The sequence below is a fragment of the Ursus maritimus genome, unplaced genomic scaffold (genome assembly GCF_017311325.1).
Source record: "Ursus maritimus isolate PB19 unplaced genomic scaffold, ASM1731132v1 scaffold_13, whole genome shotgun sequence".
In the NCBI taxonomy this organism is placed as follows: domain Eukaryota; kingdom Metazoa; phylum Chordata; class Mammalia; order Carnivora; family Ursidae; genus Ursus; species Ursus maritimus.
Window position 1 is genome coordinate 19,162,380 of NW_024423675.1, and position 72,089 is coordinate 19,234,468.

The window sequence follows — 72,089 nt, forward strand, 5'->3', positions numbered from 1 at the left end:
ATTGGCTTGTTTTAAATTCTGCTTAGGCTTCTTAATTTGTGACATTTTTCACCAGTTTTGAAAATTCTCAGCTACTGTATTGTCAAAAATTGCCTCCATCTCATTTTCTTTCTCCTTTGCTTCAGGGACTCTAACTACATGTGTATTAAATCTCCTTAATGCGTCCTCTATACCTCTTACCTACCCCCTACCCAATCTGTATTTCCAAACTTTTTTCTTTCCATGTTTCCTTCTGGAGCTATTCTTCTAACATATTTTGAATTAACTCTTTAATTATGTCTCATTCGCCATAAAACCCTTCCACTAAGTTAATTTCAGCTACCATATTTTTTTTATTTGGGATTTAGTTCCTTTTTATGGCTTTCATAAAATCTTGTCAATCTTGTTTTTTGTTTTACCTTTTTACCTTTTGTTTTTGAAAACAAAACTATTTTATTTAAAAAAAAAAAAAAAAGCAGGCTCTGAGAACAGGTTAGTCCGTTCAGGCCCTCAGTGTCCTGGTGGTAATTTGTTCTTCTCAGTGATGTGGACAATGCCTGAACAGTACATCCCGATCCACAGCATTCAGCATGGTTTGCGAGATGGGTTCCAACTTCTGTTCTGGATCTACGTGAGGCCCCCAGAGGGACTCACACACCCCGTATATTGTTTGGAGCGGGTGCTACTGACCACAAAGTTGTCAGTCACCATGGGGCAGCAGATAAGGTCTAGAGAGCAAATGAGGGACTTAAGGGTCTTCAGGTCCAACCCAGTGATGACTGGCTCTGTGTAGTAGGGGCCAAACCATTTTTCATACAAGACGTTGGCCACCATGCTCATGGGGGTATCAGGCTTGATCTGCCAACCCTCCTTCAGCTCATAGAGGTTCAGCCAGAACTTGAGGTGCTGAGCAACAGTCTGGAAATCAGTGGTGAGCCCAGCCAGGCCTATGTACAGCCAATCGCCCACGGGAAAGATCTTCTGGAAGTCCATGGTCACCATCTGGGATTGGATGCCAAAGCGCCTTTTGGCAGCAATGGCCACACAGTTCTTCCCATTCATGGCCATGATGGTCCCTCCATTACAGGACATAATAGACATGATTGCAGTGTACTGGGACCTCCAATTGCCACAATTCCAGTCAACTAGCTAAGGCCCTCACTGCCTGTTTTCCTTCTTTGAAGTATTAAACAAACTGCTGAGCAATTTGCTGTCCGGTAAAAACTTAGAGTTGACAACAAAGAAGCAATCAATGAGTTCTAGTCCCAGTTAGGATATAGAAAGCCTTAAGCACTGCTCCTACAACTGTTTTGCTTTGGGCAGAGTACAGGAGGAAGAGTAGCAGTCAAAAAAGTAAGAGGGAAAAAACTGAAATGTTAACAAAAGCTTAAAGACCAAGTGTGGGCTAGTATGACCGCTTAGAATCTCTGCGGGCCATGGATACAAGGACTCTGCCCCATTTGCCAGCACTTTTCCATAGGCCTCCCTGGGTGTTCGTAAGACAGACTGGGGGCAGATCAGGAGAATTGAAAGAGCCTCCCTCTGGTGAGATGAGCAGATTACAACCAGCTACCACTGGGAGAGAGGCATGAAACCCATGTCCATTTTCCATACAAAGAAAAATTCAACTGTTACTAGAAGAGTGTTACAAAACCTTCCTGTCCCCTGGTCCCAAGAAAAGGTTGGCTGTGGTGGAGGAGGAGGTGAAGCAAAAGCCATCAGATGCTGCAGGAAGGCAGGAAACTCAACTGTCCCCAGAATTCTTAAAAGGAGAGGTCTGCTGCCAGTGAGAGAGGGACAGAAAACTCACTCCCATTTAAGACCTCACTCCATTACAATGCAGAGTCTAACTGCCATGGGGAGAGGGAGGCCCGCCCTAAAACTCAAGAGCCCAGGACCTGCATGAGACTGCCTGCCCCAACCATTAAGCCTTGCACAAAGAAACCAGCCACAGAACTCTATAGCTGAGGAAGGAATAGGACCATGGAGAGAGATCCCATTTGTTGCACAGGTATGCACAGTCTGCTGAAAGCTGAAGGTGAAGTAGGAACACTGAGAAAAACTCTCTGGCATTCCAGGCGACACACCAAACACAAATTAGGAGCAGTCCACCACTGGAGGAATGTGAAACCTATGATATACTGAAGGTAATGACATTAACAATAAAACCCAAACCCAGATCAACAACTACTGGTAGGAGATATTCAGTTCACTCCCTACTAACAATCTGATAGAAAGGTTTGCCCATTTGCAGGTATGAATGTTACTTATCTCAGTTTCTTTTTTTTAATGTTTAAGATTTTATTTATTTGTCAGAGAGAGAGAGGGGACACAAGCCGGGGCAAGGAGCCCAATGTGGGACTTGATCCCAGGACCCTGGGATCATGACCTGGGCCAAAGGCAGGCGCTTAACTGACTGAGCCACCCAGGCATCCCTTTATCTCAGTTTCTACTGTTCTTTTCCATGCAATGTATGGCATTTAACCAAAAATTATAAGACAAATTAAAATTAAATTAAAAAGAGATAAATTAGTCAACAGAACTAGATCCAGAGATGGCCCAGATATTGATACTCTCCAGTAGGAACTTCAAAATAACTGATTAAAATATTAAAGGATATGGGCACATGGGTGGCTCAGTCAGTTAAACAGCCAGCTCTTGGTTTCAGCTCAGGTCATGATCTCAGGTCCTGGGATCGAGCCCTACGTCAGGCTCCACGCTCAGTGGGGAGACTGCTTGAGGATTTGCTCCCTCCCTCTGCCCCTCCCCTCAACTTGTGCTTACGCTCTTGCTCTCAAATAAATAAATCTTTAAAAAAAATAAAATACTGGGATGCTGGATGGTTCAGTCAGTTGAGCAACTGCCTCTTAACTTCAGCTCAGGTCATGATCTCAGAGTTTTGAAACTGAGCCCCATACTGGGTTTCATGCTTAGCAGGGAGTCTGCCTGAGATTCTTTCCCTCTCCCTCTCTCTCTGCCCCTCCCCCTGTTCACTCTCGCTTCCTCTCTCAAATAAATAAATAAAATCTTTTTTAAAAAAAGTAATGATCTAAACTGAAATGCAAAGAGAAAGTCAGAGTAAATATAACAGAAGAGTGCGTCCAATAGAGCTGTGGGACAGTATCATGTCACCTAACAAATCTAACTGGAATCCCAGAAGGAGATGAGAGAGAGAAGAGGGCAGAAGTATATTTGATAGTAGAAAGGCTGAGAATTTTCCAAAGTTAATGAAAGACAACAAAAAGATCCAAGAGGCTCAGATAATCCCAAGGAGAATACAAAGAAAAATACACCTAGACACATCATAATAAAACTGTTGAAAGTCAAAAATTAAGAGGAAATCCTGAAGGTAGCCACAGAACAACAAAAACATTACATGTAGAAGAACAAATATTAGAATTATAGCAGAACTCTCATCAGAAACTCTGAAGCCCTGAAGACAAAGGAGTGATTTCTTTAAAGTATTAGAGAACTTAGATTTCACCACAATACTATCAGGTCACTTGAATTTTTGGTGTTGGTGAGGCTAATCGGGGCAACAAAAACCGGTGGCACTATGGGAACGAGAGTAAATGATAGGGCTTAGATCCAAGGAGCTGGGTGGCCCTGAGAGCCAGAAGTGATATGGATATGCCTCATGAAATAAGACCATCAATAAGCAAGGATCCCAGCTCCAAAAACAGTTTTCCAGAGGCTGGCCAGGTCAGAGATTACATTCCCTAAATCACTTCCAGCGGGGTTGGTTACAAGCAAAATTTCTGTACCCATCCAAGCACCTATCCCCGTTGTTTCAAAGATACAGAATGAGTGGTGCAGATTTGGTGACAATAGCCAAACTACAATGGATAGTTCCTATGAGTCCATCTATCGTGGTATTAGGAGACAGGGGAAAAAGTGAACAAAGAATCTCCAGATTCAGAGGACATAAACCTAGGAAGAGCAACCAAAGCAGCTAAACAACCATTTTATGCTGCTCCTGAGATGTCGGGTTGGAGCAAGAAGTCCTGCGAGGATGGTGAACAAAGTGGGCCAACCAGTATAATTTCAAGCAGTTTTAGCCCTTTCATAATATCCATCATTTTCCAAAAGCCTCCCCCCACCCAGTAAATATACCATCTAATACTACCCACTGAATTTGCCACGCATATACAGTTTCAAGACAAGGGACCCCCAGTTCTCCTTTCCCATATAGATTTCCATCCCTAGGTCCCTCCTGTATAAACATTCAAGAATCACAGGGTGAAGGTGTAAGGGGAGAGATTAAATCTGGAGATTCTACTTGCTCACTCACCCTCTTTTCATCCTGTGCTAGCTGTTTGCCCACGCCACAGTAACTAATTCTCCAAACCCATAGGAGAAAAGCAATGAGAGAGAGCATATGTACAAGTGTGGGGGGTGGGGTGAGAAATGTTGGATTTTGACTGATAAGAGTTCCTGGATTGTACAAAAAAAAACATTGCCTTACCTGGTGAAGAATAGCCAAGATATAAAGAGGATTTGGATTTTAAAAAGTCAAGGTCAAGCCCTTTATATGTCAGCTCCTATTACATTACTGGCAATAGCACTTCAAATGAATGTAGAAAATGAGGTACTAATAGAAGAGAGAAAAGGGAAGACGTAACTTCCCCTCTGGAAACAGGGATAACTGCCAGGCTTTCTGTTGTGGGCGCCTGCCTCTGAAGATACACATTCCAGCGACCAGAGACCTCCTAACTTCTTCTGATTACTCTTCTGCTGAAGTCAAAACAGGGTAAGCTAATAATTTTCAATCCCGCTATCTACATTCTAGTTGTCTACGATTATTCCAGAAATTACAGTTGTTGAATTGTTTTTCACTTCCAATGCTATTGGGCAAATCTTTTGGATACAATTCTGCCACTTCGGTAAGACACTGGAGGATTTACAACAATATCTGGCTAAAATGGCCTTATCATTCCTTTTAAAGGTTTGAAATATTTTGATTGCATTTGGGTACTGGAATAGATTTTTTTTTAATGTGTCTGTTTATCACAGGAAAAAGAGATTTTAAAAATTATTATTGAAAACCTGAATGAATCAGTCATATTATCTCTTAAAAGCTCTCTTTAGTTTCAAGGAGACAAAGAAAATTTCTGGTCATTAAGTATGTTACATATATGACTAGTATTTATTATACCCAATGTAATAGTTTAAAACAAGCAAACTTGGTGGCGTTTTAACTTTTATGTGCTACATGTATAATTCAGCACAGGCCAAAGCCCTTTTTATAATCAATATGATCATTTTGGGGAATTTTTACAAGATAAGCAGAGTAGAAAAACATTTGATTAGGTATTTCAAGTCTCAATTTTGGAACTATCAAACAATGGCTCAGTCATAAGTAAGGAGCTCTATAATGTTCTGCTTCCTTAGTTAAGAAGACAGGAAAAAAATGATACACTTTTTAGAGGGAATCCATGCAGTGGATAGATTAGATCAAGTGATCTTTAGGGATCCATTTGGCTCTAGGATTCTATGACCAGATGACAGCTAAGGTTTCTTCTAGCTCAGAAAACAATATACTTGGAACATAATTTTTTTCTATCTGCAACTGTTAAATAGGTTACTAGTGTAATTTTGCTTTCTTAATTCATTGCTGCTGATGTCTATTATTTATGTGATGCCAACTCTTTGGCGAGGAAAGCAACCCCCACTATATATAACGTTCTGGGAAAACATTTCACTTTATAAGGAGTACACCACAGTAAAAGTACAGTCCAGCTGTGAAACATTAGAAAATGCTGTCCAATTAGAAGTAACATTTACCATCTGAACTCTGGTGTTATTGATTTAGAGTTCCACTTTAAGATAGCTGATGCTAGTTCTACCTCTCAAATCCAACCAAAAAATATACCAAAAGTACATTTTTATTTACAACAAAATTATTAGACGGTGCTTTTAAAGTAGGAACTTAAAATCAATGCCTGAAAAACTGAAACGTAATGTTCAATTATATCTGAAGTTTTAAGAATGCATTTAAAAAATCAAATATGGCTTGGGACACCTGGGTGGCTCAGTCAGTTAACTGTCCAACTCTTGATTTTTGGCTCAGGTCATGATCTCGGGGTTGTGATATCATGCCTAGCATTGGACTCCACGATGAGTGTGGAGCCTGCTTAGGATTCTCTCTCTCCTTCCTTCTCTGCCCCTCCTCCCACCGCTCTCTCTCAAAAAAACAAAACAAAACAAAAAACAAATATGGTACTGCAATTTCCTTAAATTACTTTATTTCAAAGTGTCAAAAACCTAAAGATGATCTTATGCACACACATTTGCTATGTGTCTCAGAATTTACAACTATGCAAAGAATTTTTCAATATAACTAGAAAATGAAGTATTTACACACTTTAGTGTAACGCTTAATACTTATTTTTTAAATCTATTGCTGATGCTATTTCTAAAGAGCAATGACTCAACCAGAAAAATAGTGAAGGTTTTTTCTTTTCTAAAGTGCTTATTAGCAACCATATCCAAAAGCAATGGTTTTTAGAAATACATAACATTGAAAGGTGATCAAAGAGTCACTACTTACAGATTCAAATATGCCATTTTGTAACTCTGCATATGTAAACTGGCTTTATCTGCATTAATGAAAGATTGCTTTCAATGGCTCTCAACTATATGCTTCAAATCAAGACAGTGCTATTAGTACCAGCAGCGTGAACAGTGACAGCAGAATAAACCCCAGCACATCTTAAATGGGTCACAGCAGACTAGAAAAACTGTAACAGTTTTGGGATATGTTACATATCCAAAGATGAGCCTTCTTGTTCACTCTGCATATACAGTAAACATTAAAAAAAAAACTAAAAACACTTTCTTGTCTCATTATAGAGCATTTTATAGCATACAAAGGGATTAAAATTCTTGTACTATTTAACCTAACTCTTACTTCTATATAGAGCAGGCTTCATACTCTCAACATACAAAACAAAGTCTATTTTCACCCAGAAAGCAAGAAGGAATTAACAAATGAAATATCTAACACTAAAAACCTGAGGAAAAAAGCTATGCCCAATTCTGAAATGAAGCTTTAAAAAAAAAAAAAAAAGTTGATATAAACATTCCAAAATAGAATTTGCTTTCTGATAGTGAAACATCAGACTTCATTTCCATCATATCATGTTTATCTGTTTAAGTAATTTAGAAAAAAATAAGCATCTACCTAACTGCTTTCTGTTATCAGACTCTAATCTTAACTCACGCCCTCGACATGAACCGTCCAACGGTCTTATAGCATGCGTGCCTCAGGTCCTTCCCTATCTATTTTCTGAGCCTTAAGTTTTTTTTATCCTTCCTTTCTCTCCCCTCCAAATATCTCCATATAACCCAAAAGAATCTTCATTTTAAAAAAATCACAGCTTAAATATATTGTGATAATGCCATGTTTGTTTTAAAGTAGTAATTATAAACTGCCAAATAACTTAATGTAATTCACAATGCAAATCCCTAGTAGAAAAAGAATCCATCTTGCCCTGAATATAATACAGCAGTCCAGTGATTTCAAATTACTTATGAAATAAAGGCAAAAATAAGGTGCAAAATACTATTTATAAAAGTTAAGTAAGAAACCAGTTACCATAAATCTTTTTACAAAGATAAATGTAATGTGCCTTCCTGCTTCTAAAAACTGTTAGGGAGGTTTATACTTAGTGGTTTCAAAAATGACTTGAAGGAAACTAGAGATTGAATTACATATTATTTGTAATATATGATATTAAATATATATGTTAACAATAATACTGCAATGGTGAATTTAAATTAATCTTTGGACCTGTTACTTTTGGCAAGTATATTTCTTTTTCCAAAGTCTTTGCTATAACTGATTAATTTTTAAATGTTAGTTTTCAAAAAATTTGCTACTTAAGTACTACATTAATAAGTAGATACCAGAAGTCTCAAATAGTAATAACATGCCTACAAAATAAAACGAAGATTGCTCTTACATCTTTTGTTATTATAACAAATACACTTTAAAATAGATGACATTGGTAGGCCTAGAAATTAAAAATACCCAAACCTTTAAAAAAAAGGGATGGAAGAGGAAGGAAAAATGGAAAATTCTTATTTAAAAATAAATCTGAAGTCTTTGCATTTCTTAGGGACTTGACTTGTCGAATCAGTTTATCTTCTTTTGGACCAAGCTGTATCTTCCGCCATTCATCCATGGAATATGATGTTAATTTTCTGTTTTGTAGATTTCAGTTTGAATTTTCTTGAATGTTTGCAAAGCTGGTACTGGACTTGAGACGTTTGGCTAGATAAATCAAAAGTATTATATTTTAACTTAAATTCTCTAAACATAACTATTCATTACTTTTATATAAATTATAGTATTCATCTATTAACTCTGTGTTTGAATCAGAACAGATTCAATCTTCTAAGAATGAAAACCTAAGCCTATCTTCTTCTACCAATCTCAAAAAACATAACTTTGCTTGAAGCCACACATGACTTTGTTGGAAGCAGTACCAAATAAAACAGACATAATTTATATCATCTTGAACATCATAACCTCAAATATGTAATGTAGGTAAGAGTACTCTACTTAAAAAATGGAAGTGCTATAAGGTACAGTAATAAAATGATATATTTAAAAGTCTAAGTTAGAAATCCAAATCTAGATTTCTCTTAAAATAATTGTAATGCCAAAAAACTCTCAAAATAAGTTGAAAAAAATTTAAATGGCTTACAAAGAAAAGTGAGTTGTATTACACACACATGCAGAGACACATACACAAATACATATGGCTGTTAATAAAATATGTACAATCAATTTTGATTATGATGCTAATGGCATTGAGTCATCAGGGTTAATAAAGAAAATCATGCTATTTCACTTGGTAATGTTTGTGCTTATAGTTAAACATGAATATTTCTCATGTTCCAGAGATGAAAAACTGTGCCACAGTAAAAGTATCTTACATTGGATACTAGAAATCTCTCTACTTCACAGGTTTTCAACATGACAGTAGAGGTTGTGATTTAGAAGGTCTGCAGTGGGTCCCAGGCATCTGCTTTTTTGTTTTGCTTTAAAGGTCTGCAGATAATTCTGGTATGTGCTCAAAGATGAAAACCAGTGTTCTCATGAAAAAATGTTCAAAATCATTAGCCATCAAGGAAATTCAAATCAAAACCACACTGAGATACCACCTTACGCCAGTTAGAATGGCAAAAATAGACAAGGCAAGAAACAACAATTGTTGGAGAGGATGTGGAGAAAGGGGATCCCTCCTACATTGTTGGTGGGAATGCAAGTTGGTACAGCCACTCTGGAAAACAGTGTGGAGGTCCCTTAAAAAGTTAAAAATTGAGCTACCCTATGATCCAGCCATTGCACTACTGGGTATTTACCCCAAAGATACAGACGTAGTGAAGAGAAGGGCCATATGCACCCCAATGTTCATAGCAGCAATGTCCACAATAGCTAAATTGTGGAAGGAGCCGAGATGCCCTTCAACAGATGACTGGATTAAGAAGTTGTGGTCCATATATACAATGGAATATTACTCAGCTATCAGAAAGAACGAGTTCTCAACATTTGCTACAACATGGACAGCACTGGAGGAGATAATGCTAAGTGAAATAAGTCAAGCAGAGAAAGACAACTATCATATGATTTCTCTCATCTATGGAACATAAGAACTAGGATGATCGGTAGGGGAAGAAAGGGATAAAGAAAGGGGGGTAATCAGAAGGGGGAATGAAACATGAGAGACTATGGACTATGAGAAACAAACTGAGGACTTCAGAGGGGAGGGGGGTGGGGGAATGGGATAGACCGGTGATGGGTAGTAAGGAGGGCACGTATTGCATGGTGCACTGGGTGTTATACACAACTAATGAATCATCGAGCCTTACATCGGAAACCGGGGATGTACTGTATGGTGACTAACATAATATAATAAAAAATCATTTAAAAAAAAAAACAAAAAAAAAACAAAAAAAAACAGTGTTCTAGTTTCTATCAGAGTCTCCGCTGGTTTTCACTCTAAGTGCAAGATGACAACATGACTTTCCGGACCAGTGTATTGCTTCAGGCTAAACTAAAGGGCAACTTAACCTAAAAAACAGCCTAAGCTAGAAGTCTACTCTTAAGCCTTCTGTGGACTTGGAAGGCAAACTAAATCAAGAGGGCTTTTTTATTATTATTATGCTGTTTAAAACTACATAATCTAGTTTCTTACTAATTACCTAATTTATTAAACTAACCAGGTGGCAATACCAATGGGTACATATACCTACAACTTCCTTGTTTCCTTATTCTCTGATAAATCCCTACATCTTTCAAAATTCTACCCCTAGAGGTAGACACTAAAAAAATAAAAAATAAAAAATAAAAATACAATTCTACCCAAGAGATCATCTAACGATGAATTCCAAAATCCCTAATGCAGAGTTAGCCTTATTCCCTGGGGTCCAACCGCACTGTATGCCTCTACATTTGTCGTAATAACTGGATTATTGTCAGTGTGTTCTTTGAGGGCATATATTGTGCCTTGCTCCTTTTTTTAATCCCTAATTCCTATCACAGGACTTAACAAATGGGGACATACAAAATTGTAAATAACAATGTCCATGACATAACAGCACAAGAACTGTTTGCTTACACTAGCATTTTCTTAAATTCATAAATCAATTCATAAACAATGCTTCCAGGAAACATTAATAGGTATTATGCAAAAGTGCTATTGTTGGGGCGCCTGGGTGGCTCAGTCATTAAACATCTGCCTTCGGCTCAGGTCATGATCCCAGGGTCCTGGGATCGAGCCCCACATAGGCCTTCTTGCTCAGCAGGGAGCCTGCTTCTCCCTCTCCCACTCCCCCACTTGTGTTCCCTCTCTTGCTGTCTCTCTCTTTGTCAAATAAATAAATAAAATCTTTTAAAAAAAAATTCTGTTGTCAAGTTTGGGGAATGTAATCTTAGAGCTTTTAATTTATATTCAGGTACATATAAAGATCATAAAAAGGAATTTCACAGGACTAGTATTTTAAGGAACACACTCTAGGAAATGCTACCATTAAATATACTGTTCTTTTATTCAATGAGTATTTTTGAGCACCTACTATAGGCCTGGTACTTTCTAGATGCTGGTGATACAGTGATGAACAAAACAAACAAAATCCTTATTCTGATGGAGCTTACAGTTATGTCAACTATAAGAGATAACCAAGTAAGGTAGAAAATAAATGAACAAACAAATAAGGACAAAAAAATAAGGTAGAAAATAATGAAAAAGTTAACTTAAAAAGTGATTAAGTAGCACTAAAGAAAGATAACAGATATAGGAGAATTAAAAGAAGGATGTATTCTTAGGATGGGGGTCATACGAGGTAACTTGGAGTAAGTAATCTTTGACCTAAGACCTGGATGTCAAGGATCCAGTCAAGGAAAGCAGGGAGAGCCACTACAAGAGCTTTGGGAAGGGGGCAGTATGAATGAGTCTGGTGTTTGAAAGGAGCAGAAAGAAGGCCAGGCTGCCTATATACAGCATCATGAGCAAAGAAAGGAGTGGGTACAGAGTAGAAAGGCAGATGGGGGGCCAGGTCACACATAACTTAGAAAAAAGTTTCAATTTTATTCTAGATGCAATAGGAACACATGAAGGGTTTTAAGTGGGAGAAAAGCATAGTAAGATTTGTGTTTAAAAAATTACTCTAGACACTATATAGAGAATGTATTATAGTGGGTCAAAAAAATGGAAGCAGGGATATCAGTTAAGGGACTCCTGCATGGGCAGATAAGAGATGGGATGACTTGGGGCACGGTATTATCAGTGGAGGTAGAGAAAAGATCATTTAAGATACACTTTTTGAAGTAGGGCTGTCAGTACTTGCTGATGGAGTGAAAAGGGGTGGGGAAGAGAACATGGGAATAGGGAAATACAAAAGAAAAGAATTAAGAAATTAAAGATAACAAGGTTTGTGGCTTGTACAAACAGATGAATGGTAGTGATTTAGAAAACAAACATACAAAAACCCTGATCAGAAGCAGTAAATATCTTCCACAGAGTTAAATTTACAAGATAAATAAGATGCTAAACTTTAAAAGTACACCAAGTCCTGAAAAATAAAGTTTCTCAATAGTGAGGTCCCTGCAATACTTTGTTATTATTCTAAATAAGTGCTTTTAGGACTGAGTTATTACCTATTTTACAGAATGCTAGCAATCTTTGGAAAGCTTTACTAAATACCCTCATAATAAAGACTCTCCCTTCTATTAGCTAGCTTTTCAAGGTGACAAAACATTATAAATTCAGTTAAAACTAATCTGCAAGTAACCTTTTTTTAGTTAGATATATTAGAAGTGAAGTTAAATAAACTATGAAGAAGAAAGGCTAGAAACAAATTTTTAAGGGGGGGGGCGCCTGGGTGGCTCAGTCGGTTAAGCGTCCAACTCTTGATTTTGGCTCAGGTCATGATCTCAGGGTTGTGGGATCGAGCCCCACGTCAGGCTCCATGCTCAGTGCAGAGTCTGCTTGAGATTCTCTCTCCTTCTCACTCTGCCCCTCCCCCTCTTCCTCCCCCTGCTTGTGCTCTCTCTCTGTCTCTCAAATAGGTAAAATCTTAAAAAAAAAAAAAAAGTTAGAAAGAAAGAAAGAAAAATTAATTTATAAGGGAAAGAATTTTTATTTCATAGGTTCCTAGACCAGGAATAATATTTAAGAGAAAAAAAGCCTACCATTTTTCTACAAAAGACATTCTCTATTTTAAAAACTAAAATTACTCAGGGATAAGCCCATATCTTCATTCTGATAATAAATAAGAAACCATGACACTTGGAAGCCACTCTTCTTCAGCTAGATGGGATTTTCTAGTTAGTGCTTTTTTTGCTCTGCCCTATTTGATGGGGAATACGTGTTGAGCACATGCTGTATGTCAAGTAATGATCTTTAGATGGCTTTCTAGGTGGCTCTGTCATGGCTTCAAAGGGCCTAAGAGCTGTCTACCTCTCCCTACTATGGCCATTTCAAGTCTGCAAAACCTTTGTTACTATTCTGTTGCTGCCAGCCTTATTCCAAGCTTTCTCAATTAAAACTTCCCAAACATACCATGAGTTGACATTCGATTACCTATAACTATATCTCTTCAGTTAGTAAGCATAACTGTAAAGTTTGAAGCAAAGAGCTGTTTTAGCTTAAGAGTTTTCGGAGTATACGTCATTTCTAAAACAGGCCTAAGTGTTTAAAATACAGGTGTTAGCTAAATAAATAAACAGTTGTAAAAAGGAACTTACGTAGAATGAGTTTGCGTTTCTTTTGCTCCGAATGAAGAAAGCTACTAAGGTAAAAGACAACAGGTAGAAAGAGAATGAACACAGAAACAGCGATGACAGGCACTGTGTCACTGCAAGGGACCGAACAATTGAAAGTTCGACTCCAAAGTTTTCGAGTAATGTTCATCTAGAACAACAAATAAAATTATTTTATTTTACATTTAATATGTCTTCAATTCATATGATTGTTTTATTAATAACATAACCAGCATCCAGAATTTAGCTTAATATACATCCCTAAAAAATCTATTGATAGTTGAAGACAATTCCTTTTGCCAGGGAAATTAGCTGGTTCACAGTCATTATATAAGTTTATATCCACACAGAAATTTCATATTCTAAATTCAAACACCATCCAAAGAATGCCACCTTTCATAGATCTCAAACAGGGAACCTGTATCAATATGAATATGGTTAGACCATGCATCATTCACGAAAAAAGATTGAAAAGGGTAATTATGTGAGGTGATGGGTGTGTTAATTAACTCAACTGTGGGAACCCTTATTACAATTTTGTCAATTATACCTCAATAAAACTGCGGGGGGAAGGCTCACAAAAACAAACAAAAATTTTTTTTCTTGTTATATAATGTAATATTTTTAGAAAGGAAATAAAGGAAATAAAAATATCAACTAAATATAGCTTCTCTTCAAGAGATGATATCTATGAAATGTTTAGTACATTACCTAAGATATTATGAAAGATTCATATGGCAAACAATTGTTTAAGTACATAATATCTAATGAGTCATGGAAACTTTATTAGATCATATCTTATTTAGCACCATACACTAAAAACAGACATTTAGGGGCAGCAATACCTCATTTTCACTGAGCTCATGGTTTCTGTCAAACATGCTAAGTGACATAAGGAAACTATCAAATTTAATATAGAGAAATGTTCTTGCCTGAATTTTGTTCAAGATTCGGTTTGCAAGTGGTGCTTTGTATATTTACTGTTAAGTTTTGCTTATTATAAGAAGGATGTTCTAAAACAGGTGGTCATGTTGATTTCCTGTGTAATCCAACGTATGTCAGAGAATCAATATTCATTTTTCTTTATTTTAAAAATCATGAAATAGACTATTATCCTTAAAATATATATTTAGTATTTATTGAGAGCCTACTGGAAGCCAGGTACTAATCCAGACAATAATCCAGACAATAACCGATAGCAAAATCCCCACGGCGCACCCATTTTAAGTTTGACAATAAGTGCTTTTTACATCTTGGATATTAGTGATGCACTATAGTTCTCTGAGCTGTTATTCACATTCAGCATTGTCAAACATTAGGTTTATCAATTTGGACCTTAAACTCTCTTTGAACCAATAATTCCTATTTCCTTTGATGCCTCAAAACTCAGGCACCATAGTCCCATAAAAAGACATGATCGCCATCTAGTGGTGCCCCGCATAAAGGCAGCCTATGCAATGAAGGACAAGGCTTTTTTGTTGACGGATACACATTACTAACAGGCCCACTATATGCTAGGCACTTTTTAAAATACTAAACAGTAAACAAAAAAGGACATGAGGTCCTTGTCTTCATGTGGCTTATATTTTAGTGAGGGGTGACAGACTATAAATAAGTAAACAAATTAAAATTTTCAGGTGATAATAAAGAATAAAAGCAATGGGATAGGAAGTAATTAAGAAATGGTTTCATAAACACATGATAGCAAACCAGAGACTTCTTTAATCAGCAACCAGTGAACAAGAAACTGAAATGTAAACATATAACACCAATGCCTCTGAAAATGACACATATCATCAAACTTAAAAGACCGAACGTACCGAGTTATTAACTTATTTATTATTTGATTAGTGTCCATTTTAGTTTGACAAACCAGGCCATTCTAAAACTTTACTACTTATAACCAGTTACTTCTAGTTGAAGACAACATATGCAGATTCCAATATACCTCTAAAGGGGATAATGATACTAAAGGCACAATCAACGACACTGCAAAATACGTATCATATCAGGAGTAAACTACTTACTGCATCTTCCACATCAATGCATAAATGTGTTCCAGATTCAGCCTTATTCTCAAGTTCATTCATTTTTTGCATTTCATTGTACAAACTACTCAGAGTTTTGTATGCTTCACGACAGTTTTTGCAAACTTCTGAATAATTCCTTAACTGCAGAAGACTGTGAATGTTCCCCTAAAATGTCAAAGACACATGTGATACAATAAACATTACATCACTTTAACATAAGCTATTTGCCCTCCTAGAGGACAGGAAGCAATATGGCGCGTTAAAGTGCGAAGCTGTGATGTTAGGTTAGTAAATCACTCTGAGCTTCAGTTTTATCATCTATGATATATTGCTACCACTGCCTATATTATAGGTCTCAAGGACTAGAGACCTGGTATGAAAAGCAAGCATATAGCAAAAACCAGGGTGCCTGGGTGGCAGGGAGTTAAGCGTCCGATTCTTGGCTTTGGCTCAGGTCAGGATCCAGGGTCCTGGGATCAAGCCCTGCGGTGGGCTCCACACTCAGTGTGGAGTCTGCTTGAGATTCTCTCTCTCCCTCTAGCCCTCCCACTCGTGCTGTCTCTCTTTCTCTATAAAATAAATTAAAATCTTTAAAAAAAAAAGAAAGAAAAGAAAGAAAACCACTGTACTAGCCACTGGTAACGGAGAACAATAGCTCAGATGCCAAATTACTAATGCCTACCTCCCAAAAATTTCCTAAATCATCTGGTCATTTACATGCCTGCTCTTACGTAACCTACTCTCACAGAATAAATAAAATATGCCCTTGCCTGGGCTGACTTCAACGCTGAAGTCTGCCTTATTGAGATTGAAAGGACTTTATTAATGGGGAAGAAAAAGGCACCAAAACTACATCTACACTCCACCCTCTTAACCCAAGGCTTGTAATCTAGGCCTCTCCAGTCAACAAAAAGGGACTCATGCCAAAGAATTATATAACCTAACATGAAGGCAGTGGATTTAACATTTAAGATATTGTATTACTGAATCTCAACCTTTTCTACTTCCCGGACTGACATTTGTCTTTTCAAGAACAAGTTTGCTAACCAGTCAGTTCGCATTCTTGCTCTCTATTCCCCTTATTCTTTACCTTATAGCCTAAAGAAACGGTATTAACTGAATATTGGAATGAAAGAGAAAAGGAAAAATTAAAGGAATTAAACGGATGTAGCTCCCACGGTGTTACCCTCACCATTTCTTTTGACAGAGAAACTAAGTCTCCCTAGTTCTGCCACAAGAAATAGCACATGGCCTGTTTTTCACAGAACAATGGTACATTTAGCTAAATGTGTTCAACTAAATAAAGGGTGGCCTAGCCAAATGATAAAAAGCTTTGCAGTGTTTAAAAGGAATGAGGAAGTAGGGTTCTGGGAAGAGGATGACACAGCACGTGCCTTGGGTTCTGACTTCCTTCCTGAAGAGACTCAAGAAAAGAAAGGTCAACCCAGGCACTTGAATAGCACCTAAAATGTAAAGGTGTGACATGCCAGTCTCATCACAGGAAGGTGGTACTGTAATACAAGCTACCATACCAGTCCCAGAGAAACCGACCAGAACCCCTGCCTCTTGTGAACCTCTATCCTCTGCACCCACCCACTGTCCTCTAGATGCAACAGGCTAGAATAATAGCCCTACCTTGCCAGCAGATCCATCCACAAAAAACAGTCTTCCCACAGCCACCAAGACAGCACAGGTTTCCAGAGAAGTCATCTGCAAACACTTACTACCCCAAATGGATCTGGTGTGAAATTTAAAACCACATCTCAGCCCAGTCACTGAGCTTGGAGCCACTTGGTACAGCCCATGTCACCAACTTCACTGCTACCATTGAAAGAGGACTTCCGCCGCCTCCTTTTTGACTCAAACTTTTTAGTTGGGTTTTTCCTTCCCGCCTGTCTCTTGGCTCAAGTGGAAGACCCTGAGGGCAGAGCATCCCCTAATGGGAACCAAAACTACCCCCTGAAGTAATAAGGACTGCTCTGAGCCTGTAAGACTCCACCCGGATTGATTCCATGACAATGATCCATTTGGCCTTCAAAGACTACCTGCAGGTATCCGCCCACCTTTGCCCCACATTTTCCTCATAAACCTGGAAGTAATTCTGGCACTTTGGAGGCAGTGTTGGAGAGGCTAGGCAACCCCCGCCCCCCTTCTTCCCAGGGCTGGCCTCACGGAAATTCCTTTCTTGTTTTACTACCATTCATTTCTCTGCCTTTGGATTTCGTCAGCAGTGAGTGACCAAACCTGGTTTATTTGGGACCCCTGGAGCCAGGTGCTCTTGCACCCCTGCGTCCCAGGTACACCACTATCTCTTTAGCTGGCTCCCTTCCCCTCTCAAACACACACACACACACACACACACACACACACACACACACACACACACACACACCCTACCTATAAAACACCGGATATCCCCAGGACTCAGTCTTTGGGCTTCTTTATTATCATTACAGCTTCACTCACTCACATCTGGTCTCATGGCTTTAAATATCATCTGTACCTGATCTGATGATTCTCAGATCTCTATCTCCAGCTCACACTTCTCCCCTGAGCTCCAATTTCATTTATAACACTATCTGACATTTCAGCTTAGATACTTAACAGCTAATTCATATTAACTTGTTCAAAACAGAATTCTTAATCCCCAATCCCTTACAACCAGTCTTTCCTGTGACCCCATCATCCTCTCAGCTACTCAGAGCCAAAAGCCTAGGATAACCCTGGTTCTTCTTCCTTTTCTGATCAGCCTCCACCACTCTCAGGAATTACCCAATCTATCAGCAAGTCCTCTTAGATACACTTCCAAAATATATCCTGAACTGATCTATGTTTCTCCAACACTGCAGCCAGTACCCCAGTCCACACCATCTCTCTCCTCTGACAGCCTCTTAATCAAAGGTTCCTTCTTTCCATTCTTGCCTAGGTTCAACTGAGTTTCTCCACAGGGCAGCCAGAATGCTATTTTAACATGCAACTCATATCATGTCACATTACTGATTTAAATGGCTTCCCATTGTGCTTAAAATTCAATCCATATTTCTTCCTTTGTTCTGCACAGCTCTACACGATTTGGCCTCTGCCTATCTCCCCATATCTCATCCACATATGCTCAATGTGCTCCAGCCAAACAGGCCTTCTTCCTATTCCCTGCACATAGCAAGCTTATTCTCTTCCCCAAGGCCTTTATCCTTGCTTCTAAGGAAAACATTCTTCCCGTGGCTGACTCTGTCTCAAACTTTAGATCATCTCAAAATTCACCTGCTCACAGAGGTACTCCCTGCCCACCCTATCTAAAGTAGTACACTACACTCCTTTTCCAGGACTCATTACTCTTCATTACCTCATTTCTGTGTTATTAATCTTACCCCTACTAGGACATAGTTCATAAGAACAGACATCTTACCTGTCTTGTTTACTCCTCTATCCTCAGTGCCCAGAACACTGCCTCCTTGCACATAATCAGTGCCCAATAAATATTTGTTGAACTGAGTGCATAGCGCCTGCTCGAGGGAACTTTTTAAAGCCAACCTATAGTAACCAAACTCTATATGGAGAGAGAGAAAGATTGCTTCCAGCCCTCCCAACCTGGTACAACCATCCTATTACACTGACCACAAAAGCACATAAGAAAGTAAGATGAGCCTAACAATGGACATAAAAAGAAAACAAAACAAAACAAAAAAATTTAAAAAACAAGCAAATAAAATGATTCAAAGGGAAAACAGATTAATAGACAGCAGAGTAAATGCCCTAATAAAAAAGCATTCATTCAGCAAATAGGAGGGAACTTTTACTTATTTTTTTAAAGGTTTTATTTATTTAGTTGACACAGAGAGAAAGAGAGAGCACAAGCAGGGGGAGCAGCAGGCAGAGAGAGAGGGAGAGGCAGGCTCCCTGCTGAGCACGGAGCCTGATGCGGGACTCGATCCCAGGACCTTGGGATCATGACCTGAGCCGAAGGCAGACGCTTAACCGACAGAACCGCCCAGGAGCCCCAGGAGAGAACTTTTAAAAATTAAGCCCAAGGTATGAAATAAATGTCCATGAGCCCATATTGATATAAATAAATGTGGAAGAAGTGGCAAATCTTCCTTACAGAAAGATTTCTAAATAATTTAAGTAAATGCTCACTCCTCCAGGACTTAAGCTTAATTTTCCCACCCCCATTCCTGTTACTTAGTAACTTGGTTCCAAAGAATAGAATATGGAAAGAGGAAGAAAACGGTAACTTTCCATTAAAGAGACGGGGGAAGCACTACCCTGTCCGGGTGATCCTGATAACACCATCAGGAATAAACCATGCTGATAACGTCTATCTCCCGCAGGATGTGATGAGAAAGGTACTTCACTTCTCTAGTGTTCTTCCCCAAAACCCACAGTCCCAGTGTAACCATGAGAGAGAAACATTAGACAAACCCAACCTGAGGGACATTCTATAAAATATTTGACTAGTATTCTTCAAAATTATCAGTCATGAAAAACAGGGAAAGACAAAAATTGTCACAGACCGCAGAAGGCTAAGGGCAGTATAATGGGAAACAGATATTTGGTCTTTGCCCCTGGTTCCTGGCACATAGCTCCTAAAACCTTTGGAATATCCAGAGTAAAAAGAATGCCTCTATATGCTAATGAGATGGCTGGTGGCTGGGGGTCCGTATACAGCTTCAGGATGAAGGCTGGTCACCAGAAAGACCAAAGCATGATTAGGGGGTTGGAACTTTCAGCCCCACTTCTGACTCTAAGGAGGGAAGAGGAGCTGGAGACCGAGTTAATCACCAGGTAACCAATCATGTGTTCATAATGAAACCTTCAGGGGTGCCTGGGTAGCTCAGTTGGTTAAGTGTCCAACTCTTGGTCTCAGCTCAGGTCATGATCTCAGGGTACTAGGATCAAGCCCCGTGTCAGGCTCTGCCCCCAGTGCAGAGTTTGCTTGAGATTCTCCTCTCTTTCTCTGCCCCTCCTGCTTGTCGTCTCTAAAATAAATAAGTCTTTAAAAAAATTAAAATACACACTTTCAATAATTATTACATCACAAAGATTTCTCAATAAATTCCAAAATGTAAACAGGCTACATTTACTGGTCACAATTTCAATAAAACTTGTGCTGTACTAATGCAAATAAACAAAAGAAATCATGTCACTCCTATTAAAAAATAATCTTCCAAAGAACTCTTAAGTCAAAGGACAAAATTAAAATTAGAAATTTAGAAATAAACACAATATAACCCCTTTATATCAGAATCTATTATTGGAAAGGCCAAAGTTATAAACTTTACAATCTGAAAATTATTTTATTGTTGAACAAGAAAAGCTGGAAATAAATTAATTCAAATTCGATTCAAAGAACTGGAAAAGAGACAAAATTAACTGAAAGATTATACGAGGAATTAATAAATGCAAAAGAATAAACAAACACATTAAGAAAAAGAACCCAGAAACTAATAAATAAAACCAAACACAAGTTTTTGGAAAGTTCGGTAAAAACGAACGTACTTTTAACAAGTCTAAAGTAAACTCAAGAGAAGAAAAAACTCACAAAAAAAATAGCATTTGGAATAAGAAAGGGAATGTAACTACATATATGATAGAAATTTTAAGGAGTGACCAGTTACTTGTTATCCTAGAATAGATCCTTAAACAGAAAAAGGACATTACTGGAAAAAGTGCTAAAATCAGAATAAGTCTGACATTTAGTTAACAGCTCTGTACCAATGTTGATTTCTTAGTTTTGACAAATATACCATGGTAACAGAGGCTAACACCTGGGGAAACTGGGTCAGCAATATACAGGAATTCTCTGCGTTACCTATGCAACTTTTCTGTAAGTCTAAAATTATTCCAAAATAAAATATTTTAAAAGAAAGTAACCAGTGAAAATCTGTAGTGGGAGAAGAAAAGATGTCATTCACAATGGCACCAAAAGTGATACAATACTTTGGAATAAACGTCGCAAATGTATAAAACCTCTACAAAATTTAAATAAATCAGTAAGACTATGCTAGAGGACATTTAAAAAATAGAGGATAATGGTGGTTGCTGGGGGCTAGAGGAGGAGGACATGGGGAATCATTGCTTAACGGATACAGAGCTTGAGTTTGAAAAACCGGGGATGGACGGTGGTGGTAGTTGCATAACAATCTGAATATACTTAAGGCCACTGAATAGTACACTTAAAATGCTAACATGGTAAATTTTACATTCTATTTAACCGCAATAAAAAGAGAATATACCATATTCCTAGATAGGAAAGCTCAGTATCATAAACATGTCAATTATTTCCAAATGATAAATCTAAAATGTAATGCAATTGTAATAAAATCTTAAAATGATTGAATTTTTTTTTTACTTGGTTCTACTACAATTCATTTCATCAGGAAGAAAGGGCTGGAGCTATGCCTCACATCTTACACCAAAATAAATTTCAGATAGAGAAAAGATGTTTAAATGCAGAAAATGAAACCATAAAATTACTAAAAGAAATCACAGGAGAGGGCGCCTGAGTGGCTCTGTCGGTTTAGCATCTGCCTTCAGCTCAGGTCATGATCTCAGGGTCCTGGGATCGAGTCCCACATTGGGCTCCCTGCTCAGCCGGGAGCCTGCTTCTCCCTCTCCTCCCCGCTCATGCTCTCTGTCACCATCTCTCTCTCAAATAAATAAAGTCTTTAAAAAAAAAAAAAAAACCACAGGAGAAATTTTAAAAATAATTGCGAAGTGGGGGAAAACCTTCTAATGTGACACCGAGTCTGCAAGCTATTAAAATTTTTTTGATAAATCTGGTAATATAAAAATTAAAATTTTCCTCATAACAAAAAGAAAAGCACAATAAAAAAAATAAACAGCAAACCAAAAAAAAAATATTTGCAACTAACATCCCAGGAAAAATATTCATTTCCCTAAAACATTCATCAACATTCATTTCCCTAAAACACTTACACCAAAGAGTAACTGGTCAAATAGACTTATACACAAAAATTACCATTTGGAGTTTTACAACATACATTAATTAGTCCACTAAAGTTCTAGTAAAGCATTTCCCAACCTTATTAGAACCCTAAACCTTTTCTTATGGGCCATGTATGAACACCTTGCAGAACATATCTTGGAAACTGCTTATCTAATAGTTCTTACTCTCAGGGAAATTCATAATTCTGTGTCATCACATTGATTAAAGAAATCATATGGGGCGCCTGGGTGGCACAGCGGTTAAACGTCTGCCTTCAGCTCAGGGCGTGATCCCGGCATTATGGGATCGAGCCCCACATCAGGCTCCTCCGCTAGGAGCCTGCTGCTTCCTCTCCCACTCCCCCTGCTTGTGTTCCCTCTCTCGCTGGCTGTCTCTATCTCTGTTGAATAAAAAAATAAAATCTTTAAAAAAAAAAAAAAGAAGAAATCATATACATCTTTACTAAACATGTTTACATCTATTTGTGGGGATTACTTACTTGTTGAGCAAGTTTCAAATCTAGAATTTTATCAGAGTTCCAATGTCACCCCTCACCACCACCAGGAAAGTTCCAATACCAACATTCAAGGGTCAGAGGTGGAGAAAACAAAAAACAAAAAGAGTAGGTTTCTTTTTTCTTTTTTTTTTTAAGATTTTATTTTTTAAGTAATCTCTACACCCAATGTGGGGCTTGAATTCACATCCCCAAGATCAAGAGTCACATGGTGTACCAACCCAGCCAGGCACCCCAAGGGTAGGTTTCTTAAAGGCTACCTTTTATATTATAATTCAGTTACCTTACTAAACAGTACCTTTTAAAGTAGGTAAAATATAGTTAAGCAAATATTGAGGCAAAAAATAAGCTGCCTGTAGACAGAAACATATACTGCATTATCTAATACCTTATTGCATAAACAAAGTCAAGATAAATTACTGTCAGAACATTGTGTTTTAATTAAACAATCACATGCCCAAGTTACTGTGTTCATATTCAATATCTCTTCGTACCCTCACTACGAAATACTTGAAGGTAGGTAGGATAGATTTTACCGTTCCCACCTTACAAATAAGAAAATTAAAGTTTTGATGATTTTCCTAAAGGCTAGTAATATTAAGAACTTAGCAGAAATCCAGGTCCACTTACTCTTCTACATTGTGTGTATAAATATCAACAATTAATGCTAAAAAAAATTTGTTGAATTATCTATTATGCATTTGTATAAGGCAGCATTTTATTTATTTATTATTATTTTTTTAAAGATTTTATTTATTCATTTGAGAGAGAGAGACAGAACACAAGCAGGGGGAGAGGCTGAGGCAGAGGGAGAAGCAGATACCCAGCTGAGCAGGGAGCCCGATGCGGGACTCGATCCCAGGACCCTGAGATCATGACCTGAGGCGAAGGCAGACGCTTAACCCACTGAGCCACCCAGGTGTCCCCAAGGCAGCATTTTAATTTCAAGTATCATATAAAAAATACCTGGAGGTTATGCTCAAAGCAGGTCAAGGTTTGATTAAATAGACTGAGGAAGTATTGTGTGCTATTTGATAATTCTTCACTTTTGTTCGTTAAACAATCTGTCAAAAAAACAGAAACGTATGTTAATATATCTCCAGCAACAATTATAAACTGTCATTTATCTCTCAAGCAATCACCTTCTGTTTCAAACTATAGTAATTCTTTATTCAAACAAGCATTATGTGTTCCACATAAGAGAATTTTCCAAATGCATGTTTACCCCTTTTAGTTTCGAAAAGATATTTTTTTACACAACCATTTTCACAAAAATCTTAAAATAATCATGTACTCTCCTCTCTTTATGAAAGCAATACACCAAATAAAATTTAAATTGATTTTTGATATGCTACAAAGTCTTAATCATGAACATCAGCTATCAAATGCTGAGTTAATAAGGGTACTCTCAGTGCTGTTTCGGCATCAAACTGTTTATCCTACATTAATTTAACCTAAATTCATATGCTTTTTGATCTTTTGTGTCAAATTAAGTAGTTCTGTGTCTCTTCCGTCTTCACTTCTATTGCATCTAATGGGGTCACCTTTCTCAATTTGCTCTTTCAAATCCATTGAGTTGTGGGACCAGAGAAACAAGCTGGTAAGAATTTTGCCTAAAATATTGATAAAGGGGCTTTAAGTCAAGTCTAGAAATAAAAAGAATTATTTTACATGTTTAAAATCTAAAATAAATTATATTCCTCTGCAGCTTGATAGTCTTGCTTAACAATAGCTCAAGTTCATTCCTCTTGCTTTCTACGTATCTAGGATGTAGGTACAAGTGCCTGGCTTCATATCCCGAAACTTGTGGTCAGCCATTTCCATCTCACTCCACAAACATCTCTAATCCTGGACAACTTCCGATTACTTTCCCTACTCCCAATTCTGTTTGTAACACGCTATTATAGAAAATTCTAGGGTTATAATTAAGGGACTCAATTCCAATGCTAATCTCAGGGCCACAAAACAATCCTTGTAGACACCCTACCAATTATTCCACAAGGAACATTCCAAGTATTTTCTATTCTCTAGTACCTACTCCACCCTACTCTTGTCCTTAATTTCAATTGATGGCTGTATATTATACCCACTCGGGGCCGTCTAAAATGATCTCTCTCAACTGGGAGTGGAAAGACAGGATAAGAAGCTATTGCAATTATCCAGGAGAAAGGAAGCAATGCAAACAGAAAGAACTGAATGGATTAGAGATAGACCGAACAGGTAGTGAAAGGTACTAGAATACAGCCCCCTCAAAATATGCCTCTTTGGCATATAGACTATTATTTTTTTTTAAGATTTATTTACTTATTTGAGAGAGAGCATGGGGGCAGGGAGTGGGCAAAGGGAGAGGGAGAGGGAGAGGGGGAGAGAGAGAGAGAGAGTCTCACGTAGACTCCACGCTGGACTCAGGGCCAATCTCACAACCCTGAGATCATGACCTGAGCCAAAATCAAGAGTTGGCTGCTTAACCAACTGAGCCACCCGGGCGCCCCTGGTATATTAGCCACTGCGAACCAGCAGAAGCAGGAAAAAAGCTCTAAAAACAGGGAACGCATTTTGTTTTGTAAGTAAAATTTACATTTATAAAGGAAATTTCCATTTGTAAAGATGTCTCCCCTCCAGGTAAAAGGAAGAGGAGGACTCCAACAACTCTAACCAATGGAAAGGCTCTAACTTAAATCTACATAACCAACCTGACTAAACAACCCTGGTTTGTCATATTTTTCCTGATTACCTTTCCATAACTTACCTCTTCCATCCAGAAGTCCCAAACCCCTTTTCTTTTGATTAGCCTAAGATGATGTATAAGTCCAAATTCTAACCATCTCTGGATTACTCCCATATGTCACTCCCATCACTGGGTACTCTAATGAATCCATGCACATCACACATGTTAATAAACTTCTGTCTGTTTTTCTCTTCTTTATCTGTTTTTGGCCAGTCTAATTTACAGAATTCCAGCCAGAGCACCTAAAATGGGTAGAGGAAAGAGGTTTTTTCCCCTCCCCTACAGGAGATACTAGGCTATGACACACTGAAATATGCATGTGCTCTCTCATAATATTAAGAGGCAGGCACGATCATTACCCCCATTCTCTAAATAAGGAACAGAGGCTCAGAGCAATTAAGGAAGTTGCCTATGGCCACAAAACTGGTAAATGAAAACCAGGAAATTCAGTCTGATTCCTGAGCCTGCATTTTAAAACACTGTGAAATAAATAAAATATTCACACCTATATTCTTTTTTTTTTTAAAGATTTTATTTTTAAGTAATCCCTACATCCAATGTGGGGCTCAAACTCACCACCCAGAGATCAAGAGCTGCATGCTCTTCTGGCTGAGCCAGCCAGGCGCCCCTCACATCTATATTCTAAACCACTCAAGTTCAATCCTAGGAATCAACAAATACATGCCACCGCTCCTCCTTCCACCACCTATAGATATTTTACACCACGGAGGGATTCAGGCAGTCACTACCAACTGATCAGTATTGGCAACTGACATGAACCTTAAACCTGGTGAGCATGAGGGCATCAACTAACACATTAAAACTCCTTGGTGCAAATCAGAAAAAGACATCCTCTCTGGGTAGATTAATCAAAAAAAGGCACTCCTGCCTCCAGAAGCTGGAATTCAGCCCTGTCCACCCCCTTATGCTCTAGTGCAGGGCTTGGTGTGTACCTGGTATGCATGGCACCCTGCTGATGAACCTATTCCTAGAAACTTTCCCCCTATGAACTCCTATACTCTGCATTCTCCACATCTTTATCTTTTCAAGACTGTAAGTCCCATTCAGAGAAATAAAGTAATATACTGAAGATAACAGATCAAGTTAGTAAGGCACTGAAATACAAAATATACTTTCAGACTTTTAATTAAGTAGTCTCTTCATTATACCACTTTTTCTTTACTATTTGAAAATGTTACTCCATCTGTCAGCTTTCAAAAAGTTCACAAACTAAATTCTTTTTTTAAAAAAGATAACATAAACCCCTCTTAATCCTGGTTTAATGTCACCACATAGTAGCCTTGAATCCTTTTACACATGAGGCAGTATATAATATATAAAAACAAACACAACTACAAATATCCAGAATATTAGTATATTGGCCTAAAAGATTAAACAGGTTTTCTATTTTTGCAGTCGACATTTTGCAGGGAGTAGTGGGAATACAAGTTCATTGGTAGCAATTGCACCTCTATGTTAATGAGCCATGTCATGGCAACTGACACACAGTATAGGGATAAATGTATGTGTGTGTGTGTGTGTGTGTGTGTGTGTGTGTCCCTGTACTGCCTACAACAGCAGGAAAAAGCACATGAATGTGAGAGAGCAGTGGCAATTTCTTCTCTACACAGTATGTAATTGAAATAATTTCTTTATAAAAAAGTAATTTACAGGATAATTATGGAAAATAAAAACAAACAAAAAAATAATTTATGAAGGAAGCTTCCACTGAACAAAAGAACTTAATCTCTTCTATCTTACTGACGACATTTCTTTTCATTTAAAATAATTTAAAAATTAAACTTAAAGCTAATATAGACTGGTCATCTTGTTAAGTACCCCATTAATGCAGTACCATCAAAATTTTTTCAATGAGCATTAGTCAGTGGTATTATAAAGCACAAAGGAGTTCATTTATACAAAAGGATTTAAAATGTCTTCATTATTAAAGAGTCCTGACTTTCTGATTTAAAACAAAGGAACGCCAGTAAAATTCCTCTTTTATGGTTTTGCAGGAATTGGGAGTATAATGTTATAAGCAGTAAGGAGCTATATATTTTAGAAATTAGTAAGTTAAGGAATATTAGTAATAATAAAGCTTCCTATAAGCACTAAGTGAAGTGGTTATTATGAATTTTCCACATCTCAGATAATCAATGCAGCCTCATCAAGGACAGATTAGCATAGGTTCTTTCTCAATGAGGGCTCAAGCATCAGCTCAAGAGGCATTCTTAAAGGTGTGGAGGATTCAAGTTAAGATACATAGACCTAAATTATCATGGCGGAAATTATTAGCATCTTTAGATAAAGTATTTGGTACCTATTAGGAGTTTGTATAAAGATCTCTGCTGTTTTACAAAACTAGTTTTATAGAAAACAACAGAGACAATCACCAATTTCTGAAAAATAGGGCAAGCTTCAGAAAATATAGTATAAACTGTGAGAACTTTGTACCTGAAGAACATAATTAAGTTTAATGAATACGAAAACAAAGACTTTTTAAATTATAAGATACAAATAAAGTGTGTCTAATGCTTGGTAAATTACCACGTAGATAAAATGAGAAAGAGGGGTTCTGCTTAACTGAACTTTTGGTTAACCATGAAGTTTTAGTATTGACTTTTTAAAAAAAAAAGATTATTTTATTTGAGAGACAGAGTAAGTGAGAGAGAGAAAGAGAGATCACGAGCAGGGGGCGGGGCAGAGGGAGAAGCAGACTTCCTGCCAAGGGTGGGGGGAGTCTGATGCAGGGCTGGATCTGATCCCAGGAAGCCAGGATCATGACCTGAGCTAAAGGCAGACGCTTAACTGACTGAGACACTCAGGCACCCCTTAATATTGACTTTTAAAGAACTAAGACACAGTAAGTGAAGGATGATTGAATATGCCTTTCTAAAATATGCCTCTTTGCCTTAAGGATTATTTTGAGCTAAAGTCACTTAAAGAACAGCAAACACAGAGCTTTCTGTGAATTGCCCTTATCTACCTAAAGACAGATCTTCCAAAAGAAACTCAATTATCATAAATCCCTTCCCTGGGAGTTTCATCAACTAGGTAAGATTGACTCTTAATCACAGGAAAGGAGACCAATGGAACAGAATCGAGAGTCCAGGAATAAAACCCAGCCTATACAGTCAACTATGAGCTGAATTCGTAGAAAGAGAATGGTGATTGCCAGGAGCTGGAGGAAATGGGGAGATGTTGGTCAAAGATTACAAACCTCCAGTTTTAAGATGAGTAAGTTTTAGGAATCTGATGTACAGCATGGTGATTAATAGTTAGCAATACTGTCTTATACACTTATATATTTGAAAGTTGCTAAGAGAGTAAATCTTAAACATTCTCACCACAAAAAAGAAATGGTAATTATGTGACACATTACACCTCACACCATGGTGGTAATCACTTTGCAATATAGATCAAATCCATATACTGTATACCTTAAACTTATATGTCAATTATATTTCAATAAAGTTCAAAAAAGAAAAAAAGAGAACCAAAACACTTTACCATAAAACAATCCGTGGTCTCATCAAAGCTTGTGAGCCTGCTAATTATTCAACAGTCAGATGCACAGGATAACCAAGAAGCATGTCAATAATAAGGCTATCCCTATGTCAACAATACACTTTTGAAAACAGCTTTCAAATTCCGTACAGGAGAAATATTGACATATTTCCTTTACTACTTAGCAGTCTCCACAAGAACTAGTTTCCATGTTATTTGTAATGTGAATTGGAAGAGCTAAACTGTTAACATTTAAGTCTCCATCAATTTCCAGAACCTTCTTTCCTACCACGACTAGTATCATTCAAAGACATAGGAATTCTAAAGATAAAAGAGATGGGAGTGGTACATGGATAACACTCTTTTTTTACTGGGTTTCTAGCCTTCCTTTCATCAACTAATAACTGCAGAGACAAGGTGTCAACCCACAGGTAGATCAAGTAGAAAGGAAAGGTGGTTTTTGGCAGTGCATTAATTTTAATAATATTGTTTTAAACAATATTTTAGCTTTTATATTTTTACAGTTTTAATAATCTTTTTTAAGATTTTATTTATTTATTTTAGAGAAAGAGAGAGAGAGGGTAGGGGCAGAGGGGAACAGAGAGGGACAAGTAGACTCCACACTGAGTGTGGAAACCAACACTGACTGGTCTCAATCTTACGACCTTGAGATCATGATCTGAGCCAAAACCAAGAGTCAGGCACTCAACCAACTGAACCACGCAGGTGCCCCTTTAATAATCTTTTTATTTTATTTTTTTATTACGTTGTATTAGTCACCATACAGTACATCATTAGATTTTGATGTAGTGTTCCATGATTCATTGTTTGCATATAACACCCAGTGCTCCATGTGATACATGCTCTCCTTAATACCCATCACAGGACTAACCCATCTCCCCACCCCCCTCCCTTCTAAAATCCTGTTTGCTTCCCGGAGTCCACAGTCTCTCATTAGGAGAAGGAAGGGAAGAGTTAAGGGGAGGAAATCAGAGGGGGAGATGAACAATAATCTTTTAAAAATTTTTTGGTATTTTTATATTTTAAGTAATATTCTTTTTAAAAAATGGCCTCTTAAATTCACTTAAAAAGATTTTTACCAATATAACTAGAGTTCTGCATCTGCTAGTAGAGAGGATGAAAAAATAGTCATTTTATACCAAAAAATACATTCTTACAAAATGGATCACATGTTGGTTTAACTCTCCATTAAAAACAATTTTTTAAAGATATCAGGGTTTTTTTTCGTACTTAGTCATTTTTTCCCTTCACATTTTACCTTTTAGGTGCTAGAATAAATGGATTCCATATTATTCACCATTAAAGATCCTTATTTCTGGCCTCACCCATCAGGTGTATTTGTGAATTTAGTAACTAGATCATCACAAAAAGGTAATGGAGACAAATGGGTTAGTGGCTTGAGTTTAATAATTTCACACGAATTCTGAGAACTGTTTTTCTCTGTATTTAAATAAAAAGGCAAATAACCCAGAAAATTTTTTTGAAAATTTGTATTGTGATTTTCACATATATACTGTAGAGGAAAAATAATTTTCCCTCTGTTTTTCTAAGTTCTCAGCTGGGGCTCCTATAACAAAAGACACGTAACAGGAGAAAGACAAACAGAAGTTTGTTAACTTGTATCTCTTATATATACATGGCGGACACACAGGAAAAATGAGTAACTCGAAGAGATGGCTTAGAATTCAGGCTTAAATGCCACCTTCAGGGGCGCCTGGGTGGCTCAGTCGTTAAGCATCTGCCCTGGGCTCAGGGTGTGATCCTGGCATTCTGGGATCGAGCCCCACGTCAGGCTCCTCTGCTGGGAGCCTGCTTCTTCCTCTCCCACTCCCCTTGCCTGTGTTCCCTCTCTCACTGGCTGTCTCTCTGTCAAATAAATAAATATAAAAAAATAAAAATTAAAAACAAATGCCACCTTTAGCTAAAAACAAAAAAAGAAGAGTATGAGGGAGTCTAGTCATGAAGTGACCATGAGAAGCATGGTAAACAAATGTAAGGTTTGTTATGTAGATGTCCCTGCCTTTTCCATTTTTAAGATTCATTTGTGATTTAGAGTCATTCGTTTCTTGGTACAGAGAAGGAAATACTCTTACAAATGGAGATTTCCTTTATAACTACAAATTTCCCTTATAAAATGGTTACTTCTACTCTATCTTCAGAGCTTCTCCTGTGTCTGCTGTTTATCAAAATAATCAGCTCAAATGTTTGGGGTGGCATATTCTGGTCTCCTACAGTCATATTTTGGAGTAGTATTTATGAGTTTCCTACAGTACAAAATTACAACAGCCAAGCAAACTTCTGACCAGGCACAATTCCTTTAAAATTATAACATGATATGACTGTTGTCTTCCATTTATTAAAAGAGTAAACATCCCTTGTATTCTTCTACATATTTCTAAAGGTCAATGATTTAAAAAACAAGAAATGAATAGGTAGGAAATACATTTTCTTTTAAGTCCACAAGTAAATGGAAACCTTTATTACCATTCATTAAGAAAATAAAAGAGTGGGGGCGCCTGGGTAGCTCAGTCCAGTAAGCATCCAACTCTTGGTTTCTGCTCAGGTTGTAATCTCAGGGTCCTGAGATCAAGACCCGCGTCCAGCTCTGTACTCAGCATGGAGAGAATTAAGATTCTCTCTCCCTCTCCCTTTGCCCTTCCCCACCTCAAATAAATAAATAAATCTTTAAAAAAAGGAGTGACGATCCCATGAAATTAGTGTTTAATAGATCTGGTTGCTAGAGATGCAATTTCATGAGAACCTGATGCCAGATCACTGCTGAGCGTTTACATTTTCCTAGAAAATGTGCAACTCTATTAAAAATTTTTCCACATTATCAAGTTTTAATTTTATGTAGTATTAATTGCTATTTAGAAAAAAGAGTATTTTACATTATATTTTTAGTAAAAGATTAGGCCTTCCATAACATCAAGCATGTATATAGCATAAATGCACGTTGCTCCTTTCACCTGACCACTTGTCTTGACCAAATTAATTTTAATCAGGAAGTAAGCATTTCATTTGTTCTTCAAAAGAAGTTCAATCAAGGAATATTTTCAAGATAGGTCAGCTCACAGAAAAACAAAGTTATCCTAAGAATTTATTCTAAAGAGTTTTATAATAACCATAGTAAGTAAACGTGCAGTAAAATGTTTTCTTTCTTTCTTTCTTTTTTTAACTGGAAAAGAAAGCTACTTTGAATTAGTGAAGTCTTTGTCACAAAACATCTTTCAAAGAAAAGATGCTTTACTGCTCAAGTATAAAAATTTAGTCGCAACAGTCAAAAGAAGTGAACCCCAATATATATCCCATTTATTCTGATTAATTTTAAATTATTTATAATTGACATATTTTTTCTTTATCAATGGATTTAAGGGTTTAAGAACTCTTTTTTATTTTTTAAGATTTTATTTATTTATTCGACAGAGATAGAGACAGCCAGCGAGAGAGAGAACACAAGCAGGGGGAGTGGGAGACGAAGAAGCAGGCTCCCAGCAGAGGAGCCCGATGTGGGGCTCGATCCCATAACGGCAGGATCACACCCTGAGCCGAAGGCAGATGCTTAACCGCTGTGCCACCCAGGCGCCCCGGTTTAAGAACTCTTAAAAATAGCTCTCTTATATAAGTTAAGCAAACTGTTCGATCATATTTATACTAGAAACTTTTACACCAAAAAAGTAAAGCTTTTGCTCTTAAAAAAAAAAAAAAAAAAAAAAAAAAAAAAGGTAACTGTCAGCCAAGCCTCTGTTCAAATTACCAGAAAATCTGAATTAATAGAGACAAAATTAAAAGAGTCAATATTCAATACACTAGGATATACGACAAAGAAAAGAAACTTAGCAGGGCTCTTTTTGCCATTTAGTTTTTCCCATATGAACTAAACAAAAAGACAAGTCCTTAATGACTTACAGGTACACAGATTTTTTAATCCTGTGGATTTCTTCTGCCCATGCCCTAATTTATGTTTCCTTTGCTTCTTGCCTAAATTATTTTGTAATAACTTCCTCACTGGTCTCTCTCTTCCTCTTCCAATGGGATTCCATAAAAAGAAAAAATAAAAGTAAAAAAAAAAAAAAAAAAAAAAAAAAAAGCTACAGATGGTGACTACAGTTACTGTGGTGAGCAATGAGTAATGCACAGTATTGTCGAATCACTAAGTTGCACCTGTGAAACTAATATAACCTTGTAGGTCAACTATACTTCAATAATTTTTTAATGAAACACATAAAAAAAAAAAGCTTGGAAAGTGCTAGGTTAAATGTCAAAAAATATTTTTTTAACCTGTAGTACTTCTTACCGCCTTTAATACTCCACATGTATTGTAAATGTCCAAGATACCGTTATAACCATTTCTTAATAAAATGCTTCTGATAAACTACTGTATCAGGCGAGGTCCTACTTTCCTTTTCCAACTTTACTTTCCACTGTGCTTCCAGACCGTTTTACACCTCCGTGCCTCTGTCCATGATGCCTAGCTCTTGCAGTGTCCTTCCTCTCATCTCTACTTCCTGAAATCAGCCTTAGCCATAAAGGTGTAGGATCAAAAGATACCTCCTCCAGGAAGTCATTTCAAATTCTCCCCAGTTTTCTACTTCCCCCAAGGATTCTATGACTTTATTAAAGCATTTATTTGTCGGCCTTAGATTATCCTATAAACATAACTTTCTCCCTCACTAAATAATAAGGCATGGAAAATAAGAACTGCCTAGTATACAGTTGGTATTCAAAACACAAACTGAAATAGTGGTTTTAATTTTTCTAAAGAGTGCCTGAAAATTGACCTCTTTGTGTTATACAAATACATATAAACTTGCAAAACTGGTAGAACAGTTGTTACCACCTCCCATCACCATCATTTGACAGATTAGAAACATCATAATTATTATATTAAACAATTAACATTTCTTCAACATTATGTGCCAGCCACACAGTTTTTTTCATTTGATCCTAAATGCAATCTTATAAGGTAGGTTCCATTATTATCCCCAATTCATCCCCAAATCAGATGAGGAAACTGAAGGTCCAAGAGGCGAAGATACCAGCCCAAGGTCTGACTGCTACTGAGTCAGGGTTAGGAAGTGACAAAGCTTAGAATCAAGGCCGGATCTGTCTGACTGCAAAGTTCATCCTGTTAACTGCTACACTTTTTTGCCTTTCAATATTTGCCCAAGTAATTCCTACTAATAAACCATGATGCTAATCATAGTTCATTTAAACTTAGTAATAAAAAGTATTATCTGGCTTCAAAGATCTCAAAATTCACTAAAATAAAATCTAACATCTATACTATTGAACCATAACTGCAACATGAAAATGAAAGAATTACTTACTTGCACAATTTGCCTTCTGCCACGTGGAATTAAAAAACTCAGACAGAATCACAACTATCTGCATTCTATCTGCCATTAAGAGACTTCTGGCACAACTATGACTCTCTGACGTATTCTGTAACAACAACAACAAAAAGAAAAATACAATCTGAGTATTTTTAGACTTCCCAAACAACAGCTTTAGGCAAAAAGAAAAAAAAACCTTATAAAAATAACTAAAATATTTATTAAAAGTAGTTTTTAAACATTTTGTTTGATATAATCAAATAATGATGTCATTAATAACAACCATAATAAAACAAAAGCAGCTAAATATTTACCGATACCAGGTTCACTGGCAAGAGAAGAAAATCTTTGCTTCTTAAATAAATACTTGCTTCTACTGAACAATCTCAACCACTCAGGCCCAAGTTGCGTGCATATTTCTTATTTTTTATACATAGGAAAAAATTCTGGAAAGCTTTCATCAAAATGTAGCACTAGTTATCTCTGAATAATGGAAATACGGTGATTTTTCTTTTTCTTTTTTGCCTTTTTTATACTGTCTAAATTTTTCTACAACGAACATACATTATTTACATAACTTCTTTAATCTGGTGAGCAAATGATTACGAAATATTTAAGTTTCATCTTCTGGGAAATTTTTGGTTCAAAATCCTATAAATCACAAGAAAATGGGACACACCAATTTGTACCCAAATAGTTTATACCCACAGAGAATACGCTTTTCACAGATCATTTTAATAATGAAACTCACACGTCACAAAAAAGTAAATCCAAGTTCCTAAATTATTTGATCCTTATTGATTTCCTTTCCCTTTTGCCCCAAGCAAGGAATTAAGCCATGCTGACTCTTCATTCTCTCAGTTATTTAACTCTTACTGCTTACTTACCAGGCACTCTGAGAATCCTGAAATTTTGAGGGTACAGAAAGTATAAGGGAATGCCATAAACACTGGGACTTCAAGAACCTCCCCAGAGGTTAACTACCAAGTCTTGTCAATTCTACTTTCTACATATCTCTGAAATCTATCCATTTCCCCCCTTCACAATGGTCTCCATGTAGCCTAGCCACCATTTCTCACATCACTGCAAGTCTCTTAATTCATCTCCCACACCTACTCTTCCCCTCCCCTCCCCATCCCCAGTTCCTTCCACTTTCTCTCATGTAACCAGAATGGTTGTTTAAACTGCAAATCTGATGTCATTCTACAGAATTAAACCTCTCAATAACATCTCCCTGCTTCAACATGGAAGTCTAACACCGTTAACATACCCAATAAGGCCCACATGACCAGGTACCTGCCGACTTCCTCAGGCTCAGATCAGTAGTCTCCTCCTGGCTCATAGTACTTTGAGTTCTTTCTACTGCTTGAACACACCAGACTCAGAGTCTTCACACCTGCTACTTTTTACATGTATACCCTCCCACCCCTGCCCCATAACCTCTCAGATTTTACATTATCAGCTTTAACCACTGACCACTCTACCTACCACTAGCCCTAGTCAAGATCAGCTCCCTTGTTATATGCTTTGGTAGCATCTGGGGTTTTTTACTTTGCAACCCTTATCACACATGAATTAAATAATACTTGTATTATTATATGCTTAATATCTGTTTTCCCTACCAGACAAAAAGCTCTGCTTATTCACAGCTATATCCCTAATAACTACTACTAGCCTGTACATACTAGGTACTCAATAATTTTCTTGAATGAATGCATAAGAAGCATTATTTTCTGATCACTAATAAAATACAGATTATAATGTTATTCTATATTCGGAGTTTCTCCCTATATCCCTAAGACTTTATTTATCAATCTATACTTAAAGTATGTTGAACAGTTCCAGGTACATACGCCTAATCACGAGCACCTTCATAAACATATATATACATCTTTGTATATCTATACCTATCTATACAAATTTTAAACAAACCAAGTAGAATGAAATAGAGCTAAGCAATTCAGAGTTTCGGGGGCCCTAGCAACTTCTCTGAGGATGCTGAACAGCTCAATGACACCACTATCGGTTTATACTAAAAGAAGGAAGTATGACTCCAAGGAAGAGGCAATCAGTTATACCATTCAAGTTTCACAAATCACTGTATTCTTTACCTTCAGTTAATAAAACTTTATGTGGTCCTTATCTCAGTGGCAAGAAAATAGAATTATCAGACAATTCTGTTAGATTAAATGCATTAGCTTGCTGTACCAGAGAAATCACTTGCAAATTTCTACCTTTGATTGTTTTTCTCCTTGTTATACTTCCCTCCTCTCTCAATCAATCCATGGACATGGATTCACCCTGAAGAGATGACAAAGGATATCTTATTCAAAATTCAGCTTATAGGTTTTCTCTGATTAACCCCACCTTGCTCTGTTCCCTCCTTTAACTCGCATCTCCCTTAACCCTTTTGCTGTAAGTCGCCACTGTACAAAATATAACATTCACATTGATGATTTTTTCCTTTTTTCTTTTTCTCAAAATAGGTTTGTTTCCTCAACTACGCTGATAGTTTGAAGCTTGGGCCTTATCCTCCTTTTCCTTCTGTATCGTTTTACCAGCCCAGTATTTTAAGAATAACATGTGCTTGCTGATTAAACTGATTTAAAGGAAAGACTGAGTCTATGTGAGTCAAATACATTACTCCCTAGAAATAACACCCCCCCCATACACACAAAGAACAACCGATTCCTCCAAGTTCACTTCTAAGAAACTCAGAACACCTTTTTTCCATAAGTCCATTATGACACATGATGATTCAATTCCCAAACCAATCCAAGAAAGCCTATTAAATCCATGAAGTACCTCAGAACCGTAGAAATCATGGTTTTGAGCTAGCAAAGCACATCCACCTCTACTGAGGAAAGGAAGGCAAAGAGGTCAAGGTCTAGGATGAATTCGAAAGGAAGGGTTTTTCCTGCCCATTTTTTTTTTTTTTTTAAACTCTTTATTCTCTTCCTTTCACAAGGGTGAGGTGAGTCTGGTGCCCAGATCACTGGTAGAATCTGACAGGCACAAATGAGAGGAAGGAAGTTTCTGCTCACCCCCCACCCCCCACCAAGCCTCTTGGGCAATGAGGAATTTATGTGGAAATTCAAACACAGATTGGGTGACGATCATAATACTGTACCACTAGAGTTTGCGTTAATTTTTTAACCTCTTTTTTTTTTTTAAGATTTTATTTATTTATTCGACAGAGATAGAGACAGCCAGCGAGAGAGGGAACACAAGCAGGGGGAGTGAGAGAGGAAGAAGCAGGCTCATAGCGGAAGAGCCTGATGTGGGGCTCGATTCCATAACGCCGGGATCACGCCGTGAGCTGAAGGCAGACGCTTAACCGCTGTGCCACCCAGGCGCCCCTTTTTAACCTCTTCTTAATTCCATAGTATCTACACAAATAAGGAAAGCATCCGCTCCCTCAAAAGACCCAAACTTTGCATCATGACTCAATCATCCTGACCACAAAACAACTCACCTAATTGCTCAAAATAGAATATGATGTCATATCATACCTTGCTATAGTGACAGGGATAAGTCTTGGGGTACTTTATTTTTAAATCATAGGAAAATAGATAAGGATATACATCTGCCTTGCTATACTAACAGAAGTATGCCTGAGAAATACTGCATTTCATAAATTTATTTAAACTACGTTAAAATCAAATACAAATGGAGACCAGACTTGAACATTCTCTGATCAGACAAAACCAGTTTAGTCATACAAACAAAAGCTTAATTTAGCTTATTTTGCAAGACAAGTGAGGCTAACTTGACCTGGGCCACTTGTTATCTCTTTGAAAATCATCAACCAGACTTTTGTTACCCAAAATTGATACAAGGTAATTACTAACCAATTCCCTTTATGAAAATTCCTATGAAAAATTTTTTAAAAAGTCCTATATTGTAACCACCTCTGTGAAGAATTAATGCAGTCCCTCTTGCATACATGCACACTGCTTTATAACAATGCATCTCTGAGCTTCATTCCATGTTTTGGTTTGAGTGCTCCCAGTTTGCAAACGGTCTTTTTTGGTGTGTGCACAATGAACTTCTACTAATTGCTACTTCAGTGATTCATTGGTTTTAACTGTTTTTTCCAAACTTGTAAACTAGCTCTTTACAGAAAGATTGACCACATTATTTATTTAATGCAAATAAATTACCTATTTATGTAAAAAAATAGATTTGTTAATATCAGGTTGACTTAAAACAGGACGCAACTCTATAGTTCATATTTTGTCAGATCAACTATGATTTATGAAATAATTTCAATCACATTTTCGTGAGACTACTTGTCCTCTCAATACAAGAGGAACTTTCCCTCCCCACAATCCCAACATGTTTTTCCTTTACAAGGTATATCCAGCCCACACCTCAAGACTCCTACCAGCCCTAACACTCTTATCCTTTACTACTCTAGAGCCTGTAAGTTTCTTATTAGCAGGAATATGTATTCTCACCTTTTTTCCCTCCCTCCCTTCCTCCCTCCCCTTCTTTTTTATTAAACCCCTCACAGGACCTACCATGTGACCAGAAAAGTGTTAAGAGTACCAAAAATGGAGAGCAGATAAACTACCTCCTAAAATTTTAGCTCCCATTTACTGAGAACTCCTACTATGTGTTAGTTTTCGAAGTGCTCCTTTCATCTTATTGATAAGAAAACAGGCACAGAGAATGTAAGTAACTTGCCCAGAATATGCCGGCTAATAGGAACTGGACTCCTGGCTGACCAGCTGCAGACTCTCTTAATTACTACGATAAACTCTCATATGTTATCTCTTTTAATCTTTGTAACAGTCACATCAGGCAGCTGTTTGTCTCCATTTTGAAGAGGAGTAAACTAAGACTATAAAATAATTAATCCAAGACCGAGCTGCTATAAAGTGGTGGATCTGATACTATCTGGCTACAAAGCCCAAGCCTCCTAATCACTACCACATTATAGTTTCCTCACTCTCCTTGGAGTTTCAGGAAAGGGTCCTTCCTGGGAACACCAAGTAGAGATGGGAAGAAGCTGTGTCGGAGTGGGGTGAGGAGAGTAAAGGAGGGAAAGGAAAAGTAGGGTTAAGGGCGCAGGACCCCCAAGAAAAACAGCCATACCTATTTGCAAACATGTATCAAGAAGATGCCCAACAGCAGCCATGGAGGCAAAACTCCGAACTCCAAGACCTATAATGCCACTCACTCTTCTGATGCCCCAAACTGCAGTCCCAGTCCAACCCTCTTTTCTTACAAAACAGGGAAACTGAGGCCCCTAGAGTACATCCTCCTTTCCCAACCCTCCACGCCGGAGGACCCGGGTGTGCTCCTCTACCCACCCCCACGGCTCGACTGATGTTGTCCATCTTGTTGGCGACCTGTTGGAAGAGGGGGTAGCAGGTCTGACAGAGGCGCACCGGCCGGGCGCTGCGCACTAGACACCCGGTCAGCTCTGCGCTGCTGTTGGCGAAGTCCAGTAACAGCTCCCGACACTCGGGATCCAGATCCGGCAGGTCCGGGGGTAGTGACAGCGGCCCCAGCCTTCCGCCCTGCAGCAGGGTCAGGGACAAGTCCTCCACCTCCAGCAACTGCTGCTCCGACAGGAGGTCGTAGAGGACCCTGTGGGGGCTGCTGACCAAGGCGAGTGCGCCCAGAGCCAGCCCCGACCATAGCAGCGGCACCAGTAGCAGCCGCGGCAGAAGCAACGACCTCCGCCACGCGACTGTCGCGTCCGGACCCATCGCGGGGTTCAGAAACCCCAAGGCACTCACTGCCGCCTCTCCACCCCCAGCCGGTGCTGCTGACCGCCGCCGCTTCCGGCTTCCTCGGGCGCAGGCCGTGAGCAGGGTCACGAGGCGCGCGCGTCATGGCCCCGCCTTCGGCGCGCGGCGCCCCGCCCCATTGGCTGCCGAGAGCCTCTCGCGGCCCTCGGGCCAGCGCGCTTGCGGAAGCGCGCACACACAGGCGGGTTCGCGCTCCCAGCCGGCGACAAGCACCTGACTGAAGGGATGCGAGAGCGAGGGCTGCGTCAGGCTGTGGACCACCAAGCCGAGGCTCGCCCACCCTGCGACTACAGGCGTCCACCACGTCGAACAATTGAATCTCGGGGATCTGGGCCCTCGGTCGCCCACTGCTTTGGGAGTTCCCTGCGTTCTAGAAGTCTGAGTAGTTACTTCACACCGCAGAAAGCCGGACGGCCTCCGCCGTGGGAATTACGAGTGAGTTCCTTGAGAAAGCCTGCTGGCAGGTGCCTTTGCAGCTTTTTACTTAGTGGTTTCTTAGCATAATTTACCCCCTCAACCTATTTGGAAAGAGTAATAACATCTGTTGATTATTTTTGGATAGTGGAGCCTAATGGCTTCCGAGCTTTTTTTCTTTTAACTTGAAACTGTCAATGTCAGCGTTGTCCAATAGTCCTTGTGCGATAATGGAAGAATTCTAGATCTGCATTTTCTAATACGGTAGCCATTAGCCACTTGTGGCAGTTGAGCGGTTGTAACGTAGCTACTGCGACCGAGGAACTTAATTTTAATTGTACTTAAGTGTAAATAACCCCGTCTGGCTCGTGGTGCTGTGTTGGACAGCGCAGGTTCTCTCCCTGTGTAGCCTGGTGCTAGGGTGGCTAATGTCCAGGCTTGCTTGGGACTGAAGGGGTTCTTGGAGTGCAGCACAAACGTGCATCCAGTGCAAAACCCTGGAAAGTCCTGGGCAAACCTCATAGCTGCAAACTCCCAATTTCTGACATGCCCAAGGGAATGGCAGGGGACACTCTCTAACAGTGCCGGATACCATTGCTGGGCTGTAGGATGTAAGCTAATGACCCGGAAAATGGTTTTCTGACAAGTATCTGACGAACAAGTCTGATAGAAAAAATATTTCCTGGCTGTTTTGTATGCTCCCGCTTTCATTTTTGCCTTGTAAATTGCAGAGCTTCTGTACTAACTCCCATTCAGCATATGGTGCTAATTCATGTTTCCAAGGGTTCTTAAAGTTACTTTTTACCCATTCTGTTTGGTTATTGTTTTGTATTCCTAAATTTGCTTGTGATGGCTAAATTTTGTTTCATTTTCTTTACCAAGAAACTGAACTAGTAGGAAACTTGATTTATATAACAATAAATTTATTTTCAGAGAAGAGAAAAATAAGTTGTCTTAATTTTTCTCAAATGTTATCCTGTAACTTTAGGTCTTCCTATGCATTACCATTCTTAAGAGTTATTTCAGGCATCATCATGAGTTCAAACTCTGTGAAAAGTAATGTGGCACAGTCAACAACATTACAAATGCCCATACTCTGACCCAGCAAATCCACTTCTAGGAATTTACTTTAAACATATACTAACCTTTTATAGACATGATTATTAATTACAGTATTATTTGTAAGAGTAAAAGAATGGGTGAAAGAGAATGTTAAAGAAATCATGGGCCCTTTTCCCCCTCCCTTCCCTTCCTGGAACAAAGGGTGTCAGAGCACAGGTAAGAAGAGGAGGACATTGGAGGGTTAGGGGAAAGCATCAGCCTGTTGCAGAGTATTGGATCATGGGTAGGGTAAGAAGAGTTTCTATGCAGGGGAGGGGGCAGCACTGAGTGGGAGTTTGCTTACATTCAGAAGAATTGATCAAGTAAGAAAATATATTAAGGATAATGGGAGTCCAGTTTCTCACTGTCAGAAAAGGGAGTTACAAATATGAAAACAGAAAAGTCAGGGTACCTGGGTGGCTCAGTTAAGCATCTGACTCTTGATTTCAGCTCAGGTCATAATCTCAGGGTTATGAGATTGAGCCCCACCTCGGGCTCCTCTCTGGGCATGGGGCCTACTTCAGATTTTGTCTCTCTCTCTCTCTGTCTTTCCCTCTCCCTCTCTGCCGTTCCCCCCCAAAGAAAAAGAAAAAGAAAAACAGAGAAAAGTAGAATGAACTCTGTAATGCTGGATTAGAATTAGCAATATCAGTGACTGGAAATACATATAAATACAGAAATAAATATAGATGTAAATGTATATATGTGTATATTTATATATATGTGCATGCATGCACTGTGTGTGTGTGTGTGTGTGTGTGTGTGTGTGTTTTCCCTGGTTTTGTCCACTGAGAAGGCCTAGTAGCAGGGGCACCCCATTAATAATAATGAGTATATAAAGGGCCCAGATAGTGTCTTCTAAATATTATTCTCCACTAAAGGGAACCAAGAATCCTTGGAGAAATAACTGATTCCACCACTAGGGCAGGAAAAACACAAGTTTAGCCTGGATCATCTTGTTGTGCCAGAAAGCAAGAAAGTGCTCAAAGAATTAATGGGGACATTTCAACAACATACAGAAACCAGCTTGAATAGACTACCACTGGCCAAATCTGGGAAAATTTGAGCATCAAAATAATGATGGTTAACATGTCATAATCCATTGAATAAAACAGGAAATCATGAGCCTATATTGATATATTTAAATAAATGAATAAATTGAATGTTTCATGAGAAATAAGATATTTACATATTTTCAAAGTCACCTCCCCCAAAATACTTACTAATTACAAATGGAAAAAATGAGTAAATTTACAGTGGAAAGAAGTCTATCAGACTCCATGTTAATCAAATGGTCAATATGAATATCATCACAATGGGATAAATAGAAATTATATGCCACCTGATAAAACACAGTTAGAAGATCACAGCATCACTTCTGTTATATTCCTGGCCAAAGATACATAACATGATGCTAATATGAGAAAGCATCAGACAAAGCAAATTAGGGTTCATTCTAAAAAATAGCTAGCCTGGGGTGCCTAGGTGCCTCAGTTAGTTGATCGTCTGCCTTCGACTCTGGTCATGGTCCCAGGGTCCTGGGATCAAACCCTGCATTCGGCTCTCTGCTCAGCAGGAGCCTACTTCTACCTCTCCCTGTCTCTCCCCCTGCTTGTACTCTCTATCAAATAAATAAATAAAAATTTTTAAAAACTTTAAAAAATAGCTAGCCTGTAATCTTCAAAAGCATTATAGCTATAAGAGTCAGGGAAAGATTGAGAAACTGCATCTGACATGAAGGACATTATTGGGATAACTAGTTGTATTTGAATAGGGTCTGAGTATTAGATGATAGTAATGTATAATGTTAATTTCCTGATTTTGATAATTATATTGTGGTCAATGTAAGCAAATATTTTTATTTGTAGAAAATATATAGAAAAGCATTCAAGGGTGATAGGATATCAAGTTAACAACTTACTGGTTCTGGAAAAGAATTATTTGTACTATGCTTACAACTTTTTTATAAACTTGAAATTGTTTCAAACTCTAAAAATATATATTGTAAACACAATTAGGGTACAGCAATGCAGTAGAATTCTATGCATTTGAAATCTTATGTACTAATGTGGAACAATTGCCAAAATAAATGAAAAAAAGTGTCAGAGGAAAAGAATTCTTAATGCTCATGCATGCATATGCACAGACGGTCTCCAGAAGGTTACACAAAAATTGGTCACTTTGGTAAAAGAGGAATTGAGGTGAGGAGTGTGGGAACAGGGCTAGGAGAGACACCGTTCATTATAAACTTTAGTACTTACAAAATTTTGTTCCATAGGTGTATACTTCTTATGAAGTAAAATAATAAAAATTAAAAGAGTTCAATTTGTCATTCATTAGTGGGCTCAGGAGATTTATGAATCCCACAAAACTTGTTTGCAAAATTTTGTATGTATATATATTTTTCTGAGAAGAAAGTTATAGCTTTCATCATACTTTTTTATAGGGATCTCTAATCCAAAAGGTTAACAACCATTGATTTAAAATAAACCTCAATAAATTTTCTTCCTTCAAGTTTGAGTTACATTAAATTTGCTTTTTATCTCAGCTATCTTAGAAAATGTGACACAACAAAGCAAAACAAAAAGCAATAATTCATTGTGGTAGGTACCACAACAAACAAAGATGACTAGAACACAATTGTGCTCTCAAAGAATAAGATATAAAACCAAATGTGTACAATAAAATTAAATATTAAAGGAGATAATACATAAATGTCTTAGAAATATTAAAGATAGAACTAATTGCATCTAGGAGTTTGGAGAAGAGTCAGAAATGTCTCCAAAGAGAAAGCGATTTTTGAGTGGTATCTTATAGAATAAGTAGGAATTCACCTAGTAGCAGCTTCAGAATGTCTCCCTAGGGAGGAGTAAGTGGCAGAAGTCTAGATAGAAACAAGGACTGGAGAAGTTGTCTTAAAGCTGCATCAGTATGGCAAACACTGTTTTGTGGGGTTTTTAAAACGTATTTTGGGGGGGGGCAGAAAGAGAGGGAGAGAATCTCAAGCAGACTCCCCACTGAGGTTGAGTGCAGAGCCAGGTAGCTGGAATTTAGGACCCTGAGATCGTGACCCAAGCTGAAACCTGGAGTCAGATGCTCAACCAACTGAGCCACCCAGGAGCCCCACACTATTTTGTTTCTTAGGGTTACTGGTGGAAATCATGGGGATGGTGATGAAGCCAATCTGCCCACTTACATTCTGTGCTAAAAAAACGTAAATTTTATCCTTTAGGAAAGGGGGATTCATTTGAAGATTTAAGCAGGACAATAATAGAATTATTTGGGCATTTTAGGAACGGAACTCTCACAACAGCGTGGAAAATTTTTTTGCAGTACTAAGACTAATGCATAATTAAAGGAAAAGATGGTAAAGGCCTAAAAGAGGCTGAGGTGGGAGTGGGAGAGAAGAGGGATTAGATTGAAGAGATATTTATGATACAGAAGGAACTAGAATTGATTATGTAGTTCTGGAATGTGAACCAGTGATGGATCCAAGGTTACAAATTTGGGCAACTGGGTGAATGGTGGTGCCATGGACAGAAATAGAGAATACAGGAAGAGTGGGATACATTTGGACTGTGATAGAAACAGTGAATTCAACTGGAATTTTTAGCTTTTGATAGAGACACCCAGGGAGCGTTTTAAATTACACATCTGGTATATGGGAGAGTAGCCTAGGCTAGAGACTAAGAGTTGGGAGTTACTGATGTTTATGTGAAAGCTGAGTGCTTGAAGGTAAAGGAGTCATCCAGAGACTGAGACCCTAAGATTAATTAATGCTTGTTAAAGAAGATTACATTCATGGACGATATACATAGTAGCCCCAAAATTTAAGAATCAGATCAAGGAAAGGTCTCATCTTGAGTGTAAACCTAATAACAAAAGTAATGCCACTGCCTAAATTCAGGTCCTTTGCATCTTTTGCCTACATTATTTCAATAGCAAAGGACAGAGATCAAAGGAAAATGTAAGAAACCCAAAGAAGAGAAAGAGAAATTGACCTGTAGTGCCATCCCAAATTCCTCCAGTAAACTAAAAACATTAATCAATTTTCATGGAAAACTATTAAGAAAATTTACCCCTGTCAGGGCACCTGGGTGGCTCAGTCAATAAGCAGCTGCCTTTGGCTTGGGTCATGATCCCAGGGTCCTGGGATCAAACCCCGCATTGGGCTCCCTGCTTAGCCGGGAGCCCGTTCTCCCTCTCCCACTCTCCCTGCTTGTGTTCCCTCTCTCGCTGTCTCTCTCTCTCTCTGTCAAATAAAATAAAATCTTAAAAAAAGCAAAAGAAAAGAAAAATACTTTGAAAAAAGAAAAGAAAATTTACCCATGTCAAATCACTGTGCTGTACACCTGAAACTAATGTAAAATCACATCAACTATACTTCAATAAAAAAAGAAGAAAAAGCAATACTATATGCCAATTTAAAAATATTTTTTTAATTTACCCAAAATTTGGAAGTAAAGCAAAAGAGAGTCAGTATGCTAGAACATTGTTCAACAGATTCAAGCAAGGAATAAACCTATGTTTGGCTCTTTACTATTTAATCAGAGCTCAAACACTATGATGTTACATGTTAATGTGCAGATTTCTCTCTGCTAGAAAAGATAACCCTGCAGGTTATGCTTTGATTACCCTGAGGATCATTAACAACTTTTGTATCTAACCTGGCAATTTGATCCTAATAGTCTTTCCTTTTTTCAATGTCTATATCCAGTTTGAGAGACATTAATGAATTCATAAATATTTGAAACATTTTTATTTTGTATTTGTATAAGAGTCATGTTTTTAGGTTTTTGAAAAATTATACTTTAATAGTTATTTCCTTCAGAACATGTGGAATTGGGGGAAAGTAAGGATGTAAGCCAAGAAGATAATCAAAGATGATCAGAGACCCAGGCCAATAACCAGTCTCCCTGCTAACACCTTTTCTCCCCTGTGGTCTGTTCTCACCATTACAGGCAAAATGATCTTTCAAAACCTAAGTTGGATTATGCCACTCTTTATGCTCTGACTCTACCAGTGCCTTACACATCTCGCTCAAAGTTAAAGGCAAAGGCTTTACTATGTCCTAGAAGGATCTACATGATCTGCCACTCCCACCAGCCTGCCCTTTCCCCCTAACCTGCTATAATTTTCTCCCTAGCACTTAATACCATATGTAATCCTATATAGTTGTTTATTTTCTGTCTCCTCCCACTGAAATTTAAGCTCCTTGAGAGCAAAGACGGACTAGAGATAGAGCAGTTTTGTCCACTGCTGTATCTGTAGTGCTTAGAACAATGCTTGGCACTTAATAGATGCTCCATATTTATTGAATATTTATACTTTTTCACTATCCAAAACAATTATTTCACCTTCTCTCCAAAACAATTATCTCACCTTGGAAAGGTTTGTTTTGGATAGTGAAAAAGTGTACATATTATGTAAGTGTAATAAGATTGCCAGGCATTATTGAGATTTGAGATTTGTGGCCATAATTTTAAGTTCTGACCAGTCAACCTAATGATGTGTTCTCTTCAGCAATGATCAGTTGTTCAGGTAAAAGCATAGAGCAACATAAAAGTTGAGCTTAAAATTGTTGGGACATTGACTAGGCCAGTGTGATGAAAGGAGAGATCACCATAGCACTTGTATGTCTCCTCACCTGACCCAGTTTCCCATGCCTTTCCACCTCTCACATCATTCCATTGGATCCTTTGGAACTCACAGTCTATCATCTATAATCTCCCATTTCCTCAACATCTTCTCTAAACAGTCCCTTAGCCCTCTTTGCCGTAACAAAACCTGGCTATCCCTTGATGACCTCACTTCCTCTATGCTTTGTGACCTGTAAAGATTTCATGGAACTTCCTCAAAAGCAACCCCAAGCTGAGGGTAAGTGGAGATCAGGCAGCTTTCCAATTCCCAAGCAGAGTGGTATACTTTGATCTGTTTTACACATTGGTATTTGACGTGAGATTTTTTTAAATTCCACTAGGGCAAAAATAATTTGGAAACCACTGTTTCATTACATTGTTGCAGTGGGCCACTGTCTGCTGTGTACCTGCAATCACCCCATTCCTGAGATTATCCTGATTCTGTCCCATCATCATGTTTTGGTTTATGAGGAGAAGTAATGTGGCTTTTTAGTTAGATCTCTGGACCAAGACTACAGTATAGCATTCAAAGATTCTAGACACTGAGCTCTGTGCTATGACAAGATGGGACTTTTAGGTTGGGGGAGGATGAGTGTATTTTGCCCACAGGAAGGAGTGTCAGTCACATATTTGGGTGAGCTGTAGTAGTCATTAATCATTCACTAACCATTTCCAGTTTTTCTCCTTCTGGCACATAGTAGGATTGCACTTTGCTGTACCCTTAGGTTAGCCATTTGACTTAATTTGGCCAGTAAAATATGAGCAAAAATGACAGGTTGAAGCTTTAGAAATCAATGTATGATTCACCAGGTTTCCCCTCCTCCCCCAGTTCCTCTCACCTTTCTAGATGATAGAAGTTCTGTCAGCCTGTGTGAGAAAGCATGGAACAGAACCTCCAGCTGACCTGTAATGGACATGCAAGTTGAGAAAGAAATAAACCTTCATTGTTTTGTTTTTGTTTTTTAAGATTTATTTATTTGAGAGAGAGAGAGAGAGCGTGAACAGGGGAAGTGGCAGAGGAGGAGGGAGAGAGGGAATCTCAAGCAGACTCCACGCTGAGCACAGAGCCCACCCTGAGATCTCACAACCCTGAGATCATGATTGAGCCGAAACCAAGAGTCAGTTAAGGGTCCTTAACTGACTGAGCCACCCAGGCGCCCCAAACCTTTGTTTTTATAAGCTATTACAATTTAGGAGTTGTTTGTTACCACAGCAAAAAACCTAGTCACATATTTCTTTGCTGATTCTCTCCCCACTATTTTCTCTCGTTCTCTCTTTGGATCTCCTTTTATGTGTTAGACCTTATAGTGAAGATAGTGCTCAACTTCCTCCAATGTCCATTCTCTCCTTCCTTTTTATCCTCTCCTTCCTTTTAATAATTGAACTCTTGAGTTTGAGCAGAGAATATGACCACATATGCAAGACTACATTCCGCAGCCTTCCTCGCAGCTAGATGTGAGCTGAAGTATTACGTATACCTTATGAGTTGTATCTTTATGTTTGTGGTTCTTATTGACCTCCCTCCTGCTAGTTAGAAAACATTAACTAAAACAGCAGCCCTGGATACAGGGATGGATATGGATGCAACATGTTTAGCACAACAGAGCCAGCTGGTCATAATGCAGAGCCATCTATCTTAGGTCATAAAGAAATAAACTTATATGCTATTTAAACCACTGTATTTTGGAGTCTCTTTGTTATAGCAACTTAAGCTTTTTCCTCATACAGTCCTCCTAGACTGTTACTTCAATTTTCTTATCACTGTGTCCTCTCCTATTTTTCCATCTCTTTGTCTTTTTACCTCACTTTCTGGAGATTTCATTAACTTTGTTCTCCAGTGCTTTTTTAAGTTTTTCATTTCTACCATATTCTTAATTTCTAAGAGTTCTTGTTTTATAGATGCTATATCTTTTTTAAAAGGTTTCTTCTTTCTCATAGCCTATTTCCACCAAGTTTTTTTCTCATTTTTTCCTTGGATGTCTGGTGAACTTTGGCTCTCTACTCATAGTTAAGAGAGAGGCACTACAAAGCTAAATGGAAGCTCATGGATAGAGGTATTTGACTATAGGCATTACTGTAGGCCAGTGGTTTTCAGTTGAAAGCAATCTACTCCCCTTCCCCAGGGACACTGACAATGTCTGGAGACATTTTTTGTTGTCACAGCTGGGGGAGCAGTGCTACTGGTATCTACTGGATAGAGATCAGGAATGCTGCTTAAAATCTTACAATGCACAGAATGGTCATCCAAAACAAAGAATTGAAAGTAGAAAAAGACTGGCAGTGTCTGTATTCAGTTAGTAAACATTTATTTAATCCCCCTATTCTCAGTATAAAAGGCCCCTGCCCTCATACATCCTTATGCCTCTTGGTCCAGACTCCCTCTGCTTCACTCTCCAGAAATTAGAAAACTTTGGGAGTGTTCTGCTGGGTGGGACAGAGCTGTAGGGAGCTTTTGTAAACAGACTTTCAGAATTTTAGCTCCTCCTTACCTACATTTTCAGAGGTACCTCAGGTTCTGTATTTCCCAGGTTACTCGAGAGTTCTATAATGTAATTCACTTGCTTTTTTTCCACTGTAGGCTTAGGATTCAACTTTTCTGGTTTCACTAACTCAGTTGTCACTAGCCCATTTGCTTTTGAGATCCCAATATTTTTATTTTGTTTTCTCACCTCCTGTTGTCTATGTCTTTGTGTGTCTTTTAAAAAATCCTTTTATTGTCATTTTGGTGGGATTTCAGCAAGAAGCAGATCTAATCATGCATTCGACTTGCAATCTTAAATAGCAGTTTCCTCTGTTTTACTTCACTCTTTATTAATTAGAATGTGTCTCTTATGCCCCCCACACCCACCCATTAAGTGATAACCTCATGGAGAATGTGAACTGTGTCCTGTTTATATTTTTATACTTAAGAACCTGGCCTTAGTAGGTACTTAATACATTTGTTACACTGAGTTTATGTAATGCAAATGTACACTGCTTTAAATGCTTTTTCCATTGATAAATCAGTGAAACTTATACTTTTTATTTTCCAAATTCTCTAATATGCAAAAAAACACAGTAAGTTAACTCCTAATGCCCATAAACTTTGCATGCCTGACTAGAATGGCCTGAATACATGGAACATGTAAATCATATTGTTCATTCAGTCTCGTGTATTCACTCTGATGGCCAATCTCATTTCCAAATCTCCCACTATAAAATAGAGTATTTTATGGCATCTGCATTAGAGGATATTTTTAAAACAATGAAGTTTAATCACATTTACCTGACAGGTTATCTGGTTATAAATGTATACTTACATGAATTTTATTAGAACTTCACGTTTGTATCAGTATATTTTTAAATAAATATTTCCTCAATAAAGAATAGAAATTTATATGAATATGTGTGCTCCAGCATTTGTATATTATCAGTCACCAAATTCTGATCACTGAACCCATTTCCTAATATAACAGGAAAATCTGGTGGTTAATTAGATACCTAATACATGATACTGTTTCTCCAATAGCCAGAATTCACAGGTCCAGGAATCAAGGGGTAGAAATGGGAGTGGTAGTACTCATTAGTACCTCTAGTAATCCACTAGCAAAATTTTTGCTTCTTGTTTCCATGGCCTTATGTTCCGCTGGCCTAGAGATCTTTGCTCCAAAGGGAGGAATGCTTCTACCAGACCATACAACAATGATTCCATTGAACTGGAAGTTCATACTGCTGCCTGGCCACTGTGGGTTCCTCATGTGTCTGAATCAACAGCAAAGGAAGGAGTTACTGTGCTACCTGCAGTGATTGATCCTGACTACCAAAGGGAAATTGGACTACTCATCCACTGTAGAGAGAAAGAAGAGTATGTCTGAAATACAGGGGATCCCTCAATATTACCGTGCCCTGTGATTAAGGCCAATGGAAAACTACAACAACCCAGTCCGGACAGAACTACTAATGGCTCAGACTCCTCAAGAATGAAGATTTGGGTCACCCCACCAGGCAAAGAATCATGGCCAGCTAAGGTGCTTGCTGAAGACAAAGGGAATGCGGAATGGATAGTGGAAGAAGGTAGTTTTAAATACCAGCGATGACCATTTGACTAATTATAGAAATGAAGGCTGTAATTGTCATGAGTATTTCTCCTTATTTTGTTATGCATGTATGTATGTGTGTGTATCACAAATATCTTTGTTTTCTTCCCTCTTATTTCCTTATCATATAATGTAAGATATACTGAATTTATGTCATAATATTTAAGTATTGTTAATTTTACATCATAGAATTTGGATTACGGGACATCAAGAAGAGTGAACATCACTCAACGATACTAGCTCATCTTCAGGAGAAAGAATTAGTATATTTCTGGTTGTATGTAGGATAGTTGTATCATGTTAGGTGGAATTATGACCTTGTTATTATCATTGTTTAGAAATTAAATTTGGTTTAAGGAGTTGCATATATGGGTTCCAAGTTGACAAGCAGTGGACTTCTGATGGTTAATTTTATGTATCAACTTGACTAGGCCATGGAGTGCCCAACATTTGGTCAGACATTATTCTGGGTTTGTCTCTAAGGGTGTTTCTGGATAAGCTAACATTTGTATGAGTACACTGAATAAAGCAGGTTGCCCTCCCTAATGTGGGTAAGCTTCATTCAATCAGCTGAAGACCTAAATGGAACAAAAAGACTGAGTAAGAGGAAACTCCTCCCTGACTGCTTTGAGCTGGGACATTGATTTTTTCTTCCCCTGCCTTCAAACTTGAACTGCCATATCAGCTCTTCTTGGGTCTTGAGTCTGACAGCTTTGGACTAGACCTTAAATTGTTGGCTCTCCTGGTTCTCAGGCCTTCAGACTCAGAATATAACTACACATCAGCTCTCCTAGGTCTCCAGCTTGCTAACTATAGATCTTGGGTTTTGTCAGCCTCCATAATCATGTTAGGCAATTCCTTATAATCATTCAGTCTCTCCCTCTATCTAGCCAGCTAGCTAGCTCCTGCTCCCTCTCTCTCTCTCCTCTGTTCTCTGGAGAACCCCAACCAACACACATATCTTAATTATAAATAGAAAAGTGATTGTACTATTTAAAAAATCTTAATTGTTCAGTTCTTATTAATAACCATATATTTTATATATCTCTTGATAGTTTCAAAATATGTTTTGTTATTTATTGTTTGTTATCCATTTAATTTGTTGGGATATATAGATTGCTAAAGAAATAAACAAGATGCTATAGAAATAGTATGTCTTTTTTAATATCAAATTTTAAGTATTGTTTGTAAGTAAGTCACATTTACTGTGTACATGACAACAGAAGCAGAAGGAAGAAAATGTTACAAGTAAGGTAAAGTGTATGAATGTTCATGTCTTAGCAAGTGCATGTTCTCCAGTTCACCTATGGCAATGTTTGAGCAAGTACTATTTGTTATCATCCTTCTACTATGCTTCTTGGAGACCTAGGCAATGTCAAATTGTTTGCTTTGTTTCTTTTGTAACCTATTTTATTTTTCTTCCAATTTTAATTCAGCTCAACTGTTCCATTCAAGTAAAGTCATTTTATCTCTCCTGTTCTGATTGACATTTTAATTATCCAGTTTTTACCAGCTGTGTCCACCCCAGCATTTTTATGAAGAATGGAGAACTATGCTTTCTGTATTTGAATAATGAAACTATGGAGAGGGTCATTTTTACCCCCAAAATTAGAGAAAGAAATTACCCACGAACAGAGACTATTCTGCTGCTCTGAGTACCATGGGGGAGATAGTTGCCTATCCATTCCCTTTTATTAGTCTCAACATTTTAAAGACGGTGACAGCTATTTAAACTATTACCTAAGGGGCACCTGGCTGGCTCAGTTGGTAGAGCATGCAACTCTCAATCTTAGGGTTGTGAATTCGAGCCCCATGTTGGGTGTAGAAATTACTAAAAAAAAAAAAAAGATTATGTGATGATAAAATAGTTTAAAAAATAATTACTTGACTTTATAGTAAAGAAATATATATGCATAGATATGCATATATGTGCATATAAATCTTGGACTTGTCGGATCTCATTTTGACTCTTCTGGGGCACCTTGATTGTATTCCTAGATCTTCAGAGACTGCATTCTTTGTGCATTTGATAACAACTGGCTGATGTGATAGAGGCAATAATGTGCCTGTGGGACTAACCAGTAGGCTTCAATCAAGACAGTCTATCTCTTGGATCACTTCTGTTTTCAAGAATCAGAAACCAATTCAAGTTAACTTAAGCAAAAAGTGGAAAACATAAGAATGAAACCAAGGCCATGTCTCAGGGTGGGACTGTAATTACGCATGAGACACTTTCTTTGTTCCGCTCTATGTATCTCTTTAACTACCTAGTCTTCATGTTAGAAAATATGGCTGCACAAACCATTTTATATCTCCTGAATTAAAGATTTCAACTTAAACACAGACCAGATCTCTTACTCCCAATTCCAAATTTTTCAAGTCTGAGTCTCTGCCCAGCCGAAACTGTATTTAATATGAAAGTTAGGGGACATAATTTATTACCATGGCTGCTTGGAGGCTATCCTATGACCATGTAGATAAGGGGAAAAGGGAGAAGTTTGCAGAGAGGGGAGGCTGGATGCCAAACTTAATAGGTGTCCATTACAAGACCCTTCACTTCCCTCCTAATGGAAATTTGATATTAAACAGTAGCCTACTGGCAGGGCACCTGGGTGGCTCAGTTGGTTAAGCGTCTGTCTTCAGCTCAGGTCATGATCCCAGGGTACTGGGACTGAGCCCTATATCAGGCTCCCTGCTCAGCAGGGGAGCCTGCTCCTCTCTCTCCCTCTCTCTCCCTCTGCTGTTCCCCTTGCTTGTGCTCTTTCAAATAAATAAAATCTTTAAAAAAAACAAAAACCAGAAAACAGTAGCTTACTGGAGTCCCTTCAATTCATACCTAAGTATGGTTTCTTAAAATACAGCTCATTATTTGGGCCATTCTCACACAAAGAGACTTAATTGACTGTGGCAAATTTGTTACTAGATTTTGAGCCATCTTCAAATTTAAATATATGTTAATTATCCAGATCAGCTTTGCAGAGATTCAGTTATCACAGTGCCTGAAAGACCAGAATGGACAAATAGTCAGTCACTCAGTGTTTCCAGTGGGTTCCAGCCTGAGATCCCTAGACATCTAAGAGTACGTAAGGAAAGAATTAAAGATCCATAAGCTATTTCCAATATTTAATAAAGTCTAAAAGAAATCATAAACTTAACCTGATACATCAAAAACTTGACACCTAACAAATTTTTCTGTTTTAGAATGTAATTATATCAAGGCAGGCAGTAAACCTATTATTCCATGCTACTTGAGCTCTGGATGGATACACATACACACACACACACAATGGTTCATTAAATAGATTCTGAGTGAATGACTTATATCCCGGGAGAAATGTGACTTTAATAAATGTATATGTGGCCACTATTATTCTGTTTATGTTCTAAAGACTGTAGAAAGAGAAACAAAATTCAAGATTACCAAAGTAAACTTTCCTAGAAATCTATAAACATGAGATAACTAGGCATCTCTAAAATAATAAGGTCTAAAGTAATGACCTCTGGAAAATCCTGCTTTCCTCTTAAAATATATTAAAAATATCATCCAGCCCATTGTTAGAAGATGTATTGATTAGGATAATATAATGCCTTAATGACAGAAATCTGTGGGTGATAAGTTGTTTCCAGAAATGTTCCGCCTTTAGAGCATGAATTTTGGATCCTATGAATGTCAAGACCTTGGATGTTTAGGATTTTCTGCAAGTCCTCACCCCTGTAATGCTCACAAATATTTGGTTATTTCTCTGCTTCATTCCATGATTAGGCCCTCTGGACCCAGATGGAAAGAACAAGATGGTAGGAAAGGTTTCTAAGATACTTATTCCCTACTTGTAGTCCAAATTGTTAGAAATCTTTCATGCCCTAAGCAGTTGTACACATAATTGCCTGAAATCCACTTTGCAGCAAAGCCACTCATCTTCCTATAGCCAAGATATGTCAGTAGGTCATTTTGAGCAGCTTGAACACTTTTCTCACCTCACCAAGGCTCAAACCTCTGCACTAAGTTGCTATTCCATTCTGCCTTTCAGAAAAATATTTACAGTAGACCCTTAAACATTTCTGGTCTAAACTGTACAGATCCAATTATACACAGATTTTTTCAATAAACACAATACTGTAAATGTATTTCCTCCTACGATTATCTTAATATTTTCTTTTTCTCTTTATTGTTATAATATAGCATATAATACACATAACATACAAAATATGTGTTAATCAACTGTTTATGTTACTGGTAAGGCTTCCAGTCAACAGTAGGCTATTAGTAGTTAAGTTCTGGGGGAGTCAAAAGTCATATACAGGGGCACCTGGGTGGCACAGCAGTTAAGTGTCTGCCTTCAGCTCAGGGCGTGATCCCGGCATTATGGGATTGAGCCCCACATCAGGCTCCTCCGCTATGAGCCTGCTTCTTCCTCTCCCACTCCCCCTGCTTGTGTTGCCTCTCTCGCTGACTATCTCTATCCTGTCGAATAAATAAATAAAATCTTAAAAAAAAAAAAAAAGACATATACAGATTTTCCACTGTGCAAGAGTCGGCCCTTGCTGTGTATAACCCCCACGTTGTTCGAGGGCCAACTGTAATCCCGGTTCAAATAAGAAAGCCCATAATTGCAATTTTGTCTTTAAATGTACCCTCTAGAGACAAACCATAAGAGACTCTTAATCATAGGAAACAAACTGAGGGTTGCTGGAGGGGAGGGAGGTGGGAATGGGGTAACTAGGTGATGGACATTAAGGAGGGCACATGATATAATGAGCACTGGGTGTTACATAAAACTGAGGAATCACTGAATTCTGCCTCTGAAACTAACATTATATATTAATTAACTGTATTTAAATTTGAAAAAAAATTTAAAAATGCACCCTCTACTTCAGTCTTGGAAATGATATATCTAAGTTTGGGGGGAAAAAAGTGAAAGATTAGAAGCAATAATGAAGACACAAATTCTAATATGAAGTATTAGGTTTTTAAAGCATTGTTTTAAATATAAAGCTACACAGAAACAGACCCATAAATACAGAGAACAAACTGATGATTGTTGGGCAAATAGGTAAAGCGGAGTGGGAGATACAGGCTTCCAGTTATGGAATGAATAAGTCACAGGATTAAAAGGTACAGCACAGGGAATATAGTCAATGATATTGTAATAGCATTTTATGGTGACAGATGGTAGCTACACTTGTGGTGAGCATAGCATAAGGTATAGACTTATTGAATCATGATGTACATCTGAAACTAATGTAATGTATATCAACTATATTTCTATAATAAATTATAAAGCTACATATTCAAAATTGATTCATATTTTGTGATGGACTAATCATTTCTCAAGTGTGCTTCTTTGTAAGGCTATGAAAGGGGAAAAGTAGGTAGGACATGTATTAATGACTAAGGTTTTCTCACCCTTAAATACTTGGACAGGATGTTCTTTGTAAAGCAAATGTAGTGAAAATTCCCCTTTTCTTCCTTGAAGCTTCTGTGAGTCTTTCTTCTTTAGATAAAATGAGCTTTTTTGAACACATGACAAGAAGGAGTTCAATGTAACAAGCAATCATGGTTTTTTTTTTTCAAAGATTTTATTTATTTATCAGAGAGAGAGAGAAAACTAGCACAAGCAGGGGGAGCAGCAGGCAAAGGGAGAAGCAGGCTCCCTACTGAGCAAGGAACCTGATGCCAGGCTCCATCCCAGGACCCTGGGATCATGACCTGGACTGAAAGCAGACACTTAACCAACTGAGCCACCCAGGCATCCCAGCAATCATGTTATTTTAAAGAGCTCCAGTCCTAGGTTTTTCTCATAGTCTGGGATTGGGAATTTGTTCTTTTTTTTTTTTTAATAAAGAAAATATGGAAAAGCACATTTGATAATGTACCAAATAAATACCCATGTTCCCACAACCCAGATTTTAACAGTTACTAACATTTTGTCATTTTTTTGAAAGTCATTTCTATTAAAGTATTTTTTAAATTCCCCTTCATTTTTCCTCTAATCCCATTTGCTCCTACTCTCTCCCCAATCCAGACTATGACCCTCATATTGTGTTTTATTAGTATCTATTGCTGCATAACAAATTACCCCAAAACTTAATGGCTTAAAACAACATTTATTTTCTTAACAGTTTCTGTGGATCAGGGATCTTGTGCTTTACATGGACCCTCTGGGTCAGGATCTCTCACAAGTTTGCAATCAAGTTGTTACCCAGGGCTGCAGGTTCAACTAGGGCAGAATCCACTTCAAAATTCACTCAGTGGTTGTGGGCAGGATTCAGCTCCTTGAAAATGGTCAGACTGAGGGCTTTAGTTCCTTCCCGGCTCTTAGCTAAATGCTGCCCTCAGTTCCTTGGCACATGGACTTTTCCATAGAGCAGCTCACAACATGCAGCTCGTTTCATCAGAGCTAGAAGAGCCAGAGCCAACAAGAGAAAAGTCAGAGTTTTTTTATACCTAATCTTGAAAGTGACACCATAAATTCTATTCATTACAAGCAAGTCACTAAGCCCTGGTCAAACTCAAGGGGAGGAGATTATACAAGGCCAGGATTCACTGGGGATCATCTTATGAGTTGACTACCAATGTATGTGTCTTTCTGGCTAATTATTTTATACTTTTCTATGAATATCTATGAATGAACACTTTATAAACATAAAAATGTGCAATGTTTCATATGTTTTCAATTTATGAAAATGATTTCATAATGTGTATATAATTATGTGTCTTCCTTTTTTTCTCTCAATATTGTATTTTTGACATCAATTCATGTTGGTCTGTTTAGATTCTAGTTAGTTCCTTTTAACTACTATTCAGTACTCAGTCTGTGGATTACCTCGTTTTACCTAAAATTCTATTCATTCATTTTCCTGTTAATGGACGTTTGTTTCCTTTTTTGTTTGTTTTGGTGTTACTAATGAAGTGACAACGAGCAACTTTGCATATGTCTCTTTGAGTACATATACAGGAGTTTCTATAAGCCTAGATGTTATTTAAATGTTATAACATACTTCTAAATTGTTTTCCTGAGAGATTATACCTGTTTATACTTATGCCAGTAGTTTAAGAGATTTACCTTTCCCCAATTTGAATGCCAACCCTTAATTGGTGATACATGATATCTCCTTATTGTTTTACTTATTTTTTTCCTAATTACCTGGAAGGTTGAGCATCTTTTCACACGTTGGTGAATCATTTGGATTTCCTAATCCCTTTGATTTCTGTTCACATACTATAGCCATCTTTCTGTTGAGTTATTTGTGCTTTTCATTACATTGATTATATGTTTTCATTACTTTGATTATATGTTTTTTGTCATACAAAAAAACTAACGTCAAATGTCAGTTCTTTGCCTTAATGATTTGTACTTTTTGTGTCTAGTTTAAAAAATTTTAAGGGCGCCTGGGTGACTCAGTTGGTTAAGCATCCAACTCTTGATTTCAGTTCAGGTCATGATCTCGGGGTTATGAGATCAAGCCTGGGCTCCAGGCTCCAGGCCTGGGGCTCTGGGATGAGCCTGGAGCTTAAGATTCTGTCTCTCCCTCTGCTCCTCCCCACTCTCCCTCTCTTTAAAAAAAAAAAAAAAAAGACGCTTTCTGTGAGCCAAGATCCTAAAGATATTCCCTGTATTTCCTTCAAATGGCTTTAAAGTTTTGTGTTTTTTTATGGGGCTCCTGGGTGACTCAATCGGTTAAACATCCGCTTTTGGCTCAGGTCATGGTCCTGGGATCCAGCCCTGCATCGGTCTTCCTCCTCAGGGGGAGTCTGCTTTTTCCTCTCCCTCTGCTGCTCCCCCTGCTTGTACTCTCTCTCTGTGTCAAATAAATAAAATCTTTTTTAAAAAGTTTTTTTTTTTTTTTACACTTCAGGCTTTAATCTATCTGAAATTTGCTTTTGTGTTGTCTGTGAAGTTGAGATCTTAATTTTATTTTTCTATGCAGAAAGTGAATTGTTCCAACATTATTTATTGTTCATCCTTTTTATCCCTGATTTCAGTATCACTTCTATTATAGATCAAGATTTCCTAAATACATAAGTCTGTTTCTGGGCTTTCTATCCTCCTCAGCTGATTTCTTCAAACATTTCTGAACCAGTATTAAGCTATTTTAATTGCTAAAGCTTTATAATGACTTGATATTTTAAAGAGCAAGTCCTACCTCCTTGTTCATTTCTTTCAGAACTGTTTAGGATATTTTTCGATATTTACTCTTCCATTTGCATTGTAATCACTTTTTCAAGTTGCATAAAAAATTCCACTTGGAATTATGGTACATTTATACATCAAATTGGTATGTTTTGAAATCAAGTTTTCCCAAAGAACATGGTATGTACCTCTATTTTTTTTTAAGTCCTTATGTCCTTTATAATATGTTACAGTTTTCTCCTTAAAGAATGTATATATCTTTTGTTAGATTTATTCCCAGGTACCTTATAGTATATTTACTATAGTGAATGGTCTCCTTTTTCAATTAGTTTTTTAATTGTTTACATAATGCTGATTTATAGAAATGCCATTAATTTTTGTGTTAGTATTATGTCAAGGGAAATTAAATGTCTTCACTAATTTTACAAGTTTGACTATAAATTACCTTAGATTTTCCAAGTGGATTATTATAGCATCTGCAAATAACACTTTTTATTTTTTCTTTTCCTGAGTGGACATTTATCCTTTGTTTTGACCACCCAGCATCTAAACTCCTTTCTATGTTTGAGGAATTTCCCACTTTCTGAGTCTGGTTGTAGGACAAAGACTGGTCCCTCTTTAGGAGCTTAAAATATTCCAAACTTCTTTCCCAGCCTTCCTTACAGCTGAGGAACAAGCAATTAATGATACTGTACTGGTGACAGCAGTGACAGTAAGAGCAGTGTTGGAGCAGAGCTGACATCAGTGTTAGCAGGGGTAGCAGTTGAAGTCAAGTTGCAAGAACAGAAGTGATAATGGTCTATCAATAATGTATAGGCCTCAGTGGTAGCAGCAAAGGATTCCTTGTCAGACATTCCTACAGCATGTTATAGGCACTTCTGGAAACTCAGTCTTAAGCCTGGTTTCTCAGCTATCCCAATGATTCCGTGAGCTGTCAAATATTCTGGTAATAAACTCTTTCTTCTTAGTCAACCAGAGTCAGTATCTATTGCTCTTAACTAAGAATTCTAAGGGATATATTTTGGGTCTTTGAACTTTTATTCTATTTTTTTTTTAAATCTCAGTGGGTTGTCAAGGATTTCCAGTACAGTGTTAAAAAGTAGGAGTAGGGGGCGCCTGGGTGGCTCCGTCGGTTGAGTGTCTGCCTTCAGCTCAGGTCATGATCCCAGGTCGAGCCACCTGTCGGTCCCCTGGTCAGTGGGGAGCCTGCTTCTCCCTCTCCCTCTGTCCCCCCGGGCTCATGTTCTCTCTCACTCTCTCTATTTCAAATAAATAAAATATTTTTTTAAAAAAGTAGAAATGGTAGTATTTAGTATGGCCTTGCTCCTAAATTTAAAAGGAGTGTTTCTGGGGTCTGGCTAGCTTAGTCCATAGAGCATGTAACTCTTGATCTGGGGGTCATGAGTCAGAGCCCCACATTGGGTATGGAGATTACTTATTTAAAAAAAAAAAGGAATGTTTCTGAAGTTTCACCACTCAGCATGCTGTTTGTGTGTTTTTAGCAGATATCAAATAATCAGGTTAGGGAAATTCTCTTCATTAATATTTGGCTGAGAAGTTTTTTAAAATCATGAATGGATCACATTTAGGTCTTTAATCCATTTTGAATTTATTTTTGTGTATGGTGTAAGAAAGTGGTCCACTTTCATTCTTTTGCATGTTGCTGTCCAGTTTTCCCAACACCATTTCTTAAAGAGGCTCTTTTTCCCATTGGATATTCTTTCCTGTTTTGTCAAAGATTCATTGACCATATAATTGTAGGTTCATTTCTGGGTTTTCTATTCTGTTCCATTGCTCTGCTTGTCTGTATTTGTGCCAGTATCATACTGTTTTGATCACTGCAGCTTTGTAATATAACTTGAAGTCCAAAATTGTGATGCCTCCAGCTTTGCTTTGCTTTTCCAAGGTGCTCTGGCTATTCAGGATCTTTTGTGGTTCCATATAAATTTTAGGATTTTTGTTCTAGCTCTGTGAAAAATGCTATTGATATTTTGATAGGGATTGCTTTAAATGTGTAGATTTCTTGGGGGCGCCTGGGTGGCACAGTGGTTAAGCGTCTGCCTTCAGCTCAGGGCGTGATCCCGGCGTTATGGGATCGAGCCCCACATCAGGCTCCTCCGCTATGAGCCTGCTTCTTCCTCTCCCACTCCCCCTGCTTGTGTTCCCTCTCTCGCTGGCTGTCTCTATCTCTGTCAAATAAATAAATAAAATCTTTTAAAAAAAATAAATAAATGTGTAGATTTCTTTGGGTAGTATGGACATTTTAACTATATTTATTCTTCCAATCCATGAGCATGGAATGTCTTTGCATTTCTTTGTGTCTTCTTCAATTTTTTTTATCAGTGTTTTATAGTTTTCAGAGTATAGGTCTTTCACCTCTTTGGTTAGGTTTATTCCTAGGTATCTTACTGTTTTTGGTGCAGTTGTAAATGGGATTGATTCCTTGATTTCTCTTTCTGCTGCTTCATTATTGGTGTATATAAATGCAACAGATTTCTGTATGCTGATTTTGTATCCTGCAACTTTACTAAATTCGTGTATCAGTTCTAGCAATTTTTTGGTGGAGTCTTTCAGGTTTTCTATATATAATATCATGTCACCTGCAAATAGAGTGTTACTTCTTCTTTGCCAATTTGGATGCCTTTAATTTCCTTTTGTTGTCTGATTGCTGTGGCTAGGACTTCCAGTACTATGTTAAATAACAGTGGTGAGAGTGGACATCCCTGTCTTGCTCCTGACTGTAGAGGAAAAGCTCTCAAATTCAAAATGGATCAAAGACCTGAATGGGAGACATGAATCCATAAAAATCCTAGAGGAGAACATAGGCAGTAACCTCTTTGATATCAGTCATACCAGCTTCTTTCTAGATATGTCTCCTGAGGCAAGGGAAACAAAAGCAAAAATAAACTGTTGGGACTTCATCAAAATAAAAAGCTTCTTCTGCACAGTGAAGGAAACAATCAACAAAAGTAAAAGGTAACCTACAGAATGGGAGAAGTTATTTGCAAATGACGTATCTGATAAAGGGTTAGTATCCAAAATGTATAAAGAACTTAGGAAACTTTATATCCAAAAAATGAACAATCCAATTTAAAAAATGGGTAGAAGACATGAATAGACATTGCTCCAAAGAAGGCACACAGATGGCCAACATCTCTCATGATCAACATCACTCATCATCAGGGAAATGGACAGGAAAACTGGACAGCAACATGCAAAAGAATGAAACTGGACCACTTTCTTACACCATACTCAAAGATGCTTAACATCACTCATCATCAGGGAAATACAAATCAAAACTACAATGAGATATCACCTCACAACTGTCAGAATAGCTAAAATCAACAGCATAAGAAACAACAGGTATTAGTGAGGATGTGGAGAAAGGGGAACCCTCTTGCACTGTTGGTGGGCATGCAAACTGGTGCAGCTATGCTGGGAAATAGTATGGAGGTTCATCAGAAAGTTAAAAACAGAACTATCTTATGATCCAGCAATTGCACCACTAGTTGTTTACCCAAAGAATACAAAAATACTAATTCAAAAGGATTTATGCATCCCGCCTTTTATAGCAGCATTATCTACAATAACCAAACTATGGAAATAGCCCAAGTGTCCATTGATTGATGAGTGGATAAAGAAGATGTGGTACACACATACACACACACACACACACACACACACACACAATGGAATATTACCCAGTAATAAGTAAGTAAATTAAGTAAAATAAGTCAGAGAAAGATAATACCGTATGATTTCACTCATGTGGAATTTAAGAAACAAATGAGCAAAGGGAAAAAAGAGAAAGGCAAACCAAGAAACAGACTTTTAACTATAGAGAACAAACTGATGGTTACCAGAGGGGAGAGGGGAGGGAGGATGGGTTAAATAGGTGTTGGGGATTAAGGAGTGCACTTGCTGGGACGAACACTGGGTGATGTATGGAAGTGTTGAATCCCTATATTGTACACCTGAAACTAATATTAAGAGTATTAGTATGTTAACTAACTGGAATTTAAATAAAAACTTAAAAATAAATTAATTTTAAAATTTTTAAGATTTTATTTATTTATGTGAGATAGAGAGCAGGAGCAGGGAGCCGAGGGAGAAGGAGAAACAGACTCCCCACTTATCAGGGAGCCCAAAGTGGGGCTCAATCCCAGGACCCCAGGATTAAGACCTGAGCTGAAGGCAGCTGCTTAACCAACTGAGCCACCCAGGTTCCCCTAAAAAAATTTTTTTTAACAATGAAAAATCTGAAGAAAAAAACCCCCACGAATGAGGATTACATTTTAGCAAATGCTTTTAAATGTATCTTTTGAGGTAATCATGATATTTCTTCTTTAAGAGAGTATGTGGTGAATTTAATTAATAGATTTCTAAAGTTATTTTACATTCTTATAAATCCTATTTGATCATTTTTATACGATGTTAGATACAATTTTCTAATGTTTTATGCAATATTTTACATTTGTGTTCATAAGTGAAATTACCTAAAATTTTATTTTCTTCTACTTTGCTTTGGGTGTCAGGATTAGTCTAGCCTCAGAAAAAGAGTTTGGTAGCTTTCCCTCTTTCCTATTCTCTAGGACAATTTGTAAAGATAGATCTTTTCTTTCTTCGTTGGTAAAACTGACCTGGCCTGTGCATTAATCATGTTTTCTATTTTCTGTATTTTATGATTCTGTGATATCTTGGGGCCTACGGACCTGGGGAGGGATTGCCCCTACCAGGATTAGCTAATTCCTAGAGATAACAAGCAATTTGCCTTTGAACTTGTCTTTGATATGCAAACCAAACAATCATGAGTCTTTAAACCCCTCCTTTCATCAGATGCCTGCAGAGATAGTATCCCCCTGCCATAAATGACTTTAGTGCCAGGTACTAGACAACTACGGATTACCTCTTATAGCTCAGAGCCTGCAAAAATTATTCAAACTATCCAATCCTGAATGTGCTCAGTTTGCCTACCATCACTCATCCATTCTTTCTGGCCCATGCTTTCTTTCCCCTTTGCTCTTTCTGCGTCTTGATTATCCCTGGTGCTTTCCTGTCTAGTCCCCCCGTGTGGTGGGCCATGCTTCCTTTTTAACAGATCTGTAAGTATAAAAACCTTTCTTCCGTCATGACAGTAATTTTTCTGTCTTCGTATCTTATCATATCTAATTAAGACAAATCCTGGGTACATTATTTTAAAACAGCCTAGTACTTTTGATGATACCAGAGTTTTTATTAGAGTTTTACCACAGTAAGAGTTTTATTATGCCAATAAAATTTTCTTTTTTAATGTAATTATTATTTTTATCTTTGATATTATTAGCCATATCTTCTGTAAAGTACTTTTTTATGACTTTTCATCCAATAGGTTTATTTATTTATTTATTTTCTTCCAAGATTTTATTTAAGTTCAAGTTAGTTAACATATACTATAGTATTGGTTTCAAGAGTAGAATTTAGTGATTCAGCACTTACATATAATATCCAGTGCTCATCACAACATGTGCCCTGCTTAATAATGCCCATTACCCATTTAGCCCTTCCCCACCCACCCACCTTCCCTCTAGCAACCCTCAGTTCTCTATATTGAGTCTCTTATGGTTTGCTTCCCTCTCTGTTTTTGTCTTATTTTATTTTTCTTCCCCTTCTCCTGTGTTCATCTGTTTTGTTCTTAAATTCCACATATGAGTGAAATCATATGGTATTTGTCTTTGACTGACTTATTTTTCTCAGCATAATACTCTCTAGTTCCATCCATGTTGTTACAGATGGCAAAATTTCATTCTTTTTGATGGCTGAGTAATATTCGTGTGTGTGTGTGTACACACCACATCTTCTTTATCCATTCATCAGTCAGTGGACATTTGGGCTCTTTCCATAATTTGACTATTGTTGATAGTGCTGCCATAAACACTGGGGTGCATGTGCCCCCTCAAATCAGTGTTTTTGTATCTTTTGGATAAATACCTAGTCTTGCAATTGCTGGGTCTATTTTTAACTTTTTGAGGAACCTCCATACTGTTTTCCATAGTGGCTGCACCTTGCCAATAAAGTTTTCTTAACAGTTATTGTTCTAGGTAGTTTTTCTGTTTCTTCTTGAGTTGGTGATTTTTTTTTTTTTTTTTAGAAAATTGGCTATTCAGGGGCGCCTGGGTGGCACAGTGGTTAAGCGTCTGCCTTCGGCTCAGGGCGTGATCCCAGCGTTATGGGATCGAGCCCCACATCAGGCTCCTCTGCTATGAGCCTGCTTCTTCCTCTCCCACTCCCTCTGCTTGTGTTCCCTCTCTCTCTGGCTGTCTCTATCTCTGTCGAATAAATAAATAAAATCTTTAAAAAAAAAAAAAAGAAAATTGGCTATTCAGTTTTCAAACATACTGACAAAATTGATAAAGTGATCCTGATTTTTAAATATTTACAATTTCTATAGTAAGGTTGCCCTTTAAAATTTCTAATACTGTTCACTTAATGCCATTCTCTTATTTTCTCGATTACTTTGTGAAAGGTGCATCTATTTTATTGGTCTTTTCAAACAAGCTGCTGTTTGGTTTTATTGATCATCTTTTATTTTTCTGTTTTCATATTAATTTCTGATTTTATATTTGTTTTTTCTTTTACTCTACTTTCTATGGATTTTTGTAGCTTCTAGAATTGAATGCCTAGTTCATTTATTTTCAGTTTTTCTTATTTTCAAATAAATTCTCCACTCCCCAAATTTCCTTCCATATTGAAAGAACTCAGTGTAATACTCCTGACCTATGTCCACCCTTGCTGCACTGCAAGACAAGGAAGGAGACTTATTTGACTGGTAAATTTTAGAAGAATTCTGAATTCTTCTAAGAACTAAGAACATTTGGCTCAACTCTTCTTCCCTTCCTTTTGAGAGTAAATAACCAGCAAAGAGCATGAGTTCCCTTCTGCTATTGTGTGATGTAACTCTGTAGATAGGATCCCATGTGGGGAGGCCTGCCCACATCCAGTGTCCCTGTATATAAACTCCCAGTTCTGGACCTATGTTGCCCCTTTATGAGTCCTGTTTGTTACTGTTATTCCATGAAAGAATTTTTTTTTTATTCTGCTGAGAACATTGTGCTGATGTATTAAGGGTTGGGGTGGAGGGAAATACTCAAACTCGAATTCAACTCTTTCTCATTGATAGTTAATAACTAAAACCCAAGATAACTAACAAAATGTTCTTCAAAATAGAGCATGTGAACTGATGCTATAAATATAGATAGGCAAATTCCTATACATCTATTCCGCTTTGTAACCAGTTTTACTTAATTTAGCCCTATCATCAGCTGTATGACTCTTAATTATTTAATCCCTCTGAGCCTCAGTTTATTTATCCAAACAAGGGTCAGATGATTTTAAGGCAATTTCAAAATATAATGTTCTATTGGTTCTATAATTTTTCAGTGACTCAGTGATATTTTTTTAAAATTGTAACTGAATGCTATTACTTACAGTTTTGATGAGTATTTTCATATTATTTCACTTTTTTCTTATTTTTATGTTTTTACCTATATGGCACTATTTTTTTCATGCTTAGTATTAACTTTTTCTGGTGGACCGACCTGGTAGCAGGAAAACAGAAAAGTAGTGAGGCAGACAAAATATATATAGCAGAGGTCCCAGCATGTTGGAGATAATGGAGGGGAGGCAGCCTGCTGAAGGTCTGGAGCTTGAGAAACCCAGCGGCTTGCTGGGAAATAATGGATTCCCAGAGTCAGGGACTTGACATTTGGTTCCAGGATAAAGGGATGGGTATAGGAGAGAGATTATTTGACCATACTTAGACGCCTAGAATGGACTCCCTTGCCTAGTCCAGCCCCTTAGACTCCTCATATTCTGAGCAAACGGGCTGTAAAAACTAAACCGGAAAAAGCTAAAAGATGTAGTTTTGTTTTTAAAGCTTTTTTTTTTTTAGATTTTATTTATTTGAGAGAGAGAATGAGTGAGGGGAGAGGGAGAGGGAGAAGCAGACTCCCTGAAGAGCAGGGAGCCCAACATGGGACTCAATCCCAGCACCCTGGGATCATGACCTGAGCAGAAGGCAGACGCTCAACCAACTGAGCCACCCAGGTGCCCTATAGTTTTGTTTTTAAAGTTATGTTGTCTTTGAGAAGTTAAGAGCATGAGTCCCCTGAGGCACAGATATCAGTGACTACAGATAGCATCAGGGACTTGCCAGTGACAGATGGGCCAGGAGTCCTAATGATGGCACCAGGGAACTTGCACAGCCAAGCTGCTGCAGAGGCTAGTGGTGGAGACTTGGCAGGCGGCCATGGGATACATTGCCAGAGTGCATCAGAGGGAAAGGATCAGTGCCCCAGGATGGCCCCAGGATGGCCCCAGGACCAGTTCTAGGGGCAACATGCAATATTACATAGTGTGTTTCAGAGGCAGAGGGCCTGGAGCTCTAACAAAGAAATGGTGACTGTGACCATTATTGTGATACACTTCTTACTGCCTGTTTGGAAAACATGAGTTATATTTTTCTGACCCTAGACCTACCCTTCTGCTCATTTCCACATTTTGGAGTTCCCTCTTGCTTCTTTAGACAATCCTTCTCCATTCAGAGGAGCTAATACTAGCCCTTGTATGAGCATTGCATTTCCACTGTACCACGGCACACTCCCCCCCGCCGCCGCCATGATTCTCTGTTTCTCAGTTGTGTATGAATGTTGGGGCTGTGGAGCTGATGTCTTCTATTCTAATATGAATATGCTGCGGGGGCCTGTAAGGGTTAGGGTGAGACCCCAATCTTATGAATACACTTCTCACTTGAAGAGGGCGATCATTTTGGGGGTGAGCCATCTGAGTGAGTATGAGAGTTCAGACAGGAAACTAGAACTCTGGTCAGAATCTAAGGAGGAAGACCCAGCCCCTCTGTCTCAATGTAGATTCCTGGGGCTTTATATAGCACTAAGTACATGCTTGGCTCGTGGAGGTCAAAATGGCATCTGCCATGTGGAGGGAGGATAACCTTCAAAATATCTCTTTTCCTGGGTTTTCCAACCAGTGACATGAGTCTTTATCATGGGTGCAAGTTGTGTCTCAGAAACTGTGTTTATTTCCTTTTTACCTTCCCTCTTGCTGTTTAGGCTTGAGTAAAGTCTTTTTTTAATGTTCTAACCAGATCTCTGCTGTGCTATTGGGAAATAAGAGGACTGGTTTCTCACTCGTGGCCCCTGGAGGTGAAAAATCTGGACTTTATTTAAATGAAATAAGAAAGACAATATTTTTCCTTGAGGCCATTAATATTTTGAAAAAATGTAAGTTAATGTTACCTTTCCAGAGCTATTTGAATTTTAACATTATCACTAACTGTGATATAGATTTTGTCCACTGTTAAAGGAATTTTCAAGCATTGGTAAATCATATGCTGCAGACATTTTTGGAGAGAGGTAACTAGAAATCTATCTGTGGTGGAAATCTGATGTCAGGGCTGCTTTCTGACTTATAGTACCCTAGCTCACATTTTGTGTTCTGCGATCTTTCCCTACTTCTCACTCTCACTCCAACCCCAGTTTAATGGCCTTATATCCTCTAATACCCTTATACCAACCTCGGCACCCACAGATTAGTAAAATTCAACTTCATTTATGCTAGCGACCATCCAAGGTACACATTCCCTCCTGGAAGTTGGAGCCAGTCTTTGATTACCATCCTTGTGGTCAAAGGGGTTTATGGACATGCTTATTCCTTACCATTTGTCCCTCAGAATGAATGGCTGAGGAACTTGATTTTATGAAAGTATAGAAGATGGTGTGTGTCAGAGAGCAAAGAAGGATGGGGCTGGTGTAGGTGGATCAGCATTTCATTTATGCCCAACCCCCATCTCCTTATCTGTCTATACTATAGAGGTTTGGAGGCCAAATACTGCTTTCCCAGATCTTTAACAGTTCAGGATGCCATAATGTCCCAGTTCTGACCCAAGAGAATACTGCTAGGGGGCTTCTGATAAAGCATACATTTTCCTTATTCATAGATGTGGCTGGCATAAGCCTTTTCTTGAGCCCCTTTCTTCTGCCTTGAATACAGACATGATGCAGGAACCATCTTGAGACCAAAGGGAAAAAACTAAGAGATATCATCTGCATGTCATCATCAAACCACTAAAGCAAAGCCAGCAACTGCTAACCTCAGGTCTTCTTATTATGCGAAAAACAAAATCCTAATTGGTAAGGCCCTGAAATTGGCATTTCTGATACTTTGAGCTGAACACAACACTTACTATAAACAGACAATGCTAGGGATTAGAACATTCCTGAGTGAGAAAAGTGTTCTCTTTGGTTTATCTGGCCAAAATCATGCAAATGAAAAGTTGGCTCAGACAGTGAAGATGTGGGGCACCTGGCTGGCTCAATTGGTGGAGCATGTGATTCTTGGTCTCAGGGTCTTGAGTTCAAGCACCACATTGCGCATGGAGCCTACTTAAAAAGTAAAAAATCTTTTAAAAATGAAGATGGTTTGGGCTTTTAGATGTTCATAACCAAGAAATCAGATTTTTTATATCTGGTATCCAGACCAAACAGACCCAAACTGATTAATTCTCAATTAAGATTTTTAAGTCAAAAGACTTTGAACCTTTGAGCTCTGTTTTAAAATATTCTTTTGGATTCCAAATGGCAAGATACCAGGAAGCATTATCATCTATCATGTTTCCTGCCATAGAAAGGAATTTGAACTCAGGGAATTCAGCAGACTTGGATTTCAGTTATGCATTGGCCCCAAGTCCCTGTGTGATCCCCTGAGTGACTTCTCTATTACTCCTCTATACAATTAAGTATCACTGGTAAAAAAAAAAAATAAGTTACATGAAAATCTGCTTTGAAAAGGATGATATGTTATCTCCTAAAGAAATACCTGATTCAAACAATGGTCAGAGAGGGTGATGCGACCTTTACAGTGAAGAACTGGGCTGACATCACCTGAACCCACTGATTAATCAATCTGAATTTCACCCAAAACAGGACAAGACATTGTGGACCTCCTGATTTGGTGCAATATGAAAATTACCTCTGATGTATTCTTGCCCAAAAAATACAAAACAAAACAAAACAGAAGAACCTGAATTTATTCAAATCTTTAGCCCTTGCTACTAGTCTTCAGGAAATGTAGGAGAAAGAAAAACAAGTGAAATCTCTGCTCACTGACACATGTAATCTCTGCTAAATGATACCATGAGGAAACAAGCAAGCAAATCCAGAATGTGGAACATTCCTAAGGACAACATGGAAAAAGAAAGAGGGAGAGAAAAGAGAGACTATAGTAAAAGATTTTAAAAGACTTAAAAGCCATAACAAAAACAACAAATTTTTTCTAAGATTTAAAAACCATACAACCAAATACAAGTGTATCTTTTTTTTTTTTTTTAAGATTTTATTTAGGGACGCCTGAGTGGCTCAGTCAGTTAAGCATCTGCCTTCAGCTCAGGTCATGATCCCAGGGCCCTGAGATCGAGTCCCACATCAGGCTCCTTGCTTGGCAAAGAGCCTGCTTCTTCCTCTTCCTGCCACTACCCCTGCTTCTGTGCACTGTCTCTCTCTCTGTCAAATCAATAAATAAAATCTTTAAAATTTTTTTTATTTATTTGGCAGAGAACAAGCAAGGGGAGCAGCAGAGGGAGAGGGAGAAGGAGGCTCCCCACTTAGCAGGGAGCCTGATGCGGGACTCGATCCCAGGACCCTGGGATCATGACTTGTGCCAAAGGCAGACGCTTAACTGACTGAGCCACGCAGGTGCCCCTAAATACAAGTGTATCCTGTTTGGATACTGATTCAAACAAATTAACTATTAAAAAAATAGATAATTAGAGAAATTTTAATATGAACTAGATGTTATATGATATTAGAGAATTGTTTTTCATTAGGTGTGACATTGCCATTTTGACTATGGAATGTCATTTTTGAGACATAGAATGAAGTATTTAGGGATGAAATGACATTTAATGTCTAGGATCCACTTTAAAATATCCTAGCCAAACCAAAAGAGAGATAGGAAACAAGAAGGTAAAATGTGATGCTTATTGGAGTTAGGTGATGGATTCATGGGGGATTATTATACTGGACATTTGTGTACAGTGGGAAATTTTCACGATAAAAGCTACAAAAAAGTATAACATGATGTAGAATGTGACTTATTCAGGTTTGGTATTGTCCACTAAGTGCTAATTTGTATTCATTTTTCTTTTTATTTAGATATAGTATGGGGCGCCTGGGTGGCTCAGTCGGTTAAACGTCCGACTCTTGATTTCAGCTCAGGTCATGATCTCAGGGTTGTGAGATCGAACCCCACCTCAGGCTCCACACTGAGCATGGCGCCTGCTTAAGATTCTCTCTCTCCCTCTGCCCCTCACACCTTCTCTCTCTCCCTCTCTCTCTCTCCTCCCTCTCTTTCCCTTTCCCTCCCTCCATCCCTCTCAAAAATATATATAAGTAAATTTTCAGATTTGCACCAAAGGGATAATGGAATCCCAACAAACCATTCAAAGTACTAGGCTCTTTCTTCACAAACCCTGAGAATGCCCAAGGAGCTTCTTCTAAAGAACAAGCTTGTGTTTACAGAGCACAAAGTAAAGCAAAATCCTATAATCATCTGATGACAGAGAGTAGGGTACACAATTCAGATA

General features: G+C 38.0%; 1 protein-coding gene and 1 pseudogene across 1 annotated transcript; both read right to left on the reverse strand.

Moving 5' to 3' along the window:
• Window positions 1-170: 170 nt before the first annotated feature.
• LOC121102257 lies at window positions 171-2,663 on the reverse strand (annotated as a pseudogene).
• Window positions 2,664-6,202: 3,539 nt separating this feature from the next.
• On the reverse strand, window positions 6,203-40,154 carry OSTM1 (osteoclastogenesis associated transmembrane protein 1). Its single transcript, XM_040627598.1, has 6 exons — window positions 39,650-40,154; window positions 34,326-34,440; window positions 23,706-23,803; window positions 15,277-15,444; window positions 13,235-13,400; window positions 6,203-8,254 (listed from the first exon to the last, which is right to left on the reverse strand). The coding sequence occupies exons 1-6, from the start codon at window positions 40,049-40,051 to the stop codon at window positions 8,199-8,201; spliced, it is 1,005 nt and encodes a 334-aa protein (XP_040483532.1). The 5' UTR covers window positions 40,052-40,154; the 3' UTR covers window positions 6,203-8,198.
• Window positions 40,155-72,089: the final 31,935 nt, after the last annotated feature.

Bases quoted from the DNA above. Each gene is read 5' to 3' on its own strand.
- OSTM1 (XM_040627598.1), bottom strand. From the start codon at position 40,051: ATGGGTCCGGACGCGACAGTCGCGTGGCGGAGGTCGTTGCTTCTGCCG. The intron at 15,445-23,705 runs GTATTTTTTATA...TTGACATTTTAG, and splicing joins GCTTTGAGCATAACCTCCAG to GGGAACATTCACAGTCTTCT. The intron at 13,401-15,276 runs GTAAGTAGTTTA...TTGTTGTTCTAG, and splicing joins GCATTGATGTGGAAGATGCA to ATGAACATTACTCGAAAACT.